This window comes from Lissotriton vulgaris, chromosome 3_1 (assembly GCF_964263255.1).
Source record: "Lissotriton vulgaris chromosome 3_1, aLisVul1.2, whole genome shotgun sequence".
NCBI lineage: Eukaryota > Metazoa > Chordata > Amphibia > Caudata > Salamandridae > Lissotriton > Lissotriton vulgaris.
The window spans coordinates 1,366,892,271-1,366,964,359 of record NC_141689.1 but is presented as its reverse complement, the minus strand read 5'-3'; the positions used below and the strand labels follow the sequence as shown (position 1 = coordinate 1,366,964,359).

The 72,089-nt window shown below is 44.4% G+C and overlaps 1 protein-coding gene across 1 annotated transcript; it reads right to left on the bottom strand.

Moving 5' to 3' along the window:
- Positions 1-27,850: 27,850 nt before the first annotated feature.
- On the bottom strand, positions 27,851-32,006 carry LOC147727910 (transcription factor Jun-like). The gene is made up of 2 exons (XM_086961835.1): positions 31,668-32,006; positions 27,851-31,232 (listed from the first exon to the last, which is right to left on the bottom strand). Exon 2 carries the CDS (start codon positions 31,083-31,085, stop codon positions 29,862-29,864), a length of 1,224 nt encoding a protein of 407 aa, XP_086817961.1. The 5' UTR covers positions 31,086-31,232; positions 31,668-32,006; the 3' UTR covers positions 27,851-29,861.
- Positions 32,007-72,089: the final 40,083 nt, after the last annotated feature.

Below are 72,089 nucleotides of genomic sequence, written 5' to 3'. Positions count from 1 at the left end.
ATTCTAAATCAATTCAGAAAATTAGAGTGAACTGTAATACATTAAATGGTACCAAATCAACGAAATTCCAATAAGGTGAACAGGAGATATGAATTTTTAAAAGTTTAACCCCTTCAATTGTCACCCAACTGATGTAGAGCATGTGATGTCAGTTTCCCCACAGGAGCCAAAGGAAGGAGCAGGAAAGCTCCCTCTCCACTCCAGTGGGGAGAAAAAGCTGAAAACAGCATCTTTAGGTTTCAGGGAGGCATTGTTTGAAAGAGGAGAGTATTTTCTTTCAAACGATGCCTTCCTGAAACTGTTTCCTGATTATGGATCGCGGTTGAGCCACAATCCACTGCCTGGAAACCATTAGATCATAGGGATCTTTGTTTGGGGAGGGTGGTGCTCATGGTAATGAGCTAACACCCCCAAAAGGGAGCAATTAAAAATATATATATATGAGAAACTGACAGTGGGTAGACTCTCCTTGCTCAAAGGCAGACAACCTTGGGCGTCAAAATTTTTTTTTAAATGTGTGATTTCCTATGGGAATCACATATATTTCTTCCATTTCTGTGATGGAAACTTCTGGAATCCACACCATTGCTACAACTCATCATTAGCCCACTTGTGCCAGTTAAAACTAAGCCCCACTTGTATGGCTGGGCCTAGTGCCCGCTACAGGATTGGCTCAAACCAAGGTCAATGGTAGTCCTTGCCAGGTAACTCCAATTGACCTGTGTTTAATCCTTTTCTGTCATGGGCACTAGGTCTAGTCACACAAGTGGGGCAGCTTGTATAGTGACACAAATGGGGTGATGCTGGGTGGTAGGAATTTTGTAGCTTCCTGAGGATTCTGGAAGTTTTTAGCACATCACGTTTCGTGTTGCATGCATTAGGCCTACCCACACAAGTGAGGTACAATGTTTTGGGAGACATAGGGAATGCTGGGTGGATGGAGATTTGTGGTTCCCCGTGGATTCCAGAACTTTTCATCAAAGAAATGTGAAACAAATGTGTTTTTTTGTCAAAGGTTGAGGTTTGGGATGGATTTTGGGGGAGGGGGGAAACATGGTGTGACACCCTATCCTGAATGTTCCTAGGTGTCTAGTTTTAAAGCATTTACAGGTTTCCCTTGGTGCCGACTGATCTAGGGTCAAAATGTACAGCTATCCACATTGGAAAAAAGGGTCAGCCTTCAGCCCAAAAATGTGATGTGTTTATGTTGTCTTTTGAGCCCTTTTCTGTTGCAGACACTAGGCCTAACCACCCAAGTGAGGTGCCATTTTTATCTGGAGACTTGGGGGAATGCTGGGTGGAGAGATGTGTGTGATTTCCCTCAGACTCCAAAACTTCCCATCACTGAAATGTAAGGAAAGTGTGTTTTTTAGTCAAAGTTTGAAGTGTGCAAGGGATTCGGTGTGGGGAAAAAAATGGTTTGAGCCATGCAAGGTACCCTACCCTGAATAGCCATAGGTGTCTAGTTTTGAAAAATGTACAGGTTTGCTAGTTTTCTCTAGGTGCCAGCTGAGTTAAGGCCTATATTCTGCAGTTACCCTCTTTGCAAAAAAAGAATCGGTTTTGAATGGAAAAATGTGACACATCCATGCTGTTTTTGGCAGTTTCCTGTCGCAGGCACTAGGCCGACCCATACAAGTGAGGTACTCTGTTTATCGGAAGACTTATGGGACGTTAGAATAGTGGATTTCTCTGCATGTGTGTCTTTCAAATGTAAGCCAGTGAAGAAGAAAGAGGATATTTTGAAAAATGCTCTTTAAATCATACCCTTGTAAGGACACCCTAAAATTTAGAGATGTACAAATAACCACTGCTCCTAAACTTCATATGTTGTGCCCATTTCAGAAATACATAAGTTTCCTTGATACCCATTTTCACTCTACATAGTTCACTATGTGAATTGGTCTACACTCATTGTACTGTGTAGCTAAATTGCTGGTTCTGGGTACCTTGAGTTCTTGGAGAACATCCAAACCCTATACATCCCTGCAACCAGAAGGGTCTAACGGACATAATGGTATATTGCTTTTGTGTGGCAAAAAGTTACAACTTTTGTCACAAATGGACCTTTTTCCTACTCAATTTCAATATTTATTTATTTCAAGTTATTTTCCTCAGAGAAACATGTAGGGATCTACACATATGATCCCTTGCTAAATTCTGTATACTTTTCAGAAGTTTATAGCTTATCCATGTGGTTTACCCCGGTTTCCACCACTTTAAATAGCCGGAAAAGGGCTGAACACTGGAAATAGGGGAGGCCCAGCACTTAAGTGGTTAAATAATATAATGCAATAAAGCTTTAATCTACAATTGCGGTCAACTGGTTGTGGTTGACCGGGACCTAGGAGCGATTTGAGGTTGAAGCATGGGTCGGGTACCAGGCTGGTGGCCATGGTTGCAGCACCTCCCCTGAAGAAATTAAGGCATGTTTCATGGACTTCTACACGCAACTTTACACTGCACAATCGCCCCCCGTGTGAGTTCTTTGACCAGTACTTCAATACCCTCTGGCTTTTGTGTCTCGAAAACTATCATTGTGAATTCCTAGACGAGCCCTTCTCTAAAGAGGAAATATTGGCCGCCATCAATAGCATGCCCGGCGACAAGGCCCCTGGTTTATATGGTTTGCCTGTCGCTTTTTACAAAACTTTCGCTCCTCTTCTGGTACCACATCTGGCCGCCATGTATAACAAATCTTTCGAGAGCGGTCAGTTCCCACCCTCGCTCTGGGAGGCTATGCTGACTCTGCTCCTAAAACCGGACAAACCACCCAAGTCACGCGATTCCCATCGCCCTCTATTCCTCATTAACACTGATAACATAATATTCGCCGAACTGCTTGCATCGCGTCTTCTCCCTCTCTTGTCGCACATCGCCCTCCCAGATCAGTCCGGCTTCATTCGGGGTGCACGACCTCTCACAACCTTCAGACCATCTTTTCCATCCTCCACCAAATCAATCCAGCACTCCCTGCTGAACGCCACAAAGGCCTTTGATACTTTGGAGTGGCCCTTCCTATTCTCTTTCCTCCCGCGTCTTGGCTTTAGCCCAGTTTTTATACTGAAAATGTTACTTTTGTACACTCTCCTCACCGCCCGCCTCCGGATCAATGGCCTGATATCTGATCCCATTCCTATTGGTTGTGGTACCCGCCAGGTGTGCCATCTTTCGCCTATGTTATTCGATATCGCGATAGAACCACTTGTGGCTAGACTCCGGAAACACCACACCCAGAAGGGCATCGGGTTTGCGGCACGCGCCCTCTTGGTCTCCATGTATGCAGACGCCATCACATTGTATATCCGCCACCCTCAGGATAATCTCAGTCCTTTGGTACACAAGATTATACAGTTTGGTGGCTATTCAGGCATACAGGTCAACTGGAACAAGTCAATCCTCTTTCCTCTCACGGACGCCACCATTCCCTTCACCTCGGACTACCCTTTCGTGTGTTGGCGTCTGGTCCCACACACTATTTAGAAATCCGATTGAGTAGGGACGTTGACAAACTCTGGAGAGCCAACTTCAGGCGTACAGTGGACTGGCTCGAGTCGAAGGTGCCACTCTGGAGCCGGTTGCCCCTATCGTTCGCTCGTCGAATCACGTTCGCCAAGATGGTGGTCCGCCCACAATTCTTATATTTATTTATGAACATTCCTGTTCCCCTCACTGCCCATTTTTTTCACAGGGTCCACTCGTTGATCATTTCTCAAATGGGCTGGTAAGCAACCCAGGATTGCATACGACATTCTCAATCTTCCAATGATGAGTGGCGGTCTTGGTGCTCCTGTCTTCAACCTTTATGCGATGTGTGCTCAGGCCAGCTCTTCGCATTTTTGCCTTTACCCCACTCCATTCCAGCCGCAAGTGGCGGTTGAGGTGGATCATGCTGCCCGTGGCTGTTCACTACAGCCCTGTTTGCCCCAGCCAAACTCCCATGTACTGATATAGACACGGTCTAGACCTTGTAATGGGCCTGGGAGGGACTTTGCTGCTTCTCAGGGTCCCCTATGTTCTCTGCAAATTCAATGCAGATAGTTCACCACCCGGCTTTCCCTCCTCTCCAAACCTACCGTATGGTTACACATGCCACCCGCTTGAAGCTGACCACTGTAGCTGATCTTTATCCGGGAAACACATTCTACTCTCCTGCTGATGACTCCGGCCCCATGGATACTCTGCTCTTTTATCAGCAACGGGAAATCTGCAGGGAACAACATTCCACGTTCCCTTTGCCTCCTCCCTCGATGACCGCTCTAGACTTCCTACATTCGTCTTCCTCTCCGCGCAAATTGGTAACCAAACTTTACGCCTTCACGGTGGCAGCCACCTCTATCTCCACCGATCGTGCCCGCGTGGCATGGACCTTGGTATAGAGATTTTTAAAGCCGACTAGCATTATTGTTGCCACCAGACCAGGTGACTGTCCCCTAATTATCGCCTGCGCCTTATTTACTTTAAATACTTGTACAGGCTCTATCGCACTCCTGTTCAGTTGCATAAACTGGGACTTATCCCCAGTGACAGATGTCTACGCTGTTCTGCTCCTGTAGCGGGCTTCTCTCATCTTGCCTGGTTGTGTACCAAGGTCTCCGCTTACTGGCGCGAGGTCTGTTCCGCTATATCGGAGATCACTTCCGCGTTGGTTCAACCTGACTTTCCGCTCTGCCTCCTCGGCTTTGTTAAATTTTGCCCGGACGCTTCCCGCCGCCTTAGTGTCATGCGGCTCATCCTCGCATGTGATGGGGCGCAAACCTGAACTCACTCGAGGATGCATCGCGATGCCAGACCCTATTGTCTGAATTTTCAGACCTTATGCCAGCTAGATCTCACCCACTTAACTTATGGGGACCCCTTGTGTTATACCTCCTTGCTCGCTCTCTCCAGCGCCCGGCTCCCTCTCCCGTGCTCCCTGCCGGCACTCCACCCGTGACAGCCATCGGTGTTGGATAGTTATCGGCCTCCCCTCCCTATCCCTTCTCCTTCTCAGAGGGCCCCGTCCTCCCCCCACCCCTCCAGAGACCTGTGAGCCTTATTCCAAGACTGCCTATTGTCCAAATGTGCCTGTTTAAAATTGAATAGGCTGTTGTGTTATGATGTTTTGTGCTATTGGTCCTCCCTGCAACTTTCAATTGTGCTCATGTGCATGGCGCTCCGATTCAGTGCTAGAATGTAGGTTGTCTATGCAACTTTGTTAAGAGGTTTTTGAAAAATTGAAAAGCAAAAAAAAATACATGGGTCAGATACAGTAACCAGGATTGACACAGTCAGAAGTTTTAACTTGGGACTTTGTCTCAAAAATGGTATCCCACAATCTTCAGTGGCGCAAAGCAGCAGTCTTGTGGCTGAGAAGGGCTCCGCGGGCACAGATAGGTCCCCGATGAAGGTATTAGTTTTTGATGGGAAAGCTCAGAGTGGGAGAATTTTCTATTTCACGCACATGGGAAGTCATCACCAGCCAGATACCTCTGGCACCCTCATCGGTCCAGTTATTTTGTTCACATAATCCAGTTTCAGCCACAGTACCCCCAATAAACTCAAAGACAGAAGTTTGGTGGGACAAAAGGAGGGGTTTCCAGCAACCAGACAGTGGATATACAAGAATCTTCTTGGCATGCTATTTTCTTCCTCTCAAGTGCCCCCAGTGTTACAGGTAAGCCCTAGCAGAGCTGGCAAGCAGGATTTGACACTGTCAAGCAGGTTGCCCTTCGAACCCACCTGCAATAATCTATGAGGTTCAAGGCAGTTATCTCTGCCCATTCAGGTCGACCTATCAATCACAGTAGCCGATTTTGTAGCTCCTGGGAGGAATTCCATAGCTTTTTCACATCAATTCAATTGCTAATAACTGCCTGGCTTGGAGAGCAACTGCAAACTAGCCCCAATTAACTTCATGGCGGGAAAAGGTAACTTTTGAAAAGTTACTTTTCCTTAATATTTATTCATAATCCCACTTCAACACAGAATTTGAATTTAAGATCTATGATTTGTTTTGTTATTTTACAAGCTAGTACGATTCCTGAGAAACAACATTCAGATTTAAATCTGTACTCTGGTTTTTCACATAGGACATCTAGGCTTACAACAGTGAAAATGTTGTAAATAGAAGCCTGGAGCCTGGTATTATTTAGGTTGTTTTATTCAGTATAGATTTCAGGTCAAGTCTTCAAGATGTTAATATAAAAGATATAGCGAAGTCCCACCAGGAGTGACCTGCTTGTCACTCAGCCTGCCTGGTTCTAACTGCCAGTTGTCACCAGGCTAAGCCCCCAACACTCCATGATGTCACCAAAGGTTCTAGTGGTGACATCATGTGAATGACAATGAAATCCCACAGGCAGAAAAGAGACAGGCTAAATACAACACATCTCCTTTCTTTAGGGAAACCAAAAAGAGACAATTATAATAGGTAAAATTAGCTTCGATGTACTCCTCCATATAAAAGGTACACAGTACACTAAAAGTACACAGTACATTCTAAAAGATAGAACATTAAGATTAGTGTACACATGGATTGTAAAAGTACATAACACACATTCTAAAGATAGAGTTACTAACACATCCCAAACAGTTACTAACAAATCCCAAACATAACTCGTCCCAAACACAAATAGTCCCAAGTCCTATCCCCTTTCCTTGGGAAACACAAACACAAGCACATGGATTGTAAATTACAAAGGACACTGGTGGGACTTACCAGGGTGCTTCTTTTCTCTTTTGTTTGTTTCTTCAGTTACAATGATAATCCTCTTCTCTTCTAAATATCCAGACTCTTCACGCTGTAGGCTCTTCTTAATTACTCCTATTCTTTACACGCTATCAGTTGCTTCTTGGTTGTCCAAACGTCGCCAAAAATGTTGTAAATAGAAGCCTGGAGCCTTGTATTATTTAGGTTGTTTTATTCAGTACAGATTTCAGGTCAAGTCTTCAAGATGTTAATATAAAAGATATAGCGAAGACTCACCAGGAGTGACCTGCTTGTCACTCAGCCTGCCTGGTTCCAACTGCCAGGTGTCACCAGGCTAAGCCCCCAACACTCCATGATGTCACCAAAGGTTCTAGTGGTGACATCATGCGAATGACAATGAAATCCCACAGGCAGAAAAGAGACAGGCTAAATACAACACAAATATACATTTGAGTCCTAGTCACTGTAAAGACAAGGGAATGGCTTAATGCTTCTGCTTCTTGAAGGGGAGCAGTGAGCAACCAGAATCCTCCAGGACGTCAATGAGGAAGCCAAAAACAGTAAAGTGTCAGCCTGAGCATGGTTGCACTGGAAGTAAGGGTGATCAACAGATAAACAATAGGCTGGGACTCAGATGAACCCCATAATCTCTGGGACTTGCATGAACCCCATATTCTGCATACCCTTAAGAGTTGGAATCGACTGGTTTTATATTCCCAGTACTGATTTTGGAAGCTTCTTAATCAGGATGGAGAATCCCTTCTTGTGAATAATGATACAAGGAGCTAGGCATCCTGAGTGTCTTTCATCGGTAAGATGTGACAATGTCACAGGGACAGACACTCCTTCACACAAAACAATGAATTTAGCACCATATACAGTGTTCACATGGTGCACTTTGCTTCTTTTTGGTTTGTTCCTTCATTGTTGTTTATTCTCTCAATATGTTTAGCTTTGGGATATTGAGAAATCGTATTTTTACAGGAAACTTTGAAAAATTCTTATTGAGAAAAATTGCCTTCATTTTGCTGATGCGTGGGCTAAAGACAGGGGTAATAACCAGAAGCAAGTACAATGTCTACACAATTCAGAAGCTGTCTGTACCCCCAGGATTTAGAGGACAGACACAAATTAGTGAGGTAAAGTATGCTGCAAAGTGGGCATACAGCAGACATCTCTTGCTCTGTTTTTATTAAATCTTTATGCACTCGATTAAACAAACAGTTAGCTTCCCGTAATTTCCATGAAGTAAGCCACATAGCACCAATTACTGTACATTTCTTCCAGATCCACAGCTTCTAAATGGGTCTAAAGGCAGCCACTAATAACACAAAACAATATGCTGTTTGCAAGAATAGATCTTTGGTGTGGAGCGGTGTGACACAGCGGCCAGAGCAGCTGACACTGAGCGCGGGGCTCACAGTTGGATCCCCAGCGTCGGCTCAGCTCAGGACCATGTGACTCTGGGCAATAGCTCACTTAACGTTTGCATGGTTTTCCTCCAGGAGTGTCCCATGGGCTTGTGTCCCTGGTCTTTCCAGCACATGGCGCTGGCTACAATGGAATAAAAGGTGTTGGAGGCAGCCTTGCGACATAAGTGACTGTGTTTCAATGGGAACAACCAACCGAGGGTGGCGCTTACAAAGCTTTGAATACTTGTAACAACAAGTGCTTCACATAAAAGGAGGCAAGGCAAGCACAGATAAATAAAGGTGAACCAAATGTTAGCACCCTGACTGTGTATATGTGCAACTTGGTGGTAAAAGTCGGCATTCCAGGAAAAGCTGTTGGCTCCAGCACTAAAAGAATAGAGACCTATGCTGGAGAGCTACTGTTCTCCTGCAAGTGAGTACATTCTGCGGGACAGCTAACAATCATGGAAAAACTATGGGAAAGTAAGGAGCACAGCTCTCTGTACTGCCCCACCACCTTCCCTGGTAGCAAATACACACTGCCTATGTCAGATAATACTGATTGTGTTTCCTTGCTTGGTTGCGAAATGCAATAAAACAAAATGGCAGTTGTCATTCATGAAGACAATAAAGGCCCAAAACGTTTGCATGGTTTTCCCCACCTCAAGCCTTTCCACTTGATACTTACTGGGCACATGCTGCAGAATGAACCACCCTTCAACAACGCAACCTGGCCTTGTTGGAACTCCAGCGCCTTGAGACCCTTAGGGGCAATTAGTTTGCGGTTTATAAATATCAGATTGATCGATTGATTGATTGGGGTGTTCATTCCTTTGCAAGGAATCTAACAACAACGTGAAGCACAACACAAGCGTCCGATTTTCTCACTCCCTGGCAATATTATAATTAAAAAGCATACAGTCAGAGTTATGAATATAAAGCCACTTTATTTTCCTTAAATACATTCTTTTCTAAGAATCCTCATGAATGTATACATCTTCTTTATAAATAAACACAACTTCGCTCCTTGACTTTCTTTTATATAGCTAAAAGCACAACAGGCTCAAAATGCATGTTGCAGGTTACAAAATCGTAAACAGGTCACTTTTTTGCATGTAAACAGAAGCAAATCCAATGCAAGAAGAATGTTATACATTCCAATACACAGTAAATCCATATATTTCGAGATAACCTCCACTTCCTTTCTAAATTGCAATGTTGGTCCCATTAGAGACAGAGACATCTCTGGGCATAACAAAACAACATTCAGTACACAAGTGCATCCAGCAGAGAGCAAGGCAAGTCGCCTCTAGTCCTGTGAGCGCAAAAGAAATAAAAGAATGTAGTGCACCTTAGATCAACCATTATGACATTTAGACAGTATTTACTTAACTTTTTCCATATCAATGACACAGGAGGGGGTGGAGGAAATGTTAAAATGTATTAAATGCATCATTAAAGGTAGACTAGGCCTTTTATCAAACACATTCACAAAAGGAGCCCCTTTAAGCACGTTACGCTTGTTGTGTGACAGACAACATCTCTGTAAAATACTAATACTGCAAACGCACTACAAAAAGGAGCATCAATGTTCTAAATGCTGGCTTAATGGTATGTTGAGAAAAGCAATGTTCAGAATTCCAGACTCTCTTTTTTCAGGGCTGTGTATGGATGAAACAGAATTTCAGGCATATAGTTCTCAGCAGTGCTCAATTTGTTTGTAGGTGATGGGCATCAACACTCATTTTTTGGACCAAGACCTATATTTCATAACCAGACTTTGACCCAGGGAGAGAAAGGCTGAAAATTGAGAAAGGAAGAAGACGTTACAGGTTGAATAAAGATTAGCAAATCTCCTATATTTCGTAATCCTGGTATTCGGTAGTGGAAGAAGGAGACTTCTAAGAAAAACCTAGGTTCCCTACACTTATTTTACATATTAAGCACTAGTTCTGAGGTGTGCATCAGCCTTAAAGGCATCCATCATGTTAATATATATATATATAGGTTTTAAAATATGACAAGTAGTATTTCTTTAAAGGAACACTGATTATTTGATCAGAGTTAGTAACATAACTGTATTAGTTAAACTGCCTGGGCCTCATTTAAAGTTGGCTGTAGCACTAAACAAACATTTGTGATGCAACAAGTCTGGTATTACTGAACGTTTGAGCTATTAGCATTGCAAATAATAATGCAACGCCAACAGCTCAAATATTTAGTAATGCAAGACCTAGTGCAAACCATTGTTTAATGTGCTCTCCAGGAGTGTCCCATGGGCTTGTGTCCCTGGTCTTTCCAGCACATGGCACTGGCTACAATGGAATAAAAGGTGTTGGAGGCAGCCTTGCGACATAAGTGACTGTGTTTCAATGGGAACAACCAACCGAGGGTGGCGCTTACAAAGCTTCGAATACTTGTAACAACAAGTGCTTCACATAAAAGGAGGCAAGGCAAGCACAGATAAATAAAGGTGAACCAAATGTTAGCACCCTGACTGTGTATATGTGCAACTTGGTGGTAAAAGTCGGCATTCCAGGAAAAGCTGTTGGCTCCAGCACTAAAAGAATAGAGACCTATGCTGGAGAGCTACTGTTCTCCTGCAAGTGAGTACATTCTGCGGGACAGCTAACAATCATGGAAAAACTATGGGAAAGTAAGGAGCACAGCTCTCTGTACTGCCCCACCACCTTCCCTGGTAGCAAATACACACTGCCTACGTCAGATAATACTGATTGTGTTTCCTTGCTTGGTTGCGAAATGCAATAAAAAAAATGGCAGTTGTCATTCATGAAGACAATAAAGGCCCAAAACGTTTGCATGGTTTTCCCCACCTCAAGCCTTTCCACTTGATACTTACTGGGCACATGCTGCAGAATGAACCACCCTTCAACAACGCAACCTGGCCTTTTTGGAACCCAGTGGCACAGCAACCTACAAACTCCAACATGGCGATAATAGAAAGCGGCAAGGGCACTGCAGAGGGGGAAGGAGTGGGGCTGGGGTCAAGTGGGGCTTGTGAGGCAGGTCCTTAGCGAGTCACTCAGGAAAGCCAAATGAACTAGAGTCTAGAGTAATTATTTTGGAACCGGATTGGCCAGAAACAAGACAATGTTGTGATGTTAATGATATCATTGCGATTGACGTGCGAGTGCAGACAACATAAAAAATCCGAACCTAGCGATTTTCTCAGCACATCGAAATTAATGTAAACAGATGTGGTCAAAATTCTTCATGCATGGCGGGGGGAGAAACAAGTAAGTTCCAAGAGGCATGTGCGCATAGGCTCCTGGGGCTGAGGCACTGATAAAATCAAATGTGCATCATGCTAATAAGATTTAACGGCCCTATAACAGGACTTTGAGACTCTGGAGAAAATGTAACAGAAAGGGGGCCAGGGTGGCTGAGGGATGAGAGGCGTTCACTGTGCATGCATGAGAAAGCCATCAGTAGCCGCGAGACACAAAAACAAGCCCAATCACCTTTAAAGGAAAGCCCAAAACCAAAGAAATATCCTACCAAAAAAAAGCCGAACTTAGAGTCCACATTGAAAATTTCTAAAAGGCTAATAAAATACAACCAACAGTGTGGGAAGCAGGGCGTGCGAGGCACCAATAACAACTGTGGCATCAAGAAGAGGTGGAAGGGAGAATTGTTATAGTTAAATCTAAGCAGCTGTGTCACAAAACCAGAACACAGAGAAACAATAACAGAGCAGGAAAACAAGAAAGAAATTGCCCTCCAAAGGTCATTAGGACTTGACCATCATCATGACAATAACACCAAGGCTCTTACTGAGACTATACTAACAGATACAGAATCTGTTTAATGGATCCTCGAAGAGCCTGCTTTGACTGTGAATCTCCCAATCAACCCAAGTGTTTTGAAACAGTTGCTAGAGGCATATAGCACTTTGTTAAACTAAGTAACAAAAATAATTATTTTTGAACTGTGGTGTTGTGTCTTTGCACGTTGGGTTCAGAGATTAAATCAGAGGTGAGGGAACACTTTAGGATTGGTGGCTGTACCAGAAAAACTAATCTCATTGTTTATATTCAAAAGTAAGAGAAACAAATGCATTTACCATGTTTAGAGAGAAGTAAAACTGTGGTATTCAGACCTACATATAAAACAGGTTATTAATATAGCTCTGCCTGTGCCACACTTAGCGCTGCCGTCATTCAACCTGAGCATACAGAGTATTGTGTGGGAGCATGGTGGTCACCATCACACAGCAAGTGACCCGAGACTTGTGTGTCTCCGTCGTTCCTTAACCAAAGACAAAAAAAGCGGGACAAAGAGGCAGGACTGACCACTAGCAAGCAATGATTTTTAAAGGGTACTGACATAGACAAATAAAAAGCAAAGGCAAGCGATGGGTGGAGTTGGAACTCCACAAACCATATACAACAGGTTGCTAAGCTACAGTGCAAGCACTGTCTATGCTCGACCTTAATAGATGCAAATAGAATTGTGATATTTTAAGCAGTGCACTGATTAGCAGTGTAGCTTTAATGATGATTTCCCAGGTTCAGCTTTCAGTTTTATCACCTGATGTACATGGGGATAACACTGAGCTGTAGGCCCAGAAGATTTGGGTAACTTAGTCAGTTGAGCCCAACAGACATCTGCATGAAGGTTAGGTCTAGTGTTATCATAGTGGTGACTGCAGGCATGTGACCGTTAAATCTTTGCAGTAAGGTTTTACTGCCCTGTTTATACTCGTTATACAATTCTTTTGGCAAATGCCCTTTCTAAAACAATGAAAGGCAAACTATGTACTTGGCCCATCAATATTATTGTCTTAATATTGTGAAATAGTACAAACCTGTTTGGATGAAGGACTGTATCGACATGCAAATTTTGCACAAGTGGCATAACTGGAGCAAAGTATTTTGCATTGTGTTATACATATTGGAGAATGAGCAAACTGGCACTCTCGCAAAAGTAAAGCAAACAAAAGGAGATAATGGACGGAGCGCTGAAACTTTTCAGACACTCACCCCCAGTCACAAATCTGGGTTGAATCCATCATCAATCTTCAGCTCACTTCGCCATCCCAGTTCCGGTCCAGCTATATGCAAATCAGTTGTGACCCTGTGCCTTATAGGAACCGTCCAGCCCAAACAAAAGAAACCACATATTTGCTTTAGTCTACATTATGTATGTAAGCAACAAAGAGAATGCAAAATGTGTGCTGCTTTTCTGGCCCAAGTGCTAAACTATATGTATTATGGCCGTGTACCTCAAGTAAAACTTGTTTGCTTGAATCCCTATTAGTGAAGTAGTAAAAACAATACCAAAACCGATCTTCTCTATTTTTCCCCCATGTAAATCTCACTTGACATGGCCCATATCTTCCTAATGCTTGAGAGGTGAAGGTAGAAATACTCTTTGAATGTATTAGAGTGTCAGACCTCATTAAGACTTGACCATCATAACAATAACACCAAGGCTTTTACAGAGACTATACTAACAGATACAGAATCTTTTGAAAGGATCTTCGAAGAGTTCATGCTGGCCGGGCCTGATTTGACTGTGAATCTCCCAATCAACCAAAGTGTTTTGAAACAGTTACTAGAGGAATATAGCACTTTGTTAAACCAAGTTAAAAAAAATTGTTGAACTATGGTGTTGTGTCTTAGCACGTTGGGTTCAGTGATTAAATCAGAGGTGAGGGAACTGTTGAGGATTTGTGGCTGTTCCAGAAATACTTCTCATTGTGTATATTCAAAAGTAGGAGAAACAAATGCATTTACCCAGTTTAGAGACAAGGAAAACTGTGGTATTCAGACCTACATATAAGATAGGTTATTAATATTGCTCTGCCTGTGCCACACTTAGGGCTGCAGTCATTCAACCTAAGAATACACAGTATTGTGTGGGAGCATGGTGGTCACCATAACACAGCAAGTGACCCGAGACATGTGTGTCTCCCTTGTCCCTTAACCAAAGGTAAACAATCCTTTTGGGATTATATATATAGATAGATGGTTGTTATGGTATTGCTTCTCAGTGACAAAACTAAATATTGTTAAACAGATTAAGGTATATTAGCATTTAACAGCCCATTCTATGCAACAAAGCAGACAATATTCAATTGGCTCTTTGCATCAGCAAAGTGGAATAGAAGAGCCGTCTGTATTACAAAGGGGTTTGGATAGTGTTTGATTGGCCCTACCAGTGCGAAGCAGTTTTCAAGTCTTTTTTTACCCTCTTCTTGATTTATAATTACTGTGTATTCTATCTTTCATATAGAAGGCTCCATATATTGGTGAGTGGGACAACTATCACTGTCCAGAGAATCTGGTTCACTATTAATCACATTTTGAGCACAGATCTCCACATTGTTCACTAGCCTTATTGATACCTTCTGGGCTTATGTAGTGACACCAAGTTATTTATTTTAGATTTGTTTTTTCGAAAATTCCAAAATAAACAGAAACTGAACTGATACTGGGAAATGTAGTTTCTGGCCTTGGAACCTAGACCTTGGTTGGGGATAGCAAAGGGGCTGAAATATGGCAACTTCAAAGGGGAGTAGAACTATTGTTTAAATGCAGATGCAAACAGTGTTACATGCAATTTGTTACCACTGCTGAGTTGGGGGGAGCTATGACTCGCTAGATAAAGCCTCGAGTGCATTATGATGCCCTTCCCCTTCTTAAAGAATGGTAATAAAGAACATATTATACTCTGCACATATGGTTTATGCAATGGCATTTTTTAATGTATTTGTCTGAACAGATGTTTTCAACCAAAACTGGAAGCAAGAGTTTAAACTTGTGCTGCAAGGTGAAAAATCACACTCAAGAAATAGTGTTACTATTTGAAGGGTAGTATAAATGTTTTTCTCATGTCACTTTTGTTGTACTGTGTTCTAAACAAGTTATTGGGCCACATTTATTTGTAATGCCATAGTACACACACACATATATATATATATAAATAAAATAAACCTTACCATAATGCACCCAGAATAAAATTATTGGGTCAATAACAATGATTTTAGTCTGTCCCCCATTCTGTTGTTTTCCTCACTGAAACAAAGGTTCCTTTGAGAGGGGGTTTTCATTACACCACACAACGGAATCACAGGTAGAGAACTATGAGAGCCCCTCACTATTAGGATACTAATAGGTTGGCCCATTCGTATCTTCCACATCGAGTGAGCAGTGGACCACCGATGAAACATTCCACCTTCGGCTGGGTGAAGTCTCATCATGGTTTCAATGATAGTCCAGATATTTAGCTATTCTCTGGCTTCTTGTAAAATGTATAACACACCTCTCTGCTTACAGGTGCATAAAGACTAGAAAGGTTAAGGTTCTTTAACCCCAAGAATATTTCTTGTTATAACAGTTCAGTGTGTTGCCAGTAGAAAATAAATTCACCCTAATTTCTGGCAGCTCAAACTGAAAAGTGAAGTTCAAGATACATTGGTTTGTCCCAGGCAAATGGGTGCCGCAAATGTATCACTGTGAAAATCATGGAAACAAAATATAGTTCTGAATATACAGTTGGCTAAATGTAGTGAGCAAACACCCAGGCACTCCTCGACCAACACAATGCAAGGCCGTTTTACAATATGCCACATGAAATTCTAATGTAGTTTTCCATTGTTCTTCGCAATAGTTATATTAAAAAAGTGAAATGGGTTGACCATGAGTGCCACTTGTAAAAGTGGTTAGTGGCATGAGAAATCCAAAATTTCTTTTGCTCAGCAGAGTGTTAGTGGTAGGTACTGTGGAACTAGAATTCTGGCAATTAGACTTACAGTAATTTGGCTGGTAGATACTTGAGAGACAACCAAGGTGAATTTAGAAGTACCTTAAGAGCCTCCTGTATCAGTGCAACAGAAATGTTTGCCAATCTTGAATGTAATCCATTGCAATTAAGAACTACTAAAGTGTTTTCAGATAAACTCACATCAACCGTAACTGCTTAAATGATCATTTACATTAATTTCTCTGCCTTTTCAAAGCAGTAATTATAGCAAAAATGTATGACTGCAACTGGGACTAGATAGTTTCTAACCCTTTCAATGCTAGCACACACAACCCCTCCACCCAGGGTGAGGTGTCAATGCATTAAAGTGTAAGGCCAGACTGCCGTACAGGGCATCAAGCGTTTCCCTGGGAGGCTGGAAGGGTGAGAAGCCGGTTTTATTAGTGGGAGGCCAGCTTTGTTACTGGGGGCCGGTTTTGCAGTGCTGCACTGTCACCCCCCTGTAACAAAATTAGCAGATCTACATAACCAACATAGCACTCACTTTTTTTTTAAGCAGTGGCTTGCAGAGTTCTTTGTAACAATAAACGTGTCACAATATGTCTGGAGATTAATCTTCCTGCTTGAGTGAGCTGGAATTTTGTCTAGTTATTTGTAGAGGAACAAAAGGTCCCTTCCAGAGAAATCTTTATATCATTACATAGAGAAAACAAATAATTTCTATAGAAGCCTAAATTAGGATCATGTACTTGGTCATTTTAATAAATATTCAGAAAAAAGAACATAGCCATTACAGCTAGAAGGAATAACAGGAAAAACTGAACACATTTGATAAACAAAAACAAACATTTACAACGTGGTTACATAAATAATGGATTAGCACTACATTTTTAGTAACCGTATATTCATATCTCAATAAATTGCATTTAGAATAGTCATGGTACTCTTTGGTCGACAACGTTTCAATCGCTCATTGAAATAGGGGACCATCATCAGGACTTAAAATATATGCCTAAGAGAGAAGATGCCTGTGCAGGAGGCAAAGTGCTACCTCAGATGCTCAAGAAACAAGATAAAACTGCAGTAAGCACAATTAATGTAGGAACAGGTTAGAAAGTTATGTTTTTTCCAGTTTTTTATTATCCTAATGTTGCTCAAATGGGTTTGTTTGGGTAGCAATTAATTCTTATTAGTAAATGTAACCCTAACCACTGTGTTACGTTTTGAATCCTGGGTTTGTGCTTCTCTAGCCCAAGCACTCTTAAAATGCCTACACCTAGTAGTGCCCTTAGTCTTATGTAACATTTTCTATACACTAACTTACACATGTATTAATCACTGTCTCTATGTGTGTTTGGTGTAAAGTGATCCGATACCATAATATGGTAAGAGAAGTGCTATAAAACACATGAGAGAGGGGCTATGGAGAGATGAGGGGCACTGTTGGAGGGTGATAGTGAAGGAGCCATTGGAGGGCCCCAATAAAGATTGCTGTATCCTAGTGCACTGTAAGTCTATGCTTTAAAAGCTAATAGAATTGAATAATGTGCTGTAGAATGCAATATTTTTGTAATTTTTCCCTTTATTTTCTTGGAGGGTGAACCCCCGCACCCCCCAAACCCTACTTATAGTGGTCGAACGTGTTCGCTTCGCAAAACTATGGGGGCTGGCCTAGCAAAATTTGCCAAGGCTGCTTTGGGTTCACAGTCCGGCCCGGTTAAAGTGTAGTCATAAGAGATCCCAAGGAATTGCAGTGGGATTCTTTCTTTAAGAAGGTGGCATGTCTAATACTATTGCAACAAATAGTATTTGGTCAATGATTGAATTAAACAGAAAAACAAAAAATGTAATATTTTGTTGGGAAAACAACATTTTTAGTTTATACGCAAACCTTTTTGAGAAAATAGTTCAAAAAAGTTTGAACATTTTAAAACATTTAATGTACAATGTTTTAGTGTAATTAGTGTCAATACAGGGAAATATTAGGGCTTGGGCTAATGGACAACTTTAGGGGCAAGGTTACATTTATGGTTAGTGTGTCTTAAGAGTAAGGATCAGGGATGATTCAATTAAGGCAGTGAAATATGGCTGGAGTGAGAAGAAAAGATTAGGCTTATGCCTAGTCTTATGGATAAGAAAGGGGTAAGTGGTGGGGTTATTTAGGGGCGTGGTTTAAAGTACTTAACACCAAGACATGATCGATGGGTTAGAGCTAAAGGAATCGTTCAAGGAAACTGGCAACATGGATACCATTAGAAACAAGTGGATTACCTAGATAATGAGAAACTCTTCCAACTTTTGACTTTCAATGTGATTTTTAATTTCAAACCTTGATTCAAAGATAAGGGATCAGAGGGATCCATGCGACTATCTACGATAAACTATCATGCACAGACATTCATTTTGAATCGAAGAATTTGGTGAGCAAAAATATACCTTATTAACAAATGCAATAACAACAGATTCCTGGCTTTAAATCAATCAGAGCAGTAATTTCTGACTCCTGCCCAACACTTGATGGTTCCTCTTTCAAGCAGAGAGGGACAGGGTGGCATGCTACCAGGATGAATTAATGCCTTTAGTTAATGTTACACTTTGAATTAATATGCCAGCACAGGGTGCTGACCAGCTGCGTCAATTAACCAAATTCAAATGGAAAGCTGTTTTTTTAACAGTGGTGACTGATGAGGGGTTCTTATTTCTGCAGCTACCTTTCTGGGATACCAATGACAGAAGTGCTGTGCATGCCAGCATTTTACACAAATACATGGCGTTGTTTTTGAATCCAGGAAAAGAAGCAGAGATAATAAAATGTGCAACACTCTTCACCGAAGCCAGGTGCTATTTTGAAAGAATGGTATTTCTTTTCATTTATAGACAAATCTGTGGTTCCTTAACTAAGAAAAGTCCCCACACAATTGAGGCTCGCCCATATAGCTAATACCCTAGTTTCTATTTATGTAGAAGAAGCCATAGTGCAGCTATACAAATGGAATATGCCATTACCCTGCTTGTGTTTTTTTAACACATGCCATTACAACGCAGTTGATACAACGACTGCGTTGTAACAACACATGCCATCACTCCGCAAGTCAGGATAATGACTTGTCTAGGGGGGGGGGGGAGGGGGCACTGGATGTTGGAATAGTATAATTTACTAATCCAACTTCAGTCTGTGCAACAGTAGGGAAGATGTTGGCTTTTACATCAGAGACCTTCTGACCCCTTGACCAAGTCATTGTTAAGACTTGCGGAGTAATGGCATGCGTTGTAATAACATGGTCGTTGAAATGACCGCGTTGTAATGGCATGCTGTCTCCCGGTTTCCTGGTAAATGATGTTTAACATACAGATGTAGCCATAACTTTTACTTAACCTTTTAAAAAAACATATGAAAGTAGAAAGGAGAGCATTCCCTGATCTTCAATGGCCTCTTGGCTGCTGTTTCCGTTTAAAATGTGCAAAAGCAGAAGTGAAGCTCAGCAAAAAACCCTCACTTATGTAAACCTTGATTAAGGGTTATGTCGAAACTGGGAAATAGTGTAATTGTGAAGATTGTAATTACCCTACTCTGCATCACATGGAAAACCACAGCGTACAGCACTCTAGCCACATATGGAGTATTAGTTCTTTGAAGTGTGAAGGACGATGACATTTCAAAATGATAACACTTCAGTTACATGCAATTTGGAGAACATTCTACGATGACGTGAACTAAACGGAAATTCAGCATTTAAAAGAGGAAATTATCAGTTTGCACATATAGTAACATAGACAGTCACTCGTATTACACTACAATTTCCTGCACACATGCAACAACACGCAGACACTATCTTAATTACAGACCCATATCCCAGGCCCATACACAGTCTAGTTTAAACTCAATTTGACTGTGAATATGCAGCACATTAACTTGATGTAGTCTCTGAGGACATTTCAAACTTTGGGCCAAAAGATGAGCGTATACTTACTGGATCATTATTTAGTGCATCCGATAATTGACAATACCCTGGGAATCGATATTTATTGGATGCGACAAAATATTCTAATTACTACTTTCATTCATGAATATGGAGAATATCATGAGGATTCTTGTACTTACTGCACCAAAATACTCATGTACTAGTATTCTCTCACCTTTTTCTGGTTTAACCTGCTGATGTTAGCCGAGAAATATTATGGGAGTGTGGTGTTTGCCGTCAAACCCCTAATTGGGATATCTGCTCTAACAGGAGTTACCACACAAATCTCAATTAACCAGGGCACTTGAAATCAAGTCCCAAGTTGAACTTTCCATCCAGCCATCTGGATGGCGATGTCGGATGCAATTATTAAGGCAGGATCACTGAATGTACAAGTGTGCCTTTTAAGATCTGCTTTTATGACATTTTAACATATGTAGGTTATGGATTTAAAATGCTGCTGGTGCCACTAAATTACCTTGCCAGCATAGCCTACATCCATGAATCAATAACTTACACTTTCTATATTGTACACTAGTTTTCATGAATCGGGTCTAAAAAAATTTAATTTTCTTTACTTTATTGTATGTCGTTATTTAAAAACTGATATTTTGTCTGCCTACCATTTTGAATACTATCACCACTGTGCCCAGGCACACTTTGCTGTCTACTGGTTCCCTCCCCCTCCGTTTATGCAGCACCTGGCGGTGGAGGATGGATACATGGCTCCGCCTCTTCCCGCGGGCTACCAGTTCACGGCAGTGAAGCACGGAGTTCTATGGGATGTGACTTCCTCATTCGGAGGGCCAGAATTTCATCTCCCAAGCAGACAGCACATATGTTTCACCCTTAGAAAGTAGGTGTTTTGAGACTGAAGAGATTTTCGTAAGCACTACATATTGCTAGTTTGGCTAATGTGTTCTAAAATAGAAATACACTATCAGAGGCTAAGTGGTGTGTGACTCTGGAGTCTATATACTGTTCTCTAAATGGTCGAGTTCATGTGAAATGAAAACTTATATCTGAGTAATTTATTTTCAAAAAATAAAAAGACAAGGATATGGTCAGTACAAGTTTGTAACAGGTTTCTGTTCATTTATTATCCTCACAACACTTGTAGTCTACTGCATTTGGACATAACCAATACATTAAGGCCTATCATGTAAAACTAGTAATGTTTCCTGAAAGGGCTATTTTTGATAGATATTAAGATGTAAATAAGCATTTGTTACATTTTTCTTGCTCAAATCAAAGTAATCATTTTAGTGAGGACAGAAAAAAGGTGAACATTGATCGCTATTGGCGAAATTTTTTAACTGCAAGAAGGCAATCTAATCAATAGCAGGATTTGTTTAGCTGCTGGAAGTAGAAGAAAATATGTATTCCGACAGTTACCACAACCAGGAATGGGGTATAGCAGGAGGTAACACATGATTCACCACCCACAGAGAAGTGTACTTTGCAAAGTGCTAGCCTCTGCTGTATATCTTATTCCAACAATCCAGGAGTGTAATTGCTGAACAAAATTATGTATTACTATGGTCATATTTGCTTCAAACTTTTTATCATGAACGGTAATATTGGACACCAATTTTAAAACTGCGCCTTCATCATGAAGCCTCAATTTCTTTAATTAGTAAAGGCATGGATGACTGAAAAACTTTGAACATCTGGGGCCACATCCTAGATAAAGTTAATTTACAAATATTTGCTGTATAAGTGCCATTTTGGTCATGGCAAGTATTGTGTTATAAATAGGCCTGGGCCGTGAACTCCGCTCCAATCGCTGAGTTTTCTGCACTCGCAGTAATGCAGCAGAGTTTTTCCTGCTCGCGAACGGTAAGTTCGCAAGCCCGAGCTGCAGCTCGGGTAAAATTTTTACCGGAGCTGCAGAAAAACCAGCGCTAACACCAGTTCGCACTGCATTCCACCACTTGCGGAACTTCGATGAATTTGTCACTTTGCAGAGTTCTGCGTAGCAAAACTCTGCAAACTACGTCCAGGTCTGGTTATAACCATCCCACTCCATGTACCCACAACTATCTAACCTCTGGTTATTTGTCTTCAGACAATGACACTTCAACACAACAGCTATTTCTACCTAGGGAGGAGTGTTGCCCCTAGAAAGGAAGGCCAGTAAGAAACCATCAAATAGTGACCATGAGCAGAGAATTAAAATATTCCACAATTCTCCTATAATCATCAAACAAGCAACATAGAGTCACAAGAAATGACGTTGGTGATGGTATAACACTTCAACATTTTCTATATTTCATGATACCTCACTTTCCTACATCCAGTGCTTAATTGCTGCCAGTGGGGGCACTGGCACTTCTTTTTAGGGACAGACACTTATTTTTCTGCATCAGATATTGGTTTAAAGCAAGAGAGGGAAAAAACACACAGATTGGAAAGACAGACGAAGGGAAATGTGTCAAAACTGTCAAAGGGAGAAAGAAGGAACATGCAACAGTGAGATAACGGGATAGGGATTGTCTGGCAGTGGATTAAAGAGGGCTGAGATGGATTAAAGACTACCAGTCTTGGTATTCGATGCACTAGCATTTAAGTGAACCGGCTCTGGGCTTCTGAGCAGAACGTTGGGCACCTGCACTCTTTCTTTTACAAATTATGCACTGCCTAGGGCTGTAATATAAACTAATTGGTTGATATGGCTTTGTAGCCCAACTTATGCCTCACAACCGGGTCAACAGACAAGTAATATTGAATTCCTTTTATCAGTGAGTTAACTAAGTATAAATAAACTATAATATGGTGCACCATTTATTATCCAGAATTGCCACCAAGTGTGAAACATCAGGTACACAGCCAAGGATATTCCATTACTTAAACAGAATGGGGATTCTCTGCAACACAAAGGGCTTCCTCAAAGAAATTGTGTTAGTCATTCTAACAGTGGTAACTGAGCACTTCCATGAGCAGTAATATAATGCCCCTACCACACTGGACAAATCCCACCTCACAGCGAAAAACACTTAGTCGCATTACTGGTGGTGGTAAAATTACGCTCAGCAATAAATGTATTACCACCAGCTATCACATAACAAGAAACCACATTATCCAAAAATGGTAACACTGATCAATCAAGAGAACATCATCTCTGAATTAGTATTAAATAGGTTTCAACCCTTAACAAGCTGCCACTACTTGAAGTGAGGGCTAGATATGATTCATACACACACACAATATTGACAGCAAATTGATTTGCAACAGAATGTCAGCCACTGCTCCTCAAATTCTCAGCTTATGGGAGTGTCCTTCACACAATACAGGCTTTGTGGGGCTTCAAGAAAAAATTAGGCATGGCAGAATTCGTGGTGTTAATCCGCGGAGTTACAAAACAACTCCACGAGATTCTGAGGAATTCCTACGGCCTGGTGGAAAAAGGCACGTTGCGCTGTGATTTAGCACTGGGAGGTTGTTCCAAAATCAGTGCTAAGGGCACCACACCACAAACAGAATGTGCAGTTTCTCAAGCTTATTCAGCTGCTGCTCAAGTAGATTCTGTACTTAATCTGCAGCTTTCTGACTGCGAACAGTCGCGACCGACGCGTTGGAGAAATCTCTCTGGGTGCTCTCCTAGCAACCCTAATCTCACTCGCCAACTTACAATTTTCAAGCCAGACATGAGAAAAGCTCTACCATGCGGCTGTTTTTGGAATCTGGCCGGAACTTTGTCTTACAAGTGTAACACGGAATGGCCAAACACTTGCCACTTCCACCACCAGAGCGGAATATTTTGTTCGCCCCTAGAACTAATCCCCCCAGCCACACACAGGGCACTAAATTTGTTAATGGACTTGGGAACCTCCCGGATGGCAATTGCACACTTATATCAGGCGTTTGTAGCACTGACCAAGTTGTAGCTGACAGCACTGAGAGAAACGTGAACTGACAATATGAGGGGAGCACTTACGGAAAAGGCTGAGAAAGGTTAGTAGTATACCGAAAATGGTAATGTGAAAAGATTCAGATTACTGCAGTTTAACATTCTGTATCGCACATACCGGAAACATAGCAGGCTGTATAAGATGCTCCCCAGTGTGACTAATACATGCCCTAGATATAGAAGTGGAGTAAAAGACATGCTGCCCATGTTCTTGGGATGTCTTGTGCCTTACTGGACAGGGATTTGTAACTACATAGAATGAATGGAAGTATTGCATTTGGAGCAGGTCTTATGAGTATCGATGTTATGACTGATGCCTCTACCAAAGACACAAAGAATGGCATGCCACTTCTTAGATCCTACACTTATATTGGCCAAGCGGCAGATAGCAATGTGCTGGAAAAGCAGGGGAGCACCGGTATTGATGCCATAGGAATAAGATTTTTAAATGAGTGAAGCCTGAGATCACAAAATTGAGGTACTAAGCAAAGAGAGGGAATACCTAGCAAAGGATGTGGCATGGGAAGCTATATTGACCCAAATATCCCTGGGAAATAAAGGTTCAAGTGCAAGGGAGTAGGGGGTGAAAGAAATGATGTACTGTCTACTAGTGGACTTTAAGTACAACGATTTGTGGCTATCAATTGCTGTTTGTGTGTCTATATCATAAAGTTTTCTTTTTAATTAAGAAAAGGCAGAAAGATGGGTTCACCTTTGTTTATTTTACTATCATTAGGGTAATACTCCAAAAGGTAAAAGGAAAAAATCAACATTGTCAAAACAACCAAGTAACAAGGGCAACAGCCTTGAAGGAGTGGTATTTTACCACCACTGGTATTTCTTTCAGAATAAACCACTCTGAGCCAGGTGTTTCTCAATCATCTAACGAGAATGGGTTAAATGTCCCTATATTATTCTGTTCTGGGATGCATTTGCAGATTGCCCTCAGAATAAAAGGTTAAAAGATACTTTAAGTATAACCTTTTCTGGAGCTTATTTGGTTATGCGAAGTGCCTCTGCTATGCACTAACAAAACGTATTTGTAAGACACGCGATCATTCCTTGGTGTATTTTGTCCTGAATAACTGATAATTAATGTTACCCAATTTAGCCATCTTATTTTATCGACCTCAGAAAAGGAATGTTGTGTGGAAGTGCAGGGTTTTGAGTCTGTTACCAAGATGTAAATCGGATCCCTGTAGGGGATGCATTATTCCAATGAGCAAGAACAGACTCTATTGTAAACTGACCATCTTCACTATTGGAAAACTTGCCTGTCATCTATCACACTTCATGGACAAGTGCAGAAACTTTGCCATATGACCTTTAAGGTAGCAGCAGACTTTATACTGTATGCACCAAGACCACCAATGCAGCCTGTACGTCAAAAGCTGTGGTAAAGTCCAAAATTCGGGCCCAAATAATGTATCTGATTACCACAGTGCATTTGGTATCAACCATAGGCGTTTCATATTTCCAAGTATGGCAGTAATTAAAAGTGAAAGTAGCATCAAAACTGGTTCCTTCAAACAATAACATTTTAGTTCAGGTGTTTTTTCAACATAGAGAAAAGACCTAATTTAGGGCCTAAATACGAATCTGGTGGTCCGAGGACTGCTAGACTCGCTGGGGTGTGACAGTCATTATGAGTTGGGCAGTCAGACCGCCATTACACTACTGCAGCCGCCAGGGAAACGTTGTTCACTGGTGGTGGTGCGGCCATCAGGGGCTAAGTAATATGCTGGTGGTGCCGCTGCTGCACCGTCATGCATATTACAAGTTTCAGGACTGCCAACAGTGCCATGGAGGTCTTTCCTCCATGAAAAGACTGGCAATCCTGAAACAAAGGGAGCCCTCCAGAGCCCCATGTTGCCCATGTGTAATGGGATGCGAGCAAGAGAGCACAACATGTGCCCCATGCCAGTCCAGGAACTGTTTTTGGTGTTCTCACTGCGGTGCCCATTTTCAGAGGGACCACTGTGAGACCACCAAAAACAGCCTGCCAGACACAAGGATACTCGTAATCTGGTAGGCGGTGAAACCACGGGTTTGGCGGTGCTGGAGCGGACCGTCGACTTGGAGGTCTGCTCCTGCACCGCCAACCTCGTAATTAGGCCCTAAGAGTTTGGAGGGAAATAAAAATCCTCCAATGTTTGGAGGAAATTCTAAATATGGAGTAGACTATCAGCTGAAATTCCTTTACATTATTTTACCTAGAGAGGAGAAAATTAAGCAAGTGGTTTTTAATCGTATTTAGTTTCTTACAGCAACTGAAGGATTTTCGGTTCTCTTCAAACCTCAATGAGGCTCAAAGTTTTGCACATGTGGTATTAGACCAGACCATTTTGAATCTGGTGACATGTGTAAAATGACTGTATGATGGGGACAAAGGACTGGACAGGCCCATTGCCTGGATATAACATCTCACCCAATTTGATAGACAGGTGATACAGAGAGGAGAGTGACGACAAAGAATTATTAACCATGGGTCGTATTACATACAGTGCCATAGGGTACAACGGGTGTGTGAGTCTGTTATAGTACCTTGGGATCTCAATAGTGTCACAAAAGGTTTTACTGATTCTTGTGTGGCCACTTCAATAATACAGATAGTGCTGACACTATCTTAAGAGAGCACTCTCTTGTTTGCATGAGGGCGTTGACACATGCAAACGAGAGCGTGGACCCATGCAAATGAGGCAAACAAATTACTTCTGTGCTATACTATGAACGCGGTCACAAAGAAGCAGTTAGGAGGAGTACTGATTGTGCGCCACAAAGAGATGATGCAAGATCCCTGAGCTCTCTGAAGTGGGAAAAGGGGAATATTTGAAATGGGGATAGCAAAGGTGGGACCTCAAAGGGGGCTATTTGAAATGCAGATCAGTGTCACCTGCAGCGTGAAAGACAGAGCAGATGCTGTAACTTCACATCTGCCCTGATGCACCGCATTATCAAAAATCGGGTACACCTGTCATTTGGACCCAGTACTTAAATTTGAAGGCATGCCTCACCGCAAACATGGATAGTGCACCCTATTTGTAATACAGTTGCAGGTTTGCTGCCATCTGCTACAATTCTACAAACTATGCTTCCATTTGCAAAAGTGAAACAGCACTTTACAACTATAGTTTAGGTTCTTAGTTAAGTAGTTATACGGTCGTCCATTGTTATTGGGCTTTGAATGGCAGCATTTTTCTTGCCATTGCATTTTTTACCAGGTGATCTTAAACCAATCCCAAAAACGTCTATTTTGCATATCAATTCATTCACTTATAAGAATTAGCAGCTTAGGAATGTGTTTTGCAGTCAATTAGGAACACAACATTAAGTCGTCATTAACTCAGGAGTGATTGACATAATTTCTGATCTCTTGCAACAGCTGGCCACAGGTCATTAATAAAGAAAATCAAGGAGGTGTAACGTGTACAGATTACACAGTCATTCATAAAGTCCACACAATCAAAAAACCAATTAAGGATCTTGAAATGACTGTGCCGTTAACAGGCCGGATTAGGAATGATATTTGAGTATGCAAACAATTCATCACGCCAACCAGCCATATGGTCCCACTGAGAGTGACTTGGGCTTGTGCAAACTCAATATGTCAGGAGGCAAAGAAAACAAACACTGGTGCAATACAGTCCATCCAACTGCCAAGCGCTGTTAAAAACACAAGTCAAACACGACACCCCATCAGGAATGCATGATTCCAGCACTAAACAGTTCGAAATAACATTAAAGAATCGACATGGTCCTTTGGACAACCACATATGGCATTCTTCACAACACCACAATAAAGCAAGGCTTTTGTAGCAAAACATTGTGCAATACAATATCACGTTACAATTGTCTCTCGAAAAGTCCTACTCTGAAACAACCTGATCATCTTTCATGGTGAAAACACCTTAAACAGTTGTGAGCGGGTGTCTGAACAGAGCCCTTTGGAATTCTGCACAGTGCCAGACTGTGAGTAGATATCTACCCCCACCCACTAACAAGAAAAATAAAAAGTCCAAACCAACTGAACAATGTAAGTCAGAGGACCATTGAGAGATACTACTACGATTCTACTGAAGCAAAGACAAATGCTGGGCATATTCTGTGTACAAAAATAAATCAATTCACTAACATCCAAAATATTTCAGGTTTCAATAAATAAATATATTATCAATACTAGATCTGCACAGCGTCAAAATAGTATGCATCTTAAAAATTAGAAATGCAGTTTCCTGTAGTGCAATTACAAAAGTGCTGGTTTTGCATTTCTTTGAAGAATTGTTCCTTTCTGATTCTTTACTTCCAGACCTTTTCGAACAAGGCATGCCATTTCTTTCACGGCTCTGAACTGTAAATTATGCGTTGGGCTTCTCACAAGTACAGCTGCGGTTCACTGCGCAATGGAAAAGAAAATCCAGCAAGGTCTATATTTAGGAAATAAATATATGCTTTCAAACATTCTGGCTTAAAACGTCCCAAAAAGTTAATCAAGTTACACGACATTAAAAAACTACCACATACTGAAAAAGTATATACACAATAATGAAAAGGTAATATTGTGTATTCAAACTGGCTTTTTAAGTTCCCAGCAAATCTTCACGAAGCTCTCAGTGGTTTCAATGAGAGATGATCTAGCCCCTTTCCATCTGCATCACCATAAACACCTGGTCACAACTGCAGGTACCCACCCTTCTGGCAATAAAGTTTCCCATCGCCATTTTTGCATTATATTCCCTTTTAGAATTCTATGTGCCTTAACTTAAACAATGCCTTAAGTCCTAGAAACAGGTATAAATTAGTACATAGTGCAAGATAAACGAGCCCCACAAGGAGGAGAAATGCTTGACGTCTTAAATTATTTAAAAAAAGAAAAAAATATATTAATAAAAATGGTCTCGTTTAACTGCTTGATCCTCCTTTCACATCTAAGGTTGGTGCAAATCTCCCATTCTTCCAAATTCATTACACGGTTCTTTGCAGCCTTTTCCCAAATTTCCAGGCTCTTTGTAACTTAATCAATGTTTGCAAACAATATAGCACAATGTGTCTTGAGACCACAAAAAGCATTGTATTTGATCATTTGACTGCGTTCCCAATGCATTCTCATGCAGCAGATCACGACCAGGCTTCGATGGAATTTTTAGACCAACTTGACTTTCAGATCCAAGAGTTCTAATGATAATCTTTGTATTATTTACTACTGATTCCAGTTGTAAATATAAGACAGGAGCGCTACGACTCTGACATACCCTGTTCTCTTAGACTCTCCTTGGACCTGGCTACATTTCATAGGATGGTTCCACTCTTTAGCAGTGGCTAAACGGTTTTAGGGACATGTGACTCAATGCATCTGTTGACGCAAGCAAGTGCCTCCTAGACGTAATTAGCAGTTTTTATCAGCACACAGCTCTCTTGCATTGGAAAAAATGAAATACTATATTCACAAACACCAATTCATCATAGATTTATGGACGGACTCTAAAACCGAAGGCTCGCAGCAGCATCCAGATTGAAAAAATGGCTTTCATAAGTAAGCTGCCCTTTCCTCAACAAGAATAATTAACTTGTAAAGACGCACTTCTCTCTACATGACGTTGTGAATGTCCGCGGTGCCTCTGGTTTGCCTATTATGCTGACTTCCTCCGGCTTGATAGCAAAAGCGTTCATTGCTGTGGTGAACATTAAACACACAAGACAGGTGTTGAGGTAAGCACAGATAGGCCAGAGAGCCCTAGAAAGTACCAGACACTACTGGCTGATTGTCTGTTCTTGCGTATCAGAGACTGGGATGAAGTAGCATGTATGCTGTTAGTCGCTCTTCTGACATGTCCATGCCTTGTGTCACAAGTCCCCAAAAGGCGTCTCCCCATCTCTTATAAAGAAACATACGGACCATCTGCAGATGGAAGCGCCCGCTGCAACAGAAGCAGGCGGCTCGTTCAAAACTGTCCCCGAGACTCTGACCAAGAATGACTCAGTCGTGGCGCCCAAAGAGGGCAGGATTGGATGCAGGAAGCAGACAACCAGTGGACTGTGCGATGCCTTCAAGATCCCGCTCCCATATCCATCGGTGTCCCTTTCAGACCAGGCTACTCTCAAGCACCCTCTTTATCTCATGCGTTGCCCCGGGGTGTGCCCCCTGTGCGGAAGGGGCTGCTTCAGCAGCTAGCGCCCTCAGCCTTGCCCCCAGGGCTGTCCTTGCCGACGGCGATCTGGCACCCGCTCGTGACATGGTTGAGGACCTTTTGCTTCAGCTGGCTGACCTGCTCTCGCAGCAGGCTGGCGGTGGAGGCCAGGTCCGAGTTCTGCGACTTGAGCACCTTCACCTTCTCCTCCAGGCGGGCGATGCGCTCCAGCTTCCGCTTGCGGCACTTGGAGGCGGCGATGCGGTTGCGCAGCCGCTTCCGCTCCGCTTTGATCCGCTCCTGAGCCTCGGGGTCCATGGGCGACAGAGAGGGTGGGGACACCCCGCCGCACGAGTCGACGCCGGGCCCCGCGCCGCCCTCGGGCACGGTCTGCGGCTCCTCCAGCCCCGGAGGCCCCCGGAGCGGCTGGTGGCGCAGGGGCAGCGCCTGCAGCGCTGGGAAGGCGATGCCGCCGCCGCCCGAGTAGGCGGTCCCAGGGGGGCTGAGCTGGGCGGCGGGCGTCGGGTTGAAGCTGCTTAGGTTGGTGTAGACGGGCACCTCCCCGGACGGGTGCAGGCTGCGAGGGTAGGGCGCCCCCTGCAGGCCGGAGGCCGCCGAGGGCGAGAGCGGGGTGCCCAGCAGCTGGTTCTGCTTGTGCAGGTCGGCCAGCGCCTTGACGAAGCCGTCGGCGAAGCCCTCCTGCTCCTGGGTGATGGCCTGGCTGCGGTACAGGAAGGGCTGCGGCGGCTGCGCGGACGGCGGCGGGGGGCTGGCGGCGGCCTCGGCCAGCTCCGGGTTGGCCTGGATGATGAGGTGCTCCAGCTCCGGCGAGGCCAGCTTCAGCAGGCTCAGCCCCGTCTGCGAAGCGGGGGGCAGCAGAGGGGTGTCCGGGGGGCTGCTGCTGCCATTGCTCCCGGCCGCCGGGCCCACCGAGATCCCGGCCACGGTGATCACGGGCTGAGACGGCCCGGCGAGGAGCTTGAGCGCCGAGCCGCCCCTGGTGATCACCTCCGAGAAATGCGCCGGGACACCTGCCGGGGGCACCAGCACGGCCGCCAGGGCGGCGCCGCTCTTCCTCTTCAGGTGGCCCTGGCCGCCCCCCAGCTTCTGCTCCGGGTAGCGGACTGTTGGGGCCCGGCCGCCGAGGCCACTGTATCCAGCCGCGATATGCGCGAAGTCGGGCAGGTTCAGGGCCTCTTCGTGGTAGAAGGGGCTCTCCATCTTGACATGGTCCGCGGTGGTGGTGGTCATCATCATGTCTTCTCCGTAGTCCGCAGCAGTACAACGGGCTCAGGCGGCGCGTTGCATTACCCCCAACACCGGGCTGGACTGATTATTGGCACGCACCCCCAGCAGGTAGTGAAAGATCTTGAAGCTCCACAAACTTTCTGTGCCTCCGACGCTCTAAAATATAAAGCAAGAAAGTAGAAAGGAAAAAATAACGTTAAGATATAGATCTAGTTAATTGTTCATTGGTGGTTAAAAAAAAACACTCGGCAGCATAGTGCTTAGAAACTAAAGAATTCAACTATGCATGGCGTTGGCAAGGCCCGTGCCAGCAGATTAGTAGGATGGCACCGCGTTTACAAAGCAATACTCATAATATACTGTTTTTGACCACCGAACGTGTATACACTTGCGGTGATCGATTGATTTTACGCCTCGTGGGGTGGCTGGTGGTAATAGGCGCTACATAAATATAACACAATCATCAGCAAGAATATCTATCCTGAAACGTATATATACCACAAACCAAGAGATATTAATAAAAACCATCATAGGGGACAGCGTGCAATTTGGCACTTGTAGCGCCGTAGTGCTATGTGAACGCTACCTTACCAGGCTGCAACAGTGGCTCCTCAAGAGTACCCTCTTCTTCAGCAGTCTCAGGTCTGGACAGTGTTCGTTTTACAGCCTCAGCTCCCAAACACTATCCTGGCGTCCTCAATTGTACTCGCAGCCACACTATGTATAAAACTTGTTCCGCGGAGCAAAAAACAGCAAAGTAGCGCAGTCGAATAATAATTAAAAAAAAGATAGTAAACCCGCCCGGTAGAAGGAAAACAGTAGGTGGAAGGGGTTAAAAATACGCGGACTAGAAAATCCCCGCGCTTCGGCGGTGCGTGAGCGCGCCTGTCAGTGTCAGGAGCAGTGCGAGGGAGGGGAGAGTCATCGAGCGCATCCTCCGTCAGCCCACTGCCGCCAGGGACCAGAGCACTGCGGGGAGATGAGCAGGGGTGGGCGGGGCCGGGGTGGTCGCACCCCTGCTTCCTGATTTGATGGCTGGGTTATCCCCGACGAGGAGGCGGACTGCACTGTGGCAGCTCGCGGGCGCTTTCTGTTTCCCAATGATGTTGTGCTGGGGTTTGTACTTCCCCAGCCCTAACCCGCGAGAGTCCGGGACACGCCTGTCCTTACCGCCAGCAGCTAACAGGAAGCACGGACCGTGGGTCTGGCAGGAGGAGGGACAAGGCCCCGTTGGCGACTTTAACTCTCCCCTCCCCGCACGCCTCCTAATCTGCGCAGGGTGCTCCAATTCCTTCAGCCCCTGGGGGTGACTCTATCGAACCGAAGGTGAAGGGCTGCGTGCTGGGAGCGGGAGCTGTCCACAGCGAACCCACCCTGACCCAAATCGATGCCAGCCATTCAATGTACCCGCCCTCCGAGCTGATATTCAAGATGTAGACGCTGTTTTTGTGACACATTTTCCGTGATTTCCTTAGCAGTTTCAACATGGTCGTTCTCGGCAAATACGTGAGCAATTCAATACACTTGTAGATGGGGCGGATAAAACAGAGAGGAAACGAAACCATACTGTACACGTTTCCTTTTATCTCACCAACATTTTGGATATCCAAGTTGTGACAATTTTCGCCATACGTTCTCCCTTTTGAAAACTACAACAACCACTGTGGAAAATGCTGTGGAGAGAGCTCTTCCCACCGTCGCTTAAGACGGTGGGTTAGATGAGTCGCTTTCCAGTGCCCCAATGAGTTTTGCATGGGTGCACGCACACTACTTGGCAGTGAGATGCCATTATATTTTCAGCAGCCGGAGCGGAATTCTCCCTCAAAAAGTGGGGGTGTCGCTGGATGTGCTGCGCACGTCCCATCATGTATTTTACCTGTTCCGTGTTTAAAAACATTTGTCGACAGACGAGTGCAGTTCTTAGTAGTTCGCAGAACGTTTTAATGTATGTTTATCGGCACCCTTCGTGCTGTTCGTGGTGGTTCTGCGATTATTCCTGCAACACAGGTTGATCTCAATTGCTGCCTCCACACGGGCCATTTGCTAATTTACCCCACTTGGTGTCACCAGTGAGTACAGAAACATTTTTAAATAATAGGCGCTCGTTCTTGTTCATTGATAAACGTAAATCATAAAAATCACCTTAACCACACGAGCTAGATGACTGACAGCAGGGTGGATTTGCTTTTATCCCACTAGTAATTAGTGCATTGTATGAAGTAAATAGATCACATTGGGCGATACCATTATTGTTAGAAGGAGGTTCTGACACTATGGGCCGCCCGGATTTTTCGCTTTTTGAGCACCTAATTGTTGAGCTTTTACTGTGGGGGAGCCTCATAATCTGGGACTCACCCACAGTGCATTCATAATGAAGGAGACTGCATGGAGATTTTACAGGTGTACCCCTGGCTTGACTAGGCCGCTGCGCAGCAGCTGGAGTGTGGGACACCGTGCTGGTTACATGCAGACACAGGTGTACATAGTGTGCACACCTGTAGGGGCTGCGGAGGGGAGATTCCTAGCGTGCGCAGTCCAGGAGCAGCTACAGAGTGAATGGTGTGGCAGGACTTATGCAGAATTGGGTGGTGACATGGAATAGGCTTTACACACTGGAAAGGAACATGCCAGGGAAAGTCAGTGTGTCTTACTGTGTTTTCACTTCATTATTTCCCTATGGGGATGTGGGGGCCATGGCTAAAATGACTTCCACAAGGCCTACAGATTCCAGACACACACTGCAGTCCAGTGTAGCGGATGTGAAAATAAGTATTCTGCAGAGTCCAATGTCATATTTGTACTGCTTTTGGGGTGTCCAGAAATGTCATCTTTCTCTGAGACCCTGGCTGGGGTCTGACCCTGGCAGGTTGGATTAATGACCTTTCTTCCCAGAGCGAAGATCTTCCCTCCAAGGAGAAAAGATAGGTGGAGCTACAAGCTAATCCATCAACTACTGTCGCTGGGTGCCAGGCACCAGGGGGGGGGGGGGGGGGGGGGGAGTTGGGTTTCAGAGGCTATGTGCCCAGAGACACTGGACGACTCCATTTTGAACAACCCAGAGGCTGGACAAGAAGGAGGGAGAGGGCAGGGAAGTGATGTGTCGCTGTTTGATAGGACACCCAGAGACTTCCTGCAAGCCCCCTACTCAACTTTTAAAAAGTACTTGCACAGGAAGAAAAGCTCTCTCTGGGGTGTGGTCTACGAAGGCGAAAGGTGCTGGAGCCTGGCGCCATGGGCAGTTGGAAGGCGGACACCCCTGACTGTCCCCCAGGCTCCTAAAAGTGCCAGAGGAAGAGCCCAGGACCGGTTCGCAGAAGGAGAGGCCTCCGTGCAGGGAGAAGAGAGGCGCAGGGAGCCAGGGAAGACCGCTCCCTCTCAGAATGCACCCTCTTGAAGACCTGGAGGACGGAGGAGAGTTCTCCCAGTGGCTGGGGGACGCCACCAGGAGCGAGAAGACGCGGAAATGGGGCAGATCGGACCCCCAGGGGTGGAGATATGGCACCCGGAGGGTAGGCAACCTTTGACCCCTAGAAGACCGACAACGAAGCGTGTTGGGCTCCGCCGCCTGTCTCAGAGATGCCCCCAGGGTGGGTCAAGTCCCGGGGTCTGCCCCAGGAGGAAGCAAAGCGGGGGATCGACGTCCCGCTCCCCGTGAAGAGCCAGCAGGGGGCCAGGAGCCCACCCTGGCCCCTGGTGATGTGAAGGAGGGGGGCTGGAGAGCGCCGTCGCGCCCCCACCGTGAAAATTGCCACAGGGGGTGCCAGGAACCCACCCTGGCCCCCGCCGATGTGGGGGAGCGCCGTCGCGCCCCCTGAAGATGTCTGGGGGCCCGGGCCCCCACCCCCGGGCCCCGAAGTCAGGCGGAGGTGGGGGAGTGCCGCCGCACTCCCCCGAAGATACCCAGGGGCCCGGGACCCTATCCCCGGGCCCGACGAGTGTAGAGTAGGCCGCAGAAGCGGGGAAGCCGACTCGAGCCTGCCCGCCAGGCCGGGCAGACCAGAAGTGCACTACTGGCTCCCGCAGCAGTACACAAGGGTGCTGGCCTCGCGGGCAGCCGGTGGTGGGCTCCCCAGGCTGCACTCCAACCCGAAGGCAAGTGGGGTCCCGGGTGGGACCGGGACCCCATCCCGGACATAAAAAGCGGCACGGGGCCCGGGTGGGACCGGGCACCTGAAAATGGGCAGAGTGGCCGGGGGTGGGCTCCAGAGCCGTATTTCCTTACCTGGGGGTCCGGGTGGAACCGGGCCCCCCACCCGAGGCCCTAGAAGCAGCCGGAGGCCCACATCGCGGTTCTCCTCGGAGCAGCGGGAGAGCCGCTCATCAAGTATGCAACCAAGCCCACAATGCCTTGCAGGCCAGGACCGGCCTGCAACTGCTAACATTGTATTCTTTGCTTGTGTTGGCCCCAGGAGGACGGGGTCACCACCACATGAGTGCAAAGGTGCCAGGGGCGCGTTTGAAAAAGGTCTATAGCCAAGTTAGAACACAGAACTAATTCAGGAAATCTATTAAAAAGCCCACAAGGAAAAGACTAATCACCAATTTAGTAGAAAAATTTCTCAAATTTTTATTAATCGAAAGAGCTTATTTTGCGTTTATTCATTGTATTTCATATTCTCTTGTATTCATGATATAATCAATTATTTACATAAATACATTATAAAGATTCATAAAAAACACATAACAGACATACACATAGCGTTAGACAAGAAAGGCGATGGAGGCAATGTGGTAGATAAAAACTACGCGCGTTTCGTCTTGTCAGCCTTCATCATGTAACCGTCTATTGCAAGACAAAAAAAACACCAACTGAACAGAAAAGAGAGATAAAACCGCCAAATGTCAGTGACAAATAATCCACAAATTTGAATAAATAATGAAAAAGATGATAAATGAAGAAAATAATACAGTTCCTCTGGTGTATGATAGGTCTCAAAAAATTCTCTTAGATGTATGTTGAAAAATTGGGGGGGGCACATCAAAGTGCGACGAGAAAAGCAATCAGGTGATTGACAGATGATCTGTATGATACTATTGTTTTTTTATCTAGGAACCTGAATCAATATTGCTATTTTATGCCCTTGTACAGCTAAAATCAATAATATCCCTATAATGGCATAAGAATCAGATCCATATTTAGGTAAATAGCCCTTGCAGTCCAAGGCACGGCAGAAGATACTTCCTTGGATTCCTAGAGAGCACAACGAGTTCTTTCGACACACCAAACCTCCAGCAACCTGGGAAATCCCCGTTTGCTTTGTTTTTATTTGTACTAGAACTCCTGCGAGCACTGTAAGAACGGCCAGTTCTTAGTGACATCTTTATTGACGTCTTATGTCCAACCTTATGTCAAACCCGGCATTTTTAGGTATAAATATACCAACGTTGCCTTAAGCAAACACACAGTGGTGGTTTTGGAGCGGAGCAGCTATCTACTTGCCGAGAGCCCAGCTGATGCGAGAGCCCACGGACGCTGCCCCTCCTCTTTGATGCGCTGAGAAAGACGCTGTCTTTTTCTCCAGCCGAGAAAATCCAGCTCCGGATTTTCCAGCCTACCCTTGCGGGTTGCTGGGATATCGAGTCCTGAAAGAGAGATACCAGACCTCCTGCATTCTATTCCCAAGGCACGGTGCTGACTAAACCCTTAAAGAGAATTCTTGAATCAGATTCTTGGCAAAACCAACCTAACTTAAACTGCTACTTACTTACTCCTTCCCACGTATTAGGCTTAGGTCAGGTGCACCGGGTTAGGCATATTTTAGAAGCACCAGTTGAGTACGTTAGTCAATGTATATATGTATGTATATGTTTTATCCATTTTAAAGTATCTTATGGCTAAGAAACCATATCAATGCTTTTACAGTATTATTTCATAATACTCCTTTTACTGTACGCACTTTACTATATATTAAGTATTGCAATTGTGGCAATTCATTTCTCTTGCATGAGAAGGAAGACTGCTCAATAAATTATACCTTTTATTGAAAACGCCCGTCTCTCTCTTCTCTGCACTCTGGTGAAACTAAGAACGCACAATTGACTGAGTGAAATAGCTGTCTATTGTTTTCACACGACTCTAGAGATATACTCTTATTCTGAGGGAGCAAAGTTGTCATGTTATATGGTTGTCGGAAGCTAATCCCTTCTTGTCTATCCAGGGAGGTTAAACTCCTCCTCGTTTATTCGAGAAAGTTTCTAGTGACCTCTGAGCTAGCTGGCAAACCTTAAGTCTAATATAGTCAGTAGAGACCTAGTCAACCTCAGTCCTATGTCTACACTGCTGAATATATTATTCCAATGTGCAGAGCCTATTGGAAATATAGGAACTATACTACAATACGATTGGGCATCACTCAAGGGCCGGATAATTGCTAATTGCAGACTTGCTGGAGCATCTGTATATTGCGATGGTGAGGGTGTGTGGCCCTCGAGCTTCAAACCAGCGTGTGCATCCAATGCATCCAACGAAAGGTACGGCCAGAATCGACAAGGTGCCGGGGGAGCTGCAGGAGCAGCGTGAAGATGAAAAGTCCCACCTCAAGTGTCTTGGGGATTTAAAGGAATCAACCCCTCCAAGGCTCAACCTGCATGTAACACCCTCTGGGCTGGAACTTTCTTTTTCAGCTGAGGGTGTTTTGATAATTGCATCAAGGAGTGAAGGACTGAGATAGTGATGTCTGGAGTAGGGCATCCCCTAGAGGTGAAGACTGTAATTTCACTGAAATGCATTTATTAAGGGTTATTTCTTTTAGAGGGACTGATGTTCAATGTGAAGCACTGGTGTAAGGTGATGTCATAAGCAAAGTGGATTTAAGTGGCTAGACACTCTTGCTAGGGTGTTTGACTGTATTTACAACTTAATCCTGTGATCATCTGTGATGCCTTTAGGGGCTGTAATTGCAATTCATTTTTAATTATATCCAAATGTGTGGCGTACTGTCATTCTAAAGTGTGCGTAAACATGTATTCTTGCTGCTGCGCTTAGGTGAAGACCCCAGACTATTAGCCCTTAAGATGTAGAGGTGCATACTGTGTGGTCAGTAGGAAATGCTCAGTCAGCATCATGTGTCACCAAGGCAGGTGTAGCCTGTTTAATGCTTGTTGAGGTAATTGGGGGTGGTTGCCACTGGGATGGTGCCCGTGCGTAGGGCCCTCGCTCCAGGTTAGGACCAATTCACTGCATTGGGGTCAAGATGATGTGCATACATGGGAGTGGTGGTACTAGACCCCACCCCCCGTGGGAGGGGTGGAGATGTTATGCAATGTCACAAAGTAATTCCACCAGCTTATGTATATTTGTAAATTGGTGTATAGTATTGAGCGGTGTGTGTGTCTAATAAATGTACTCTTACTTTTATAAAGCGAAGTACAGACTGGACAATCAATTATTGAGTATTATTTTTGCGCACCTGCAAAGGGCGATTACTAGCCGACACCACCTCCCTTGAGTAAGCCTCAGACTTCTCTGCAACGCTACCCTCTGTGAGTCAGGGGCTGCCCTAGGGTGTTTGGTTCCCAGTGAAGGACAAATGTGTCATGTTATTTGTGCAGGCCTCACAGATGCTGCCTAGTTTATCAACAATTATCAAAATGGGGTGACCCAATATCTGGTCGTGGACCTGGGTTCTATATAGTTTGAGAAACAATGGTCCAAGAGTAAAGATCGTACATGAAATAAACATATGCTTTCAATCATTATTTCCAACATTTGGAGCCTCTAAAACTTTGGCTCTTTGGTATCAATCTATTTCACTGATAGTTGATGTATGCAGCAACCAACCAAAAAATAAGAGTTTTTAAAGGTGGAGTTTAATCAATCACTCCATCATATTACCTCAGTTATATGTTTTTTTCTTAGATTTTTTACAACAATTATCGGTACAAAGGAGGTAGTTTGTCCAAGAACGTGCAAGGAAGGAGCGTGCTTGGGTGATAAGAAAAGGTTGAAGTAAAAGCATTAAAATGGTGACATAGAGAAAATATTTCAACTGTTTTTAGGACTGGCTGGCCATACAATTCCAGCTCTGTAGGCACCTGGCCATGTTTGTTTGTAATATCAATTTAACATAATTGATTTACAACTGTACAATCCCAAAATAAATTCCTGAGTCGCAAGTTGGTAAATAAAATGAACAAGGGGTGGTCCAGGTGGAAGTGGCGTCGACGTTGCGACCCTACTAGGGCTCAGGGGTAAGTGGGAACCTCAGCCTGCGGGTCTTCTTCAGGACGAAAGGGGCAACCTGGGTACCGGTGATGAAGATGAGTCACATGTCTGGGGGTAGAATAATAAATAAGGGTCAAGGTTGTGCACACTAAAATGACCCATAGAGTGTGTAAGCCTAGTGCAAGGTTAAGTTTACCCATGTGTGTCTTCATATGGGTCCAGAAGGATCCCTGGAACGTTATGAGAGACACAGGTGTAGCCAGAGGGCTTGGCGCAGCATCCTTATCTAATCGTGATAAGGAGGTAAATTAGTGTCGGGAACAATGTCCTAGTGAAATTAAAATTCCCATGAGCAGGCCCAGATGTGCCAACTCAATGATAGTTATGGGGGAACAAACATGGTGCACACATACCCGTAGGTGAAGGGCAGCGCGTCCTGTGATTGTATTGTTGCTCGTTTCTCCGTTGGGCCAAGAATAATGCTGGAGGGAGAAGGGCAGTGTAAGTGTTCCATGAAAGCCTAATTCAAAGACAAAGAAGTCTCTCAGGGCGGGTATGCTTACCTAGTTCAACTTGATTCGCTTGGCTACATTTTGAGCCCTCTTCCGCCTGAATATCCCTAGCAGCATCCCCTCTAATGTAAGGAGGTTGGCACAGCCAGTCACTGCGGCAAGTGTATCTGTGACTCTAAACCACAGGGTCGCTGCATCTAGCTATGACCAATACATATGTGTTAAAGCCGAATTCAGTGCATGACATCGTGGGCAGAGAGGGTAAGATACAAACATTCTGTGTAGGACAACCGGGGTGAGATATGCCCATGCAGTATGTTGATTTGAATGTACTGGAGTTTGGCATTACAAGTTAATTTACATGGTTAGTATACAGTACATTCCCACTCCTTGGATGTGAGGGCGTGTCATATATCAGTGTCCCTATAGCCAGCGGACTGGAGACCGAGGGTCAGTCGTGTGTGCCAAGGCATTAATGAACCAGGTCACTAGTGTCTAACCCACACCCATGACCTACAGGGGGTGGGTGATGCTCCGGTTCAGTGTCCATGAACCTTCACATGCGTCCCATCTCAGCTATTAGTGTCCCATGCGCAAAGAAATGGCCCACCGGAATGTCATGATCTTCCTGCAACTGACCAAAGGGTATGAGCTCTCAGTGCCTGAATAGCCCCCCCTCTGAGGTCAATCCCTCTTCTCTCCAGGCCACCAGTCCTTCCCTAACAATGCTTGTATGGAACAGTAGGATGAAGTGCAGACTAACGACCGTAGAGTATGGTATCATGTCTGGCAGTAGCTGCTTGCTCCATGCGGTAGCTGCGCTCCAGGGAGCAACATTGATCCTGCCATTTCCTGTCCCCTGTAGGGTGGTAACCTGCCCACTTTGTCCAACTGCCTCTCAGCCAACCATCATGCCGGCAAATGCAGCTGTGCTGCCAATTGCAGCTTTGCTGCCACATAATCATTTTCAATATTCGGCACACTCAGGCCACCCTTTCCCTCCGGCAGATGCAGGCTACTTGAGCCACCCTTCTGCCCCTATTCCAGATAAATCCTCCCAGCATGGCGTGCAACTCTGTGAAGGTGGCACGACGAGACACAGCTACTGCTAGGTAATGGAAAAAATACAAGAAGCGAGGACATTACCATTTTGGAAAGTGATATTCCTCCATGGAATGTAAGTGCCTCTGTTTGTTCAATGCCAGCATCAAGCATTTTACATCCCATTGTTTTTTGTAAAATACACATATTACTAAATACACAGCTATGCTATGCTCGGCTCCAACTGAGGAGCCTGTAAATATGCCTAGTTTTTGCTTGTGCAAACAAAACATTCATATTGAAATTGTGTTCACAAAACACCACTACCATCCATTCTCCACTCTTCTCGCTTTGCTGTCATACCTGGTGAGGAGTGCCCATTGTATTATGATGGTGCAATGAATGTCGGACTTTTGTTTTTTGGGCGTCCCGTAGGATCCCCTGCTTTGTATTCAGACAGGGGCAGGTCTCATCTGTAGCACTCTCAAGTGCAGTGTCTATTCGCTGTCATCATGCAGATGCAGTGTTTAGGCAGAGGGAGGGGTGACAGCAAGGCAGGTCTGGCACAAAAAACTGTAGCTTTTAGGACTGACGGCCTCCTAAAGGCAGTGCTCTGGTGCCGGGCCCTGTAATATTTAGCATTTGTGAGTCACTGGCAGCTGTCCACCGCCAGCACCAGCTCGGACTGGCACACTTAATATCCTCTACACCACTGCTGTTACCAAAGACTGAGGTTCCAGCTGCTCGCCTACACTGAGCCAAGAAGGAGGGTGTTGCTGTGCAGTGTCATGTGGAAAAGGTATACCTTCAGCTGTGTCACATAGGTGGTCTAGAAGGGGCATTTGAGGACCAAGCACAGACAATTATAGATCACTCCTAAAATACTAATAGAACTTGATAATGCCTACCATTACCAACATGTCAATTTTATGCTCATAAAGATACCATTTGAAATAGAGTTCAGCTACATGTTGAAAACAAATAACACACATAGCTGACACCACACCCACCAAGTTGATGCAATATCTTGAACACAACAAGCACAATCCACTCTTGTCAGTATTGTGACAACTACAAATAGTTATGGAGCAAAGTCATGGGTGTCACATAATTGATTTGACTATCACAGCCTTTGCCATAGATAAACTGTCAGGCATCTTAGGTAAATGTTTGGCGTGTAATATCCAATCCCAAAATCATCATATGCCTGAAATTACAACATTTTTTACTTGTGCCTATATGTGAAATACAGTTTCAAGTTGTTCAGTTGGTGGAAAAAGGTGGCCACATACTCATAATACACATCCCCATGATTCTATCCAAACAAACCCCTGTTAAACAAAAATACCCAAGATAATGTTGTGAGAGATAACATAAACCATGTCACAGGGAAAAAAACACTGGACTTATTTACTAAACCACAAGACAGAAGTCCTAAACCTTGTGTCTTGCTCACAGTTTGCACATCACACATCCTCTGCGGGAATATAAACACACTCAACTTCACTTATCACACAAACACTCATTGAAAACATTTTACAACTAACATGACCCTCAGATAGGCCATACATCCCTTATCATGCTGCTTACCATTCTCTAGTATATTCCCTCATATTTCAGGGTGTAGGAGCGAATGGAAGTCCATGTCTGCACTAAAAACAGATTCTAAATGGACATCATATAATTATGATGTGGTCTATGTCCAGTTCACAGATTATGTAAATGACCAGACTCTCAGACTCTAACTCTGGCATTAGCCCAGAATGTTAGGTACATTCCAACACACTGTACTGTACAACTCTACGGTTCCACCATGTTATAACTAGCATCTAAATTGTGTGCCAAGCATTAATTTATCATGTGCAGGGTCCACATGCAACTGACATATACAACAATAGTGTATTTGTAAGGACAGAAACACAGAGTAACTCACTGATCCATGTCATGGACCCACACCACTATCATTCAATCAATCAAAGTACTTGTAAAGCGCGCTACTTACCTGTGAGGGTCCCAAGGCGCTGAGGGGGGGGGGGGGGGGGGGGTGCTGCTACTGCTCGAAGAGCCAGGTCCTTGAAGAGTCTTCTGAAGGCAAGTAGGTCTTGGGTCTGCAGTATGTGGGTAGGAAGGGTGTTCCAGGTCTTGGTGGCGAGGTAGGAGAAAGATCTGCCGCCGGATGTCGTTCGTTGGATGCAGAGGACCGCGGCGAGGCTGGCGGAGCGGAGCAGGCGGGTGGGGGTGTGGAAGCTGAGTCTGCTGTTCAGGTAGGCTGGTCCGTCGTTGTGGAGTGCTTTGTGTGTGCGGTTGAGGAGCTTGAAGGTGATCCATTTGTCAACGGGCAGCCAGTCTAGGTCTCTCAGGTGAGGGGTGATGTGGCTGCGGCGGGGGACATTGACGATCAGTCGGGCGGAGACGTTTTGGATGCACTGTAGTCGTCGTAGGTGTTTGGCTGGGATTCCTGTGTACAGTGCATTGCCGTAGTCCAGTCTGGTGCTGACGAGGGACTGTGTAACAGTTCTTCTTGTTTCGGTCGGGATCCACTTGTAGATCCTGCGGAGCATGCAGAGGGTGTTGTAGCAGGAGGAGGAGACAGCGTTGACCTGCTTAGACATGGAGAGGGAGGAGTCGAGGATGAATTCTAGATTGCGTGCATGGTCGGTGGGTGTTGGTGCTGTTCCCAGTGTGGTCGGCCACCAGGAGTCGTCCCAGGCTGAGGGGGAGGGTCTGTCCATCCACATGATGTAGCCACATAATGTCAATGGAATGACTAACATTAAAATGTGACTGCACTGGAGTATACAGACCATAGACACCTTGCCTAACAAGAAGAGATGGGAGAGGATGTAGCTTTCCGGCTAGAGAGGTCGACATCGAAGATAGGGAACCAGGTTTGAATTGCCGCAACAATGCTTAACATCCTGTGATTCAGGGCAAATCACTTAATCTCCCTGTGCCTAACAAAATGAATGTGTCCATCTGTAACTAAACTGGTGCTCATGTAACACACTTTGATGGTAATCCAGGTAATTACAGGCCAATATCCCTCCTCCCGGCCCCGGCTAAGATACTTGAACGGCTCGTACATCAGCAAATTGCGAAATTCATTGAGACCCATGATCTTTTTCACGATTCCCAACATGGTTTTCGTAAAGGATACAGCACGGAGTCTGCCCTCATAGAGATGGCGGACTCCGTACGTTGGGCCTTAGATAGAGGATTGCGAGCAGTGTTGGTGCTACTGGATTTATCAGCAGCATTCAACACCGTCTCTCACCCAATCCTACTGGATCGTCTGAAATCCATTGGAATCCAGGGCAATGTACTCAAACGGATCAGCTCTTTTTTATCAAACCGCACTCAACTAGTGCACACTCCCCCTTTTAAGTCCTCCCCTAAGCCATTGAAATGGGGTGCCCCCCAGGGCTCTTCATTAAGCCCCCTACTCTTCAATGTTTATTTTTCTCCGCTAGCTGAGATGATTTCTAAAACCGGCATCAAAACTACATCCTATGCGGATGACATTCAACTGCTTTTTACTTTTGATAACCCCTCCACCACTACTTTTGAACCCCTCAAATCCTGTTTCCGAGACATTGCTCATTGGATGGATCGCAACTCTTTGAGACTGAATGCCACTAGACGGAAGTATTATTTTTTAACCAACCGTCTCCTCTCGACCCTAACATCTGGTGGCCGGTTGATCTGAGCCTAGCCCCTATCCCTAAAGAATCAGTCATGAATCTTGGAGTTCGCTGGGACCAAAGCTATCCATGAGCTGTCAAGTCCAATCAGTCATAGCTGCCTCTTTTTCCAAGATTAAAATCTTAAGAAAACTTATTAATTACCTTCCAAGTGACCATAGAAAGACAATAGTCCACGAGTTGATCATCTCCCCTCTGGACTACGCTAATGGACTTTACTTAGGACTTTCAGCTGGCCTTTGTCACAAACTTCAAACCGCCCAAAATGCCACTGCTCGATTGATAGGTGGTCTCCCTCGGAGACACCCCATTTCCTCCTACCTTCATGACTTGCATTGGCTCCCCATGAGCAAACGTATCGAGTTCAAGGCAATGACACTCGCTTATCGCTCCACCCAGGGTAACGGATCTGCCCACCTCAGATCAATTCTTCGTCCTTACTGTAATTCCCGCTCTCTACGCTCCAATTCCAAAGGCCTATTGGTCATTCCGAGATTCAAAAAATCTCGCTCTGGAGGATGAACCTTTGAACTAGGCACGGCCCAGCGGTGGAATAGGCTGCCTTTTAAACTACGCATGAGCAAGACTGAACAAGAATTTCGCAACGCTCTGAAAACCTTCCTGTTCTGCCGTTAATCGCCCATCTCTGGTCCCTTCTTGAGATCCTCAATCACATAGCGCCGGGACACCCCGTTGGGGTAGCTGCGCGCTTTATAAAAGACACAAAATAAAATAAAAAATAATAATACCCGAAGTCTCGGGTCTAGTTTGCGCTATTTGAAACCAAAACAAAACATCTAATTTAAGGAAAGTCCTGGAAGCCAACAGGGACCAGGACGTTGTCTGAATCATACCTACCCCACACTCACCATAAGCAGGACATGTATAATATGGGCCAATTGCCTTGAAAGGGTATTGGCACTGAGAGAAAGTGGCTCTATATATACTGGACTAGAATTAAGTACAGTGTGCATAGAATCCACGAACACCACAGGTATAACAGAGATTAAAGTCAGAACTGACCTTACCCTCCAAAGGGGTAGCTTGGTCGAGCAGTAAGGCAGTACCAGAGGACAGTGTAAAGCATTTGTTGTACACACTCAGTCAGCAAAAGGTTTCACACACTCAAGGACTGAACTCCAGGCCAATTGTTTTTATATCCACAGATATAGGTGTTTTATTTTTAGAACCAACAGTTATAAAAATATACTTTTCTTGTTATGAGTTCTCTCATGTAATTACTTTGCAAAGGAGCAATAAAGTTCGTGCACACAATTAATACAGTATTGACAGTAAGCAACACAGTCCTAAAACACACTATAGCAGTGAGCTCAATATGTTTTCCACATGTAAATACAGTTGATTACTACATAGATTACTTTAGTAGTCCCAGGACTAGATCTGAGATTCAGTCCTGGGGTCTAGGCTGAAACCAGGTTAGCAAAAACCTTTTAGTTACTGTAGTGAATTTTCATGAATATAAAGCTGTTTTAAAAGATCACACTTAGAAACTTTTTAAAGGAAATCAAACAATGTTATTCAATGGGAGAATATTCAGGTTGCAGGTAAGGTACGATTGCGTAACTTTTGGAACCCAGCACTGGTCTCCTAGGGCCAGCGCTGGGGTCTTAACTCAATACAGGTAGGTAATTGCGTTTCAGTATTTCGTGTGATTTTTAAAGAATATTTCAAGTTTTCAAAAGTAGACATTTAGAAGAAATTTCATAGAAAAGAAGACTATGAGTTCCTATGGAGAAAATACAGATTACTTTTGCGGTTGAGTACTGGGCTGAAAGGTACAGCACTGGCTTCTCCCCTGATCACAGGTGAGTACTTCGGAATTCGGACTTTGGCTGATTATAAGCATGCTCTTGAAATATGGGCCTTGCTAGATCAGGAATCACCAGATCTCTTTTTTATTACGGAGACCTGGCTTCAAGACTCGTCATGCCCGGATTTAGCCATAGAGCTACCCACGGAATACAGTATCTCAAGACTGGATAGGACAGCTAAGAGAGGAGGAGGTACAGCAATAGTCTATAAATCTATACTACTATTATAAAGGAAGAACTTTGAACCTTTGAGGCGGGTAATCTCGGGAACCACAGCGCCAATCCAAACACCCAATACTTGGCAGGGTCTGTAGATGGACATAGGCTTTATAAAATAAAAAATATACGTTATTTAAAATATTTACCTAAAAAAAAAAAGTAGTCCCTTGGAAGTAGCACCGGCTGGCAAAATCCGGTTCACCTAGTGATCCCGCATCTGCTCAGATCCTGACAAAAATAGCCCCTGCTATGCTGACTGAAATAACGGCAATATTCAACCTATCAATAGCCCAAGCCGTCTTCCCTGTGTTCTGGAAAGAAGCAACTGTCAGACCCATCTTAAAAAAGATTAATGCCGACCCAGAGCTACCAGTAAATTACCGCCCTATTTCCATTTTGCCACTATTTGGCAAAATAATGGAATCTCTAATCAATACCCAACTAATCAAACACCTAGAGGACAATATGTTACTGGATACCTCCCAATCGGGCTTTAGAGCTTGCCATAGCACCGAGACCGCCCTCCTGGAGGTAGTGGATAACATCCGGCTGGCCCTGGACGCCAAGCAATCGGCCATCTTGATTTTACTAGATCTGCCGGCGGCCTTCGACACCATCTCTCATAGTGTCCTGCTAAAACGACTGGCTGAGAATGGTGTTGAGGGTTAAGCACACAAATGGATTCAGAGCTATCTTACAGGGAGGCGGTCAAAAGTCAAAATAGGCGCGTTCTCGTAATCTTACGTGGACAATGACAAAGGCGTCCCGCAGGGTTCAATCTTAAGCCCAACCCTCTTCAATATATATCTAGCACCTTTAGCTAAAGTAATCAAAGCACATGGCTTTGAGACAGTATCCTACGCTGACGATACCCAGATCCTGATTACTCTAAGACCAAACCACTCAGATACCAAAGTCAGATTCCAACAGTGCATGATCTGCATTAAAACATGGATGACAACCAACTACTTAATGCTAAAAGCTGCTAAAACAGAAATTCTGTTATTTGGTAAGGCCGATAAAATTTGGACGGAAGAATGGTGGCCACCATCTCTAGGTCCCTGCCCAGCTCCAAAAAAATCAGCAAGAAATTTGGGAGTCATCATTGATGACAAACTGGCCTTGTCCCAACACATAAATAAAGTGGTTCATACCAGCATTGGGCTAATGAGAAACCTTAGAAAAATCTTTAAGTGGATTCCACTTGCATCTCGAAAACCCCTCATTCAGGGCCTCATAATCAGTTGCCTTGATTATGGAAACGCACTATTGGCAGATGCGAATGAAGGCTCCTTAATCAAACTTCAGACCCTGCAAAACTCTGCCGAAAGGCTGACTCTTGACCTCCCTCCCTGCACTCCATCAGCCCCATGCCTTAGGACCTTCCATTGGCTTCCAATAGGAAAACACATCAAATTTAAAATATGCTGCCTGGTGCATAAGTCCATAAATGGACTTGGACCAAAGTACCTTCAGATAAAGCTCCAGGGCTACTGCCCGGGAAGGACTCTACGCTCATCTAATAAACATCTTCTAAAAGTACCAAAGGTCAGGACTGTCAAAAACGGGGACTGAAGTTTTGTAGTGTAGTTCCTATTTTCCCTATAGGCTCTGCGCATTGAAATAACATAAACAGCAGTGTAGACGTAGGACTGAGGTCTTCTAGGTCTCTACTGACTATGTTAGACTTAATTTAGGTTTGCGCCAGCTAGCTCAGAGGTCACTGGAAACTTTCTTGACTGAATAGGAAGCGATCAGCTTCCCTGGCTCAGACAAGAAGGGATTCAGCTTCCGACAACCGCATAAAAATGACAACTTTGCCCCCTCAGAATAAGAGTAAATCTCTAGAGTCGTGTGAAAACAATAGACAGCTATTTCACTCAGTCAGATGTGCATACTTAGTTTCACCAGAGTGCAGAGAATAGAGAGACAGGCGTTTTCAATAAAAGGTATTATTTATTGAGCAGTCTTCCTTCTCATGCAAGAGAAATGAATTGCCACAATTGCAATACTTAATGTAAAGTAAAGTACGTACAGTAAAAGGAGTATTATGAAATAATACTGTAAAAGCATTGATATGGTTTCTTAGCCATAAGATACTTTAAAATGGATAAAATATATATACATATATACATAGGCTAACGTGCTCAACTGGTGCTTCTAAAATACGCCTACCCCGGTGTACCTGACCTAAGCCTAATACGTGGGAAGGAGTAAGTGAGTAGCAGTTTAAGTTAAGTAGGTTTTTGCCAAGAATCTGACTCAAGAATTCTCTCTAAGGGTTTAGTCAGCACTGTACCTTGGGAATAGAATGTAGGAGGTCTGGTATCTCTCTCTCAGGACTCGATATCCCAGTCACCCGCAAGGGTAGGCTGGAAACGCCGGAGCTGGATTTTCTCAGCAGGAGAAAAGACAGCGTCTTTCTCAGCGCGTCAAAGAGGAGGGGCAGCGTCCGTGGGCTCTCCGCGTCTGCTGGGCTCTCCGCAAGTAGATTAGCTGCTCTGCTCCAAAACCACCACCGTGTGTTTGCTTAAGGCAACGTTGGTATATTTATACCTGAAAGGTGCCGAGTTTGACGTAAGGTTTGGACATAAGACGTCAATAAAGATGCCACTAAGAACTGGCCGTTCTTACAGTGCTCGCAGGAGTTCTATTACAAATCAAAACAAAGCAAACGGGGATTTCCCAGGTTGCTGGAGGTTTGGTGTGTTGAAAGAACTTGTTGTGCTGTCTAGGAATCTAAGGAAGTAGCTTTTGCCATGCCTTGGGCTGCAAGGGCGATTTACTGAAATATGGATCTGATTCGTATGCCATTATAGGGATATTATTGATTATAGCCATACAAGGGCATAAAATACAATATTGATTCGGGTTCCTAGATAAAACACATCACCCACTCCACGATCTAATGTCCATCATTTACTAAAAACTAAGCACTGGTAAACATGTAAAGGTGCATGTGTATTCCAACCCACCCCAAAATACATTTTGCATTTGAAATGGTGTATGCGAAATACACGAAAGATTATAGGTACTGTACGTTTTTAAGCAGTGTAATCATTCAAAAAAATGCATATATATTTAGCTGAACGATTTGCGAAAATTACACATGAAATGTCTCTTAATACAGAAAAGAGGGTCGAGACTATTTCATCACATATAAATGAAATTACTTGTAAGTGTGCTAGAGGCTGAGGTAATATTTTGTCTCTAGAATTACTAAAAATAGAAGCTCTGTTCTTTATAAACAGTTCTACTGTAAGCAGAGTACATGAGGCAAAAAAAAGGTAAATATTTTGGAATTTGGAAAAAATAATTTCGTTTTCAGGGGAAAAAATAGTTCCAAATGTTTTCAGTAGCTTTTGTTTATCAAAGCCGAAGACCGAATTCAGAGTTCAGGAGAACGCTGTGTGCCGGTTTGCTTAAAAGTTATTCTTTCGGTTCAGGGGAGAACATTACTTCAGATGTGCAAAAAAACAGTCTACAGCTTCAGGTGAAAGTTCGACCAAGGATGATAATGCTGTAACCGGGCAGTTGTGAGAATGATTGCTATCATCGTTGTCTGGATCAGCAATGCTCACAGAAGGTCGTACCTGGGTGATGTTGTTCTCATTTCTAGCTTCACTCCCACCTAATCGTAGTGGTGAAGTTTCAACGAATGCCGTCATCAGGATTGGTAACCGCTGGGGACAACACGATGCATGAGCCGTTACGGGACTTAGCAAAGTATCGATATCCTTTGGTACTGCTGATTGTAGTGTAAGACAGGTGTCCAACACGCATTCTTCTTCGCATAGCATACTTCGAAGCACAGGTAAGATGCAGTTCTGCCATATAGGTCTGAATGAAAGAAACCAGGTCATATACAGATCTCTTAGCTGGGCTAATCCAAGGACTTTAGTTATGCGGTCCCGGTAGCGTATTGCTAGGATCGTTTATTCCATTGTTGCTGGAGTCATGGCTGTGTTTTGGCTTGCCATTTCGGAGCAGAAGGGTCAAAAATAAAATTCCTGCTATGAGTCCCAAAAGTAGTGGTAGGCCGCCAAAGACCGAATGGACAAAATTGGGAAAGATGCCCAGGACTGCTTCGAAGGGTGTTAACAGTCCCGAAAAAATTGTCTTAAATACATGTGCGATACCACTGGCATCTGACATATTTAGGATTTGGCTTAGCATTTCCACGAAATGCACGGGGCAATTAGTTGATAAAAGTGTATGTATCTCTGCTGGTGTCCTTGCAACTTGAAGATCATACGTTTCTTTTGATGACGTAATAGGCACTGTTGCCTGTAAAAGCACAGACTTCATTCTGCTTAAAGTATCAATTTGTATAGAAGAGATATTCAAGGGAGGCCAAATCGTCGCCTCGGTATCAGTAGGGACGTTTGGATACAATGCTTGCATACAGCAAGTGACCATGGAACTAACGCTTACGAGATATGCTTTCCCTGGCACCATGCCACAACAGCTGTGATCCGTTATTAGAACGTAACTCCCGTTAGAAAGTTGTCTAAAGAATGGCTCTATTTGTGTTGCAGGTGTGCCGTGCTGGTGGCATGAAAGGTTATTTGAAGTCCCTTCACAGGCCCCATGTAAATTAATACCTTGGCACAGAAGTATACCACTTAGTGATCGTTTACAATTATTAACACTAAGAAATACATTCTGGTTTTTGTCACTATAACGTGTGTGTGTAAGGTAATTTCCATGATGACTTAATGTACCCTTTACCCAACCTTTCATACTGGCCTGCTGGTATATACTCTTAGCATTTTTTAAATTGGAAAGTTGTTATCAGAATTGTGATTATTCTATGTATTATCCATTCAATGACAGGTCTTTCTGACATTGTCAATGGTAATCTCTCTAGTTTTTCAATGCTCAGAATCGTATAGTCTGCTCCTTTTTGTGCCAAACTGATTTGTTTATCAGTAAGGTTAAAGATAGAGAACAATGACGTTGTGTTGTTTAAACGCCATGGCACATAGCCTGAACACAGGTTTTGCAACGTCCAGCCTAGCTGTACAATAGAACGTAACTGGGACTGGCCATGTTGTAACATTAGCAAGTCCTGATCTATTTTATCTATAGCAGATGATACAATACTGTCCAGTGAATATATTCTGGAGGACAGAGTCATTAACCCATTGTCCACAACAGAAAGTGATTTTTTCAAATTAATACGATCAATTTCTCGTATTATCTCTGCTGTCTCAATTTGAGTCACTTTCCAAGCTTCGTTGTATGCAGCGTATATACTGGCCGCTATGAAACGTTTTTGACGCTGTTTACGTGGTCCCATTATGAAATCGCGCAAGTCAGCACGGTCTTTAAGTAAAGTCAAGTGTTGCTTAATTTCTGTCAGTGTGGATGTTTGTAACCATTCAAGGCATAGTTTCCCTACACTGTATGTTGCTACAGTCCCTGGATGTTGTCTCTGGGAGTATCTAGGGTCTGGTCTGGCCATTTCTAACCCCTGTATTTTGTTCAGGAATCTATCTTGACATTTATCTGTGTCTGTTGGCCAGATTAACCACTTTTTCCAATCAGGATGTGTTCTGTTTTAATGTTAAATTTGGGATACGTCTATCTCAATATCTGTGGTTGTATTATCAGGTATTGGCTTTGGAATAGACGGTTTGTTTAAGTCTTTGATCTTGGCTAGGCCAAGACAGGTAGTTTGTTGAATGGTGTCATTCAAGAACAATATTTGTTCTGGGATCATGCAGGCTCGAAATAATGCTTCTAATCCTTGGACCTGCCATTCTTTTGTACCCCAGATGGTTTTTGTTTCAATGTTGTTTTTCCAGAAATCAAAACCAAATGAAATCATTTTTTCATAAAATGTTTCTGAGTAAATCAATTTAGTATTTGTCAGCATGGTTTTTGTCCCTGTTTTATCTAACAGTTTGTAATAAAACGTTTCTGCATCACTTGTGGTAAACCCTGAGAAGTATGGAAATTTCTCATAAAATGTTTTCGAACTGCTTTTAGGTGGAGTAGCACAATGTTCCCATTGATTATATTTAAAAACATTTCTAGGTTGAGCAGATTTATGCAAATAGTGATGTGCATAGTGGTTATAGCAATACATCTGTTCATAGTTCGATGAACCCTGTAAATAATCATGTTCTGTAAATTTTGCTGACATTACTAAATCTGACATCATATTATTTATGCTTTCAAAGTCCCAATCGTCAGAGAATGTACTTGGTTTTACAAAGTCACTTAATGAAACGTTAAACTGATGAGGATATTTCAGCATTTCGACCGGGCCATAGATTTCGTAATCCGTTTTGTCCCAAACTACCCTGCCGGGTATAGGAATGGTTGTGACATTCACTGATGATAGTTCTCTTTTCTCAATGTGAGATGACTTTTGTGGCTTTAGGACCAAGTTGATGTTCTGACTTGCTGTGTCCATTGTACTGAAATAAATTTTCCTAAAATTAGAACTAAAGTTAGGCAGAGTAGGAGTATGAGTATGCCTAATACAGGGTTCTTCAAACTGTGGGGCGCGCCCCCCTGGGGGGGCCGGCACCATCCCAGGGGGGGCGCGCGATCCACTCTGATCTTCCCTTTGTGCCCGTTCCTTTGTCCCTGTGGCAGCGCGATGTAGAGACTCTCTGTGAGGGCGGGCGATTTCCGTCAGAGTGGGGCTGCAGGGGCCTAAGAGCTGAACAAAGCTCATTAGCATGCAAATGGTCCCTTAAAGAGGTGTGAAGTTCTCGGGTGCGGCTGGCTGGCTGAGTGTGTGTGTGCCCAGAAGCTGTGTCAGCCCGGGCACACACATGCAGGGTGAGATGAAGAGGGAGAGGGAGGAAGGAGACAGAGACAGACAGACAGAGGGAGAGCGAGGGAGGGAGACAGGCAGACAGAGGGGGAGCGAGGGAGGGAGACAGAGGCTGACAGAGCGAGAGCAAAGGAGGCAGCGCGAGGGAGAGTGAGGGAGGGAGACATGTAGACAGAGGGAGAGCGAGGGAGGCAGAGTGAGGGAGAGCGAGGGAAACAGAGGGAGAGCGAGGGAGACAGGAAGAGCGAGGGAGGCAGAGTGAGAGAGAGAGGGAGGGAGACAGAGGGAGAGCGAGGGAGACAGAGGCAGCTAGAGGGAGAGCAAGGGATGTCGGCTGGAGCCGGCCACCAGACGTCCGTTATGTTGCCATGTGGGTGTATAGATGCATGGGTGTAGTGGTGGATGTATGGGTGGAGTGATGGGTGGAATGGTGGATGTGTGGGTGACATGGTGGATGTATGGGTGGGGGGTGGATGGATGAGTGAGGGGATGGATGGATGGATGGATGGGTGAAGGGGTGGATGGATGGTGGGAGAGAGGATGGATGCATGAGTGGAGGGATGGATGGGAGTGGATGGATGTGTGTATGGTTGGAAGGGTAGATGGATGGGTGCAGGGATGGATGGATCAGTGAAATGGTGGATGGATCGATGGGGGGTGGATGGTGGACGAGTCGGTGGGTGGGTGGATGGATGAGAGAGGCGATGGATGGATGTATTGATGGGTGAAGGTGTGAATGAATGGATGGATGGATGAGTGAAGGGGTGGATGTGGGGATGGATGGGTGATTGAGGAGGGTGGATGGACGGGGGGATGGATGGATGGAGGAGTGAAGGGGTGGGTGAGAGGTCAATGGATGGATTCGTGAGTGGATGAGTGGATGGATGAGTGGGTGGATGGGTGAAGGGTGGATGGAGGGATGGGTGGCTGGGTGAGGGGGGAATGGAGAGAGAGGGGGAGGATGGATGGATGGATGAGTGAGGACATGGATGAATGATTGGCAGAGTGGATGGGCAGGTGTGTGCATAGATGGGTGAGGAGAGGAGCATGGAGATGGTTGGGACAGAGAGTGCATGCATGAGTGGGGGGAGGGAGGAGAGCGTAAGGGATGGATGGGTGGGTGGATGGATGAGTGGGGGGTTGAGTGGGTGGACGGATGAGTGACTGGGTGGATGGATGAGTGGGTGGGGGGATGGCTGGATGGGTGAGAGGGTGGGTGGTTGGATGGATGAGTGAGTGGATGGATGGGTGGAGGAGTGGATGGATGGATGGGTGGAAGAGTGGATGGATGAATGGAGGAGTGGATGGATGAATGAATGGAGGAGTGGATGGATGAGTGGGAGGATAGCTTGGGTGAAGGGGTGAGGGGTTGGATGGATGCGTGGGCGGATGGATGGATGGGTGGAAGAGTGGATGGATTGGTGAGGGGATGGATTGGGTGAAGGGATGGATGATGGATGAATGGGTGGATGGAGGGATGGATGGGTGAGATTATGGATGTAGGGATGGATGGTGGATGGGTTTGCAAGTGGTTGAAGGGGTTTGGATGTGGATGGGGCACAGATGGAGGGAAGGAATGAATGGTGGGGGAGTTGGTGGATGACAAGGTTTACATGATGGATGGGGAGGGTTGTGATGACTTCCTTTGCCTTGGAGGATTGTGTTTTGAGCTGTGTGGTACGCCTCTGTTGTTTCGCCACACCCACTCACAGGCCTGCAGTTTGCTAGGCACTCTTGTTGTGTTGAGCATTGTTTGCCGGATATGGCCCGTGGTGTGCGCGTTGCAGTCGATCATGTGGTGTGCCGGATTCCCGAGGTTTCGGTCGGGTGGTGGGGGGGCCCAACATCTGGGCGAATTCAGCTGGGGGGGGCTCAACCTGGAAAAGTTTGAATACCTCTGGCCTAATACAATCCAAAATTCAATTAACTGTGCATTCAGATAGGTTTCTTTGAGTTCATGAAAGAGTTCTGTTGCTTTGTCTTTAAAAGTTTTTGTTGCTGGCGTTACTTCAGGGTCGCTTTGATCTTCAGAAAAGTTATCGAAATTGATGAAGTAGCCAGATGCAGTTCTGTCAATTGTTGGGATTGCTTTTTCAATTAGTCTTTCATTAGCACAGTCTGAGGCTACATCGTTGTAGACTGGTGTTTCCTGACGAACTGTTTTAATTTGGGTTTCAAGAGGCACAAGTTCCATGGCATTGTTGCGTAGTCCTTTTGTATTCACTGCAGGTTTATCAAATGTGATTAGTCTCTCAGTTTGAACCTCTTGGATTGTAGCAAATGTTGGTATTCTGCTATTTCTTGGGAGTCCACTGGGCCTACTACTTATTTTTGGCCACATGATTGTGGTTTTAACATGTCGATTGATACAACTTGGTTCTCCTTTTTACCAGCAAGGGGCGGTGGTCCAACTGATCTTGTTCCGTTAACAGCTAAGACAGGTACTGCTTTTCTGTAAGAAGGCCCAAATTCCTTCTTCACCGCTATCTTCTCTCTGACCAGATCCCCAATCTTTGGAATCCAGACAGGTCTTGCTGGGACAGGTGGTGTATCTTCAGTGGTTGTTGGCTGTTGTTTTAACTTTATGTTGCTCAGGGCTTTTCTTGTTTCATTTAAGTCCTGTAAAACAGCCAAATGATCTATGATGTCAAAGCATTTTTTCTTATCTTCTACCACTGAAGTCTGACTATCTTAATCCTGAATATACATTCTAGTTCTGAACAATAGTTTGTACGGGCTGAAACCTTTTAGAGAATTTCTTGGCAGATTGTTAAGACTACGTTGGACACTTATTAAATGCTGGACCCACCCATCACCCGAACCTAGTACCTTTGCCGTTATAGATTGCTTTATGTCTCGGTTTTTTCTTTCCACAATCCCGTTTCCCTCAGGATGGAAGGGACAAGAGTACCGCAACCCAATGCCCATGCTGGTCATGGCCTCCTTATAAGCTCGAGAGCTAAAAGCAGGACCCTGGTCAGAATGAAGCATGGCAATAGCGTATGTGCCGATAAAGACTCGCAAATCTTTTTTAACAGTTCTGGCATCAGCCGAGCGCTGGGGCCACATTTCTAAGTGAATCTAGTCTTAAGAGAAATTAATGGGACGCTGGATTTTACGTATAGATAGCCTTATGCTAACTACAGAAATGGCCATGGCAATACTCCTGTTGGCTCGTTACTGCGATCTCTGTTGCAGTCCGGACAGCTTTTTGCAAATTTATAATGTTGCAGGCTCATCCCGGCCACCAGTATTCTGATTGTAATTCTGTCAGAGATTCCTTCATCTGTTTGTGCCTCGGACCTTCACCCATGTGTGCGTCTGCTATTAATAAGACTCTCCTGTTCATGTTTGGAATTACTCTATCCCCCACTCCAGGAATTCGAGCAAAAGGAACGAAGTTTGCATCAATTACGTATGTATAATTGAGTGGGTAGTTCACGGGTAGTGCTGCACAGTCGCCTTTTGAAGACGTTTTTACCGCCAGCATGATTTCCCTGTCTATGTATTTTTCTGAACGCTTTTTTGTGGCTACGGAAGCCGGTTTAGTCGCTTCCGCTGTGGCTGTATTAGCCAATGAATTCCCTGCAACGTGAACGCCATCACGTTGATGACTCAGAATGTGTATCACGTGAGTCTTCTGTAGTTCTTTCTGTAAAAGAACTACTTGTTCCCAAAGCATTTTATGTTTGATTGTGGCACCCGTGTCATCTTTGTAATCGTTTTGAACCCAGTTCTGCAAGTCATTATTGTAAGATTTGACGCAGAAATGCGAATCGCACACTATTAGTGTCGGGAATTCACGATCGGCATTTTCAAGCTCCATCTTTAAAGATCTGATTTCAGCTCGCTGAACCGAACAGTTTCTCAGTGATTCAGTTTTTGTTATTTTCGGTCTGAATTTACCGCAGAGCCAGCGACCTTTAACAGTCGTGCAGGCTGCATTGTAGGATTTATCATCTACATTGTAATGCTGTACAAATTTGTCCGTATAGATTATACAGGAGTACTGTTGCAGAGGCAGAATTTCGATTGGCAGAGGATATTCTTCTTCATATTTAAAATCATTCAGTTTTTTCATGTTCGGGACAAAATGGAATGTCACGTCTTCTGCAGCAAGAGAATTTTCCCATTGTATCTATTTTGGATCTAGTGCCACCATTTTTAGATTAACTGGTCTCAATAACGCCTCAAAGGCTGATTCTTCTGTAAAAACAGTTATTCTTTTGCCTTGGGCTAGGGCTCTTTCTTTTGCTACAGACGTCTGAACTGTCTTTATAGTATTTTCTGTAAGACTGAATGTTTTTTCTGCTTTTGTATACAAATGTGATTTGTAAGCTATTGGTACCGTTTCTCCCTCATTAGAGGTCAGGTACGTGAATCCGCATCTTCCTGGATGACTCGGATTACAAGGTTGCGTGTATTGTCGCGTGTTTCTAATTTTGTTTTAGCTAACATGTCTGTTTGCAGTGATCTCAAAATTTCTGTGTCTTTCTGAGTCCAATTTATTGGTTTGAAATCAGGTTTTATTAATTCGTAGAGAGGTTTAACCCTCTCTGCATAATTTAGAATGTAAGTTCTTCCGAAATTCAGGAAGCCTAGTATCGATTGTAAGTTCTTCAGCGTTTTTGGTGCTTGGGTACAGCGCACCTCTCTAAGAAGTTGTCTGCTAGGCTTTTGCCTTCACTTGATAATTCATATCCTAAAAATAGGACAGTTAGATGGGCAATTCGTGACTTTTTAAAGTTGAATTTGTAACCCTCTGCTGCGAACCCAAGTATTATGGTGTTCACTCTTTTCAAGTGATTATCCAGGTCGTCATCTGTGAGATAGATGTCATCGACATAAGATAATGCCTCATCATCATACATTTGTAGTAACTCTGTTACTCTGGCTGAGAATAATCCTGGGCTATTCTTGAATCCCTGTGGGAGTCGACAGACATTTTTCTGTGACCCCATTATTGAGAAAGCGGTTAAATACCTGCTTTCCGGTGCAATGTTTTGACAAAAGAATCCATTAGAAATGTCTAATGTTGTTTTGTATTTTTTGCGAACTATGTTATTCATTAGTGCCGCACTGTGCGAATTTTGTACCGCAAATGTTTTGCAACATGAGTTAAGGTGTCTGTAGTCCAAGACTAGACGACATGAATCATCTGGTTTGGAGACAGGAAACAAAGGATTGTTCATTTGAGAGGTGCATGTTTCAATCACCCCCTGGTATTCAAGTTGATCTAAGATCTCCCTGACCTGTTTTTTAGCTTATTGCTTAATTGGGTACTGTCTTTGTGCAGTTGGTTGACTTTTAACTGGATTTTGTGAGGAGGAGAGTCCTCATCCCATCCTACATGATTCTTATATAATGCAGGTGCTTGAGCTACTGCCCATTTTCCGGCATATATGTATTTTCTATGTATTGGAATATGATTTGAGAAGGCAGGCATAATCATTTCTTCGCCATGAGGGCACGCCCTGACAAACTCTGTTGGCCAGTCTTTCTCAGCTAACAGGATGTCATAGCCTTTTAAGAGGTTATCCCAAAAGAGACCCCTTACCTTCCTAGTCTTATCTCCCTCTATATGCAATGTTATTTCGTATATTTTATGAGGTTCGCTAACTCTGGTATCTGCAGTTTCCACCTGAATGTATTCATTCGTGTCCACTGTCTCCAGATGATTCATCAGGATCTTGCGAGCTATGGTGATTTCTGCTGCGCTGCCTAGCATTGTCTGTGCCACTCTCCGTATTTCAGCTGTGTCCTCAGTATCCTTGGCATGTTCTATTATTTTAATACTGGCTACCTTCTTTCTTGGAAATTGTAATTTTTTACTTTGAGCAGGTTCCTTGTCTTTGGAGTTGACGTGCTCTCCCTGTGTTCTGACCGTCCTCTTCTTTCCGATTTCTGCGAAAAAGATCGAGAGGGAAGTGTATCAATATCTTGATATCTATCAGGTTTTTTCAAATTATCCCTATTTCTAACGTTATATCTTTTTTCAGAGGGCTCCCTTTGGGGAGACTGGTGTTCTCGGCTCGGAGCTCTTTCCCTCCGCTGAGGAGAACTTCCTCTGGACTGGAATATTTTTTTCTTTAGGAGTGGATTGTTTATTTCCATCCCAGCTCTTTTTTGGAGTGTTTAGAATATTTTTAATAAATATATTTTCAGGATTTTCCAGTAGTTGGGGTTTTACCGGTTTCCCACCCAAACTATCTCTACCTAGTTCTTCATAGGATTTTTCTATGATTCTGGCAAGTTCAATTGGTTGGTCTGCTATATCTGTTTCTTTCAATTTTTGGCGGATCGCCACAGATGCTGCTTCTCCCTTTATGTTGGCTAATAATATAGCCGAGACCTGCTTGAAGTCTTTCAGTAATTTCATACCAAGAGTTAAAGCAGGTTCTGGACCGTATTCATTTTGAATCTGTCTTAGCACATCTGGTATTACCGCCAGAGACGGAACACCATGCGTTTTTGTGTAAATGGAAGTAAAGACTGTGCCCCGAGTATCACAGTCCTCCACATGTGGTGCGACCCCCATTGGAAGGCAGATAGAATTCTGTGTTTCTCAATAGGGGTAGTATTTGGGAATACTGCCTCTACTTGAGTTATTTTCTGTGCTAGCCAGAATGGAATTTGTTCCCGTTTTGCAGGTGTTTTACCAAGACATGATTGTATGTTCTGTGGTGTAATTTTATTTGTGTTCCCCTGATGAGGGGTCAGCTGTGGAATGTTAACAGCTGGTTGGACTGTCGCTGTCCGCATTACATATTGGACTAACTGTCTGTGAATTTTAATTAGTAATTTTAGTTGTGCTAAAAGTTCCTTGTCTGACATTTTATCAATGTCAGGATGTGGTGTGTAGCTGGCTAGAACCGGCCACGTTGCTCCTGGTCTACCTAGTGGACCGAGCCTGATGATGTGATCATTATGTTTTAGGGCGCCTTTAAACCAGAGCAGGTGCTCTTGGTAATTTAGTGGAATTTCTACATCCTCGAAAGGAGTGTATCCACCCGGAGGTTCCTCTATTTTGTAATAGTGGAATTTGTGTGTTGTAGCGTTTGCCGCTGGAAAGTTTATCCATGAATAGAATACCTCTGTCTGCCGATATTCGTGTGCCTCTATCACGAAAATGACTGTACCACCTCGTGATGTCAGTCCGTTTTCTATAAGTTTTAAAGTTATAGTTTCTCTTATGTTTACCGGAATGAGGATAGCATTCCAGTCATTCTGTAGGAGACTCGTGTCATCCTCTATTAGTTGAGCTGCTAATCTAGCTGCTTCCCTTTCGTCTTCACTATCTGTCATTTTTAATGGCAGAAAAGGTTTTTCTGTTGCAGATCAAGTTTCAAGGAGACAAAAGATTAGGTGCACAATATTTTGGAACACTGTATCCTTCAACGTTGACTAAACCGAAAACTATACATAGGAATCTCTTCCTACTAAGTTCCGGCGGATTTTAACCTTTCACCCACTCCAGACGTCTATTGGAGTATTTATGGGAAAAAGGGTCTGTGTGAAAAAGCACGACTGAGTTACTTAACGTCTTGCGTTAGTTTTATCGCCTTACCAAACGTTGTAGTGTAGTTCCTATTTTCCCTATAGGCTCTGCGCATTGAAATAACATAAACAGCAGTGTAGACGTAGGACTGAGGTCTTCTAGGTCTCTACTGACTATGTTAGACTTAATTTAGGTTTGCGCCAGCTAGCTCAGAGGTCACTGGAAACTTTCTTGACTGAATAGGAAGGGATCAGCTTCCCTGGCTCAGACAAGAAGGGATTCAGCTTCCGACAACCGCATAAAAATGACAACTTTGCTCCCTCAGAATAAGAGTAAATCTCTAGAGTCGTGTGAAAACAATAGACAGCTATTTCACTCAGTCAGATGTGCATACTTAGTTTCACCAGAGTGCAGAGAATAGAGAGACAGGCGTTTTCAATAAAAGGTATTATTTATTGAGCAGTCTTCCTTCTCATGCAAGAGAAATGAATTGCCACAATTGCAATACTTAATGTAAAGTAAAGTACGTACAGTAAAAGGAGTATTATGAAATAATACTGTAAAAGCATTGATATGGTTTCTTAGCCATAAGATACTTTAAAATGGATAAAATATATATACATATATATACATAGGCTAACATGCTCAACTGGTGCTTCTAAAATACGCCTACCCCGGTGTACCTGACCTAAGCCTAATACGTGGGAAGGAGTAAGTGAGTAGCAGTTTAAGTTAAGTAGGTTTTTGCCAAGAATCTAACTCAAGAATTCTCTCTAAGGGTTTAGTCAGCACTGTACCTTGGGAATAGAATGTAGGAGGTCTGGTATCTCTCTCTCAGGACTCGATATCCCAGTCACCCGCAAGGGTAGGCTGGAAACGCCGGAGCTGGATTTTCTCAGCAGGAGAAAAGACAGCGTCTTTCTCAGCGCGTCAAAGAGGAGGGGCAGCGTCCGTGGGCTCTCCGCGTCTGCTGGGCTCTCGGCAAGTAGATTAGCTGCTCTGCTCCAAAACCACCACCGTGTGTTTGCTTAAGGCAACGTTGGTATATTTATACCTGAAAGGTGCCGAGTTTGACGTAAGGTTTGGACATAAGACGTCAATAAAAATGTCACTAAGAACTGGCCGTTCTTACAGTGCTCGCAGGAGTTCTATTACAAATCAAAACAAAGCAAGCGGGATTTCCCAGGTTGCTGGAGGTTTGGTGTGTTGAAAGAACTTTTGTGCTGTCTAGGAATCTAAGGAAGTAGCTTTTGCCATGCCTTGGGCTGCAAGGGCGATTTACTGAAATATGGATCTGATTCTTATGCCATTATAGGGATATTATTGATTATAGCCATACAAGGGCATAAAATAGCAATATTGATTCGGGTTCCTAGATAAAACACATCAGTTTCTCCAAAATAGGCCCTACCACCTGGAATACTCTACCACTGTTTCTCAGAACTGACCCTAACCACAAAACTTTCCGCAAGAATCTTAAAACTTGGCTATTTTAAACTTCTACATTTCCCCCTGTCTCTCTTTTCTAGCTCAGCAAGCGCTCTGAGACCGAATCGGTGACATATGCGCTATATAAAAATAAATACATAAACATAAACATAATATTTTCAGGTTTTAAAACTTCACACGTAGAACATTTTCGAGTCAAAATGATTCAATGTTATCCAATGGCAGGTAAGTAAATTACGGGTTTCCAGGTGAGTACTTGGTTGGTAAAGTTAAGGTTCTGGGCATAAACTCAGGGGTCCCCCAGGGTCAGGTAAGCACAGTTATTTCACTCGCAGCGGCACAGGGGCAGCCGGGTGCAGAGGTAGATAGGCCCAATGAAATCCAATGAGGGAAGGGGGGCCTTCGGTTGGTGGCTGCTGGCTAGCAGGCCACGCGGCTGTGGGAGCTGGGCTCCTGGTCACTCTCTCAGGGCAAGGGGGGAAGTAGGATAGGACACAAAGGGTCACAGCCAGCGGTACTCGGGTGGCTGGGTGCAGGATGATTTTGAACCATCGGGCGCTCATGTTATCCAATGGGCAAGGTCAAAAAGGAACAATCGCTGCAGGCTCGGGGACGGAGACTCTCCAGGGACGACCAGCACTTCGAGAGGTAAGTTGGCATCTTGGAGCACAGGTAGGTACCCCATAGGGAGGCACAGAGGGCTGTGGGGCCCTGGGTGCAGGGGTGTCTTTGGTTGTCAGAAAAGCTTACCCTCGGCTGGTCGTGGTTGGGGTGGCCCCTGGTTCTGAGTCTGCAGGCGTCGGCTGGTTCATCGAGGAGGGTCTTTGGGCACTGGACTTCGGGTCCCAGTTGCCGGGGGTACGTCTTTGTGGTCTTGGTTCGGTTGGGCCCGGCCCGGGCTCGGTGGGTGCACAGTGGGCTGGCCCGGAGCTTCCTGGTTGGCACCAGGTGGGTTGTTGCAGCAGAGCCTCTGCTGATGGGAGTCCCAGTCTTCAAGAGGGTCAAGGCAGACAGGTCCTCTGGGTGTCCCAAGGTTTCTGTCCGCAGGAGTCACCGGGATTAAGCAGGAGCAGGTTCCAGGATCCAGGAACGACAGGCCTTTAGGGCTGGGGCCAAGTCAGTTGTTGTCGTCCTGTTGTTAGCAGCTGCACGGCAGGTCTTCTTCTTCTTGATCTTCTTTCTTCTTTTCGTATCGGGATCTGAGGAAGGAAGCTTCAGGGAGCCCCTAAATACTGAATTTAGAGGCGTTACAGGTAGGGCAAGGACAGGGACCAATGGGTACACCCCCTAGCCTGCTCCTCTCCTGTGGGAGGGGGCAGGAGCCTAGCTGTGATAGGGCAGGACTCCCCATCTTCAAGATGGCCGGAGCCCGGCGTCGTGCTTCACCTTGGCTCCCCCACCTGAGGGGTGGGGTTGGCACAGGCTGGAACTCCCCCTTTCTGACGTAGTTTTTCTGGCCAGTCTTCCCATCAGAGTGGGGGGCAGGACTGGTGGGGGCTGGTTGTTGGTTACAGCAAATGGTCTGGAGAAGCTCACGGAGGCGGCATGCCTTTGAAACCTCCCCCTGCCCATCCTGGGGGAGGAGACCTAGCGCCTTGCCCAGGATGTGCATTATTGCAGGCCCAGGAGAGAGGGGGCTCTCCTACCCAGGGGCAGCAACATGTCTGTTGTGTGACAGCCTCTGCAGCCACTCAGCCAGACGTGGATTGTAGGTTAGGGTTTCAGAGGGCATGTCTAAGATGCCCTCTGGTGCATTTTACATTAAATCCCACACTGGCCTCAGTGCGTGTTTAATGTGCTGAGAAGTTTGATACCAAACTTGTCAGTCTTCAGTGTAGCCATTATGGTGCTGGGGAGTTCGTAATGCCAACCTCCCAGCATCATATACTCTTAATGGCATCACTGCACTTACAGTGCCCAGGAATGGCCCTGGGTACTGTAGGGGCACAGGGCTCATGCACCTGTGCCCACACCTCTGACATAGGGCACCCAGCTAGAGAGGTGATTGAAGTATGCCAGGGCAGTGGGTTCTGTGGACATGGCACACAGGGATGCGTGCTATGTCGGCTCTGGTTTTAGTTCTATACTTAGGCACTCAGCCTGCAAAGGCAGTGTGTGGGTGCCAGGCTACAGGGCCCCTGAGGTTGGCACAATAAGTGCTGCATCCCTCAGGGGTCTTCTCTGGTCCCCATGCCCTGGGTACCTAGGGTACCAACTACTAGGGGCTGACAGGTGGCCATAGATGCCAATTGGGTTTTGTTTCAGTACAGTTTTAGGGAAGGAACACAGGCCCTGGGTACCTGGTTGGCAGGAGCCCAGGGCACACTCAGTCAAAGCACATAAGCAATTCAGAAAAAAGTGGGGGCATACCAAGGCAAGAAAGATGGCACTTTCTCACAGGCACTAAGTGGAAGCCAACTGTGGCAATGACGTAATTGAAACTGCTGTGCCCTTTGTCCCAAAGTTGCTCTGTCAGAGTGACTGACACACGTGAGCGGAGCAAAGGATCACATGAGCGGAGCGAAGCAGTGCGGAGAGCCGAGCGGCAGTGAGAGCGAGCAAGTGAGGTCTAAATCGGGCCTGAGCTCTGAGCCGCATGGAGCAGAGCAGAATGACAGCAAGGAGAGCTGCCATAGCCACTGCCACAAGCCGTGACTGACACACACCAGGCTGTAATTATGGACTTGGCTCCCCTGCTCGCACCTGAGGAGATACAAGGAGCTTCAGGAGAGCAGTTTGCAGGTAGCCGGTATCACCGTTTGCCTCCCCCACCCCCCCTTCCGTGGTAGCCCAGTAATTTTGAGACCAGGCAGGGCTTCAGGAGGTAGGGTATACTGCCTGCATGCTGCCTGCCCGTGCGACAGCAAGAGGAGCCAAGCTGTAGATAAATCCACAGCCCCCCAGTGCATTACCGTCACTCCACGTGGCGATATAGTTGGGGGTTCCGCAGTTGAGGCCACAGTTGAGGCCCCTCCCACAAAAAAGCCCGCCTTGGGTTCGGGTTTCATCCCGGTTTTTGGTTTTCCGTTTTTTTATTTGGTTCTTGCCTCTTCACAATTTAGCCTGGTCTACCTAGCCTAGGCAGCTCAGCTGCTAGCGGGCCTACTGTACTGTGTTGTGGCCGTGAGCTTCCTTGAGGCTTCCCTGAGGCTGAGGCTGGGGAGTTCCGTTCCGGAGGTTATTGCCTGGGTTTTGTTGACTGGTTTTTTGATGGCTGAGAAGCTGCCTGGGAAAAATTTCAGTCAGCAAAGGTGGAGCTGTAAGGAGTCTGGAGTAAGGAGTCGCGCGGTGAGACTCCACTGCTGTCTTCCTATTATAAGGAACCCCTGCAACGGCCACTGCAGTAGCAGAAAACAGTGGAGATCCTTGAGTTGTGTTGTGGTTCCTGGTTTCTGCTGGCCTTTACCATCAGCCTGTTGGGTTTGCTGGGTCAGACCACCTGAGTTGGCTGGTCGGTGCGGACAGTAGCCTGACCGAGCGAGGAGTCAGTGTCAGTGTCAGAGACAGAAACTGTGCCGTAGGAGCCATACTATCGGCCGTATCATCATTGGCCAAAATTTTGGAAGTCTTTGGAAGTCTTGGAAAAGTTGGGCGGGCTCCGTCTGGGCTACATCTTGCGTCAGCAGTGAAAGAGCTCCTATTTGAACGGAGGCTGTCTTGAGACCTGGAGGCCTGGGATCCTAGGCCAAAGCAACCAGACGTCTTTTGCCAGCTTATGTCTTCTATGGTCACTGTATGAACTTTATGATTACTTCATATTATCTATACTGTATAATTTGTGCCCAGAAAAAGTTAATAACAGTAGTGGACAGTGACTAGTATCTTACAGCAGCTAGCACCTGTCTGGAGGAACACTGTTTGAACACTGTTTGAAAGGAAAGGAAAATTTGCTTGCATACAGATGACCACAGTGTCCTTTGCAGTGCCTTTTTGTTCCCCTGTCCCTCCAGCCCCTGGATCATATGATCCGGTGATTAATGATTCTGGAACTCTATTTGTACGTGTGTTTGTATTTGTATTTATAAATTGCCTTATTTTTGTTATTTGTTTGACCTGTTTTTATATTTATATTTATACTCTTATATATAGTCACTTTATAGTTTTTTTGGTTACTTATGGTGTAACGTTTAATTCTTCACTCCTTGATTTCTTGATTCCTTTGTTATATTGGTCTTTAGCGCACCCCTTTGTACAACGCTTAAATACAATGACAGCAAAAAAACTAAGGAGAGGGCGATTACTGGTGGGTAGGACTTGTGCAAAAACTAAATCAAATCCCATACGAAACAAGGATGTCTTCGGCATTCGGTCGAAAGGAAGAAGTCAACTATTTAGTCTATGGGAAAGGGGAAAGGAAAAAAATCCCCAAGTTGGATCAAATATCGTAACTATTGGAAACGGAAGAGAAAATGTGAGTGGGAACAGAAATGATGTTGAAATGGTAAATACTGTTATTAATGTCCCTGTTATGACTGAGGCTGTAAAATCGCATACTACTGGTAGTAAATGTGGAGGAGGTGAATCCAGAGAATCCCAAGAATCCCAGAGACACCCAGTACGGTGCCCTGGGGATCTAATCGGCTCTCCAATCCCCCAGGTATCCTTTGGACCTTCTCTTAGAACAGTAGACATAATTCTACACAGAACTCCACACGCACCCCATGGAATCATGAAAGTGCCCCTTGGTCCCTATCCAGTAGAGGATGTTCAAAATAAAGATTTTACTCTCCCAGATCTAGATTTAGAACTCTGCAGGAGGTATATTTCTTGTGATACTAGCAAGATTATAGAACTAGCAAATACTCCAGCAATAACAGTTCCTATAGGACTAAAACTATTCAGCAGTACTCCATCTAATAAATCAAATTATTCTCTTTTGCATTCACACCCCTCTATGAGCCCTGATTTAAATATTAACGATACCCAACCCAGTCAAATTATCAGGAAGGTTATATTAGTCTCGGACTCACTAGTATCCCTAGAACATTTTATTATCCTCTATTCTAACGCTACTTGAAAAATTCATAGGAGGTTCAGACTGTGTGTTGGAAACTGTAACTCAAATATTAAAGGTATTGTTAAAAAGTAATCAGGAGAAGGAGGGTAGTTCAAAAACTGATACTAAACAAGTAGAAGCGGAAGCAAAGGCAGAAGAAGTTTTGGAGAATATACTTGAGAATGCTAATAGTCACCTAACCTGTACTGATCACAAAGGCAATCCCCAAACTGATAAGGAAATGAATAAAGTGGCGATGTTAGAGAAGACCTTTGAACCTTCATCAAAATCTATACAGGTTAATTATGATTCAGCTCAAGAAGTAAAAGACTCAGCGGACTCAGCAAAAAGAATAGATAAGGAAGTATTCCCTATTTTTAAAACCCAGTTAAGTGATGAGAAAGAAGATGTTTTAGAAGCTTTACACTTGGGAAAAAATGAGAGAATTGGGAAAAATGAAAAGAATAGAGGAAAAAAGATGAAATCAATACGAAGATTCTCAAAAAAGAAGCAAAGGAAACATTGAGGCCTCAGTTAGTAAGGAATCTTCCTCCGAGACTCCGCAAAATGCATCACAAGATATGAACCAGAAAGACGAAGCTGATCTTTTTGAATTCGGAGATTAAAGATCTAGTAAGAGCCAATGATGGCCTATGAGGTTCCCCCCTCGAATATTGCATACCCCATAACAGTTTTTGATAATATCACATTAGAGGGGTCTCTATCACTTATAACAGCTGAGCAGCCGAGGCCTGTTAACCTCCTTCCATCAGTACTTAATCCCTTGGCTGTCCCTTTCACTGACGTCGTAAAAATTAGAGGTAAGTCCGAGATAACTGATTTTGAATGCATCAGGGAAAGTACAGACATACTCCAGTTAGATTTCATGCCTCTGTTTGATACAGATTTAATATTAAATAAGACTTTGCTTCTTAAATGTCTCCTGTAGATTGAAAGTTTGAAACGTATTTAAAGTAGTTATATAAGTTTAGTCTCCATCTTAAAAACAGAAGTTGGCTATAAATCGAGGGTAAGGTTACATTTCAAAATTATTGCAAACCTTATATTACAATGGTCAGAAGGCCTACAAAGTAGGGGGAGTGATGTCATTCCATTTTCTGAGAAACCCCAAAATAGAGCCCTCGACAATAAGTCTTTGTTAACACATATAGATTCATGCAGTAGAGATCGTCCGTATGAAACAGAGGAATTAAAAAAATCTGTATTACAGAAAATGGCAGAGAAGTGAAATTTAAAGACTGCACCCCATTTTCCTTTCAATGGAACTACAAAGAAGAGAGTCCACAATGGAACTGGTTACCTGGTGTTCTATCGAGCAGATCTGATAATAAACTTCCACAACAGCCATCTTTCTAGCAATGAATTACAAATAATATCATGGAATGCTGTAGAAATAAAGAATAGTAGGGAGAAGTTAAAATACTTATGTGCACTAGATACAAACATATTTTGTCTTCAAGAGACCTGGTGTACAGAGAAACTATTATGTAAGGATTATTTTACTTTAGGTTGTAAAGCAATTCCATCTAGGAGAGGGCATGCAAAGGGAGGGGTGGCCTGCCTGCTATCAAATAAGATAAAATGGAATTATGATTACTATAAAGATCTTAGTAATCTTTTTTTGGCAATAGCATTGTATAATCCTGAAAATAATGTAAAATGTACACCATTGACGTTGATAAATGCGTATATTCCACCAGACGCCTGTCACGATGTACTCTTAAAGATGGTTTTTTCATACATTAAGAAAGTTAATGAAGTAAAACTCCCCACTCATATAGTCTTGGTAGAGGATCTGAATGATAAAATCTCTAATTCTACTTTGGACATATTCCAAAATAAGGAAAAAGAAGAATCTCTACAGATCCCACATGCGCTCTTTCCACAAAATATTAGGACAAATAAGAGAGGGAAAATGCTCCTTGATGAATAACGAAGGTTGATGGCATTATACAGACCCCCCAGGATATAGCGGCATGGATTAGCAAATTTAGCGGCACAAATATGGAAATTTAGCGGCAATTTTGCGGCATTTTATTTGGCCATTTTTCCTACAACAAACACAGATATCTTGTTTTTTTTAGTTATTTAACAACATGAAGCTATGTATATTTGGTTTATTTACAATGTAGACACTTTGTTTCCCTCGAAAAGCAAAAGACTGCCCGCAAGATCGCCGACATCCACAACAGCTTCAACGCCACGACCGCCCCAACAAACACTGAGACCTCTGCCCCCACGACCACCACCAGCACCAACCGCATACTCTCCTGGACCAACATCAACGACGACGACACCATCACGATCATGAACACCATCCACTCCGGATCTCCGTCAGACCCATGCCCACACCACATCTTCAAGAAAGCCAGCACAGCCATCACACCCCATCTCCGGAAAGTCATCAACATCTCCTTCAAGACAGCAACCTTCCTGGAGAGCCGGAAGCATGTTGAGATCAACGCCTTACTCAAACACAACGCGGACCCCAAGGACCTCAAAAACTTCCGGCCCATCTCCCTGCTCCCGTTCCCGGTGATTATCGACAAAAAACAACTGACCTGCTATCTCGAGCAGCAACCACAGCACTGCCCTCATCGCCGCCACCGATGACACCAGGACCCTACTAGACAATGGAGAAACAGCTTTGTATCCAGCTCCTGGAATTACTAAAAATGTTTAGTTTCATAAATCTGCTATGCAAAGTTACCATATGAATACCTTTTACCTTTGAAAGGGGTGTTTAATGCAGAAATTGGTGTTTCTTCTTCAACTGTTGGCAGTTTTTCCCACATTTTATGAGATCACATTTTGCAAGCTTTTACTTGCAAAGTGTGCTCAAGGAACTCGAGCTTCCAGCACCACTGTAACAAGACAGAGATCACAACACTGGATCCAGTACATGGGTGTGCTGATTAGAGCGTTTCATCATCGCATCTTCAAGATGCAAGTCTGCCCTGCTTGGAGAGGTGGTGATACCCCCACTCACAGAGGTAGCTTTGGGTGCGTAAGGTAACTTTGTGGATGTCAATTGAGGGTTGTTGAGGGTAGCACGCCTTTAGCACCCGTGGCAGCATCTGCGATCACTGGACTCTACTTCCCAACTCATATATGCAAATGTGCTATTTATTGCAGTAATAGATATTTCAGACAAGTGTGCAGGTTGATGTACAGGCTTGCATCGTATTCCTTACTCCATGCTTAATGTGATTTACTGTAGGTTGACATACGGCCTCACCTTCTATAACGAAGAACGATGATAAACCCCTTCACTCGTCACATAACAGATGCGTAATGACTGAGTAGGACAAATATCATTAATTTCACCATAAAATTACCGAGGCTTTAAACTTTGAAAGTGAAAGACAGTTTTATGAAGTAACACAGCCACTGCGAATGTTTGGTAAAAAAGCATCCTCGTATAAAACAAGACTTAGCCTACAAGAATACTATCGCCCTTATGCTTCTTATGGGGTGTACTGCTAGATATATTTTATTTGGTGGGTGGGGATTAATGAATGCTTGTATCAGATGATGTGTAGGTGAAATGAAGAACACCAGGGCCATCAGGAATGCGCAGCCCCCTAACTCTAGAGAAGCCGCTCCCCCAGGGGAGGTGTTTGCAGCTCAGCAGAGTTAAAAACACTCAGCAGGGGCACAACACCCCCTGCATCAGGAGTGGCATGAGAAGTGGGGTCAGAAGCTCACTTCCAACCCCACTGCCAGGCAGGGCGCGGCTGCGAGGATATCTACCCCACATGCATCATCTTCAGAATGCCCCTCAAGTTATGCTCGCCACACACAGGAGGCAGAAACCAGGATAGCAGGGCTGAAATCGATATTGTGCTTCTTACCATCACAGCCTCAAGCTCTCCGGGCAGGAAACCCATCTGCACACCAATTCCACCTCATACTGAACAACCTGGAGACAGCACCTGGCGCTAGCATTTACTCACCTGGGTGGGAACAACCGAATTGTGGGGATGTGGGGTATACACAAGGAAGAAAGTGTAAGTAAAAGTCTGGGCACCTGGAGAGCAGATGAGGGAGTTGTGGGTGGGATACATCAGGTGTGTTCGTCGCCCACTGACAAGACAGGGTTCTGGGCATTTTGCTGCATGTTTGCAGCTTCGTGGGCCGACATACATAGCTGCCAAGGTTTCAGATTGCATATGTGTGACATTTTCATAATTTTACTATAAATATGAGTGACATTCAACGACTATGAGTGACACTTTCTGGGGAGCAAAATCAAGCAATGCCCACAAGGAAAACATATAAATATCAGAAGTTACACAAATTTGAGCTACAAGAAACTTTAGGAATATCTTAAAACTGCAGTAAACCACTAGAAATGGAAGGGCAACAACTAAATAAAAAACAGTAACTCACAGCTAATTCTCATAAAATAGAGTTTTGAGAATAAGCGTGGCTCATATTCTTATGGGAAAACTGTCACTCAATAAAAGCTGCTCTTACCCCAGCCCTCCATCATTCACCAGAGCTATCTTGACATTTGTGTTAGTTTCATGAAAACTCCTGGGCAAACGAAGAATTCAGCTCCACTAACGTTGGTTTTAACTTCATGTTATTTAAACGGATCTCATGATATATGTGCTTCCTTAATCACTGCAGCAAGGCTGACACAGAAAGTGTTTTTGGCCGGGACAGTCTGGGTGGGGGGGCCATGGGCTGCAGCTACAGTGTGGTGATAGGGGCCTGACGCGCCGGCCTGCAGGCCTGCTTGTGATTATCTTGGCCTTGTAACCTTCTGCAACAGGCCGTTT

What these genes read in the sequence shown, in the direction of transcription:
- LOC147727910 (XM_086961835.1), bottom strand. Translation starts at nt 31,085, where the DNA reads ATGATGATGACCACCACCACCGCGGACCATGTCAAGATGGAGAGCCCC.